Consider the following 72,089-nt stretch of genomic DNA (forward strand, 5'->3'; position numbering starts at 1 on the left):
ATCATTCACAGTTAATGCTCTCTTTTATTTGCTGCAATTTATACCCCAATTTCTATTTCGGAGTTTTGTCCTTTCGTTTCTTCTTCTTGCGATTAAGCACCGCTTGTAATGGTCCAGAATTCACAGATATGAATTTCGGAATGAACATTGTTAATGTTCTAGGAAGAAAATTGTGATGGCACGATCTTGATTTGTCAAATTACTAGAATACCTTGAAAAAGGCCGAATCATCAAGAAATATTTTTTTTGATATTTTAGAGGTTAAATAGAATACAAGAGTCATATAACATGGCACATGATGATGTTATGATCTGTGAATCATCACGTTCCATTTAGAAACTCATCATGACTTACTGTAATATAATCACATTGATCAAGTGTCATTATATTATACTAATTCATGCTTCAGTTCCCAACACTACTTCAAAATATTCCTATTTTAAACTTGAATGTTTCAGAATTTAGAAACTAAAATAGTTTCTTTTATTATGTAATACAGATAGCGCGAAGAGGTAAATGATTTCAAATAAGAAAAATTAAGAAAATAACTTCAGAAATATGGAGGATATTTATAATGAAAGATATGATGATATTTTAGAATTTCTAATATCAGAGGATGATGAAGAATATTGTCCGCAGGGGTTTAGAGTCAGGAGCAAGGTATTCATTAATGACTTCAGCAGGTACTGAATCATTTGGATCCTTTGAAGTCAGGTTCAATCTTTGTAATTTGTCCACAGCCTCCTTCCTACTTTGCTCAATCCGTTTTCCAGTTCCAAAACTTCTCTTTTTCTGCGCTTTGCCAGCACACTTCATCATTATCATCTAGCTTTTACCGTTTAAAGTCGTTTATAGTTTTTGCTGCTTCATCAGCAATTTTTCCATTTTCGGAGAACCAATTCGTAGTTCGGAGTGTTTTTCAGAAACTTCACATTCAAATTAAGTCCAGAAGATAGACGTTATATATACACATATAACTGTTGGCGTAGACATGCTGCGAGATTTCAAAATACTGATTGCTAATTCCCAATGATCCGTATGCCAATTCTCATTACAAGATGCGAATGAGTAAATGATTGGGTTTCAATGAATAATTATAATGACTTTTTGGAGAGGCTAAAGTCAAAGGGTAATGAAGTTGTTGGTACATCTGCTAATAATGTGGTGGAATGTAAAAGGTTCCCTGGTAACGATGGTGTATATCTCAAGGTTATAATAAAGTTAGTCTGACTGAAAAGTCGAAGTTGACTTGCTGGAGCTGTGACAAAACTGGCTACTTTGAATAGGAGTCGCAAAGTTATTTTTGCTAATAAATGCCAAAGAATCTGACGTGAATACGTTGTTTAAACTTTTACTTTGGTTTCAAGAGTTTTTTGGGTATATAACTGTGGGTAACATGTGGTTGGATCATCATCTCGATTGTTCATCATTCGAAGTGTCTTCAGAAATTTTCGAAGGGTTTGAACACAGATTGTAATCGTTAACATACATTTGATGTTCTAACACAGTTTTGAAGTCAAAATATAGCTTGTGAAAGATGAAAGGATCTAAGAGTGACGATTTTGGTCATATCTCAAGTTGAATTTTGAGATTTCAAAATCAGAATATGTAATTAAATTTTGAATGAGTATGGTTGTTTTGATTTCTATAAAAGAATGTATATTTTTGTGAAAGTAGGGAGTATAATGGATGATTTGCTGAATCAGATTCGAAGAATGTAACATATTAATTGTGAATTTATATATCTCTCGGGTATTACCTACCCGTTAAAAAAAATTCACAATTAATATTTTGTACAAAAGAATTTTATTACAGTCTTTATGAAAATATATATATATATATGTATATTTTCTTCGGATGTAACATAGATTTAATGAGTTAATGTTAAATTAAACTCATTTGATTTACGGTTGGAACTAGAATTGAATAATCCCTAAAGGCTTTAAAAAGTACATAACTTTTACGCAATATTTCTTTAATGACATTGAAATTATGAATCAATACTTCGCTATTTGTTGATGTATGATGTTCGGTTCGTGGAATTCTTGTGAATTTCGTAAAGTACGAATGATGTTATCTGAAAAGTTTCGGGTACATCGATGATGAAAATGTAAAATCAAATATATACTTGATTTATTATGAATTGGAATTTGTTGAATTGCGACAGAGATTGTAGTTAACGCTGGTTAAGTTGCGGCCGAAGGACGTACATTATTGCATATTTGTAATATGAATTAACCGAGTAGTTAAGATTCACACACAATAGCTTAGCACGGAAAGATTTATTTCAATATATATATATATATATATATATATATATATATATATATATATATAATATACATATAATTTCTTCAGAAGGAATGAGTTAATTCTTCATAACTCGTTGATACAATATACACGTTATTGATTCGTAATGATGTCCACAGTGATTCTTGAACTGACGGAGTTTGTGATGTTATCGGTGTTGTTGATTCGGATGTTGACTGTACTGACGATGCTGGTAACGCTGACGGTACTGTTGATGCTGTTGGTAAAGCAAGTTTAGCTTGTTAATCACATACCATTTTTGTCAGGGTTTCTACTCTTCCTTCTATCATTTTGGTTCGCTTAACTGATTTATGGTTAGGGCTAGATTAGATAATCTCTAAGACTTTAGAGATTACATAATCGCCGCGGAATGTTTCTCCAATGAAGTTATGAATTAATACTTCGTCAGTTATTGTTGTTGGTACTCCTTGGTATCTATGGTGCGTATGACATTGATGCTCGTGGGATAGATTGTGAAGTTGAGGTTTATGACGCGGTTGTGGTTGGAGGTGGTAATGGTACTGTTGGCGTTGATGATGGTGGTACTGGTTATGCTGCTGATGCTGCTACTGGCGTTTGTAATCTCTGCACCATATTCTCCAAAGCCACTACCCGAGCGCGAAGCTCGTTTACTTCTTCTATTACACCGGGGTGATTGTCGGTTCGGACGAGCGGATAAATAAAATCTAAAATTTGATGTAATATATAATCGTGACGAGATACTCTGGAAATGAGCGAGAAAATGGTGTTTCGGACAGGTTCGCCGGTAAGTGCTTCAGGTTCTTCGTCAAGAGGGCAATGTGGTGGATGGAAGGGATCACCTTCTTCTTGTCTCCAATGATTGAGGAGGCTACGAACCCATCCCCAATTCATCCAGAATAGGCGATGACTGATTGGTTGATCTATTCTGGTCACACTGCTTTCGGAGCTTGAATGGGATTCCATTTTGGAATCTGAGTGACTTGAACTGATGACGAATTCCATTTCGTACGATTGGATAAAGGATTTTTTTTTTCGATATGAAATGATTTTGGCTAACGGATGGTATTCTAATTACATAGAATATATATATATATATATATATATATATATATATATATATATATATATATATATATATATATATATATATATATATATATATATATAGATCAAAAGATTTCGTAGATTACGGAGGACTTTGCGGGATATGTCAGGAAAAGTTTAAAGTAACAGATACGATAAGATATGATTTAGCAGATATGCTAAGATATGAATTTTTGTCTATACACTATTCATGCAATCAATGCAGCAAGACGTGTCTTAGACTAAAAATGAGAAGCAGGTAATTTCCTGAGGATGATAAGTAGTTAATTTTCGACACAAAATGATAAGTAAAACTTTTGACATGCAGACACGGTCGAAGTCCAGACTCACTAATGCATCCAATCGACTTATCATTTAGACACACTAATGCAGACCTGGTTCGCTAAGACCACCGCTCTGATACCAACTGAAAGGACCCGTTCATATACATTATAAACGATTCACAATAGTTGATTACATTGCGAGGTATTTAACCTCTATATGATACATTTTACAAACATTGCATTCATTTTTAAAAGACACACTTTCTTTACATCAAAAATTGACAGGCATGCATACCATTTCATAATATCCACTATCCAACTATAAATTGATTTAATAATAATCTTTGATGAACTCAATGACTCGAATGCAACGTTCTTCGAAATATGCTATGAAAGACTCCAAGTAATATCTTTAAAATGAGCAAATGCACAGCGGAAGATTTCTTTAACACCTGAGAATAAACATGCTTTAAAGTGTCAACCAAAAGGTTGGTGAGTTCATTAGTTTATCACAATCATTTATTTCCATCATTTTAATAGACCACAAGAATTTCATTTCCAGTTCTCATAAATATACGTCCCATGCATAGAGACAAAAATAATCATTCATATGGTGAACACCTGGTAACCGACATTAACTAGATACATATAAGAATATCCCCTATCATTCCGGGATCCTCCTTCGGACATGATATAAATTTCGAAGTACTAAAGCATCCGGTACTTTGGATGGGGTTTGTTAGGCTCAATAGATCTATCTTTAAAGTTCGCGTCAATTAGGGTGTCTGTTCCCTAATTCTTAGATTACCAGACTTAATAAAAAGGGGCATATCCGATTTCGATCATTCAACCATATAATGTAGTTTCAATTACTTGTGTCTATTTCGTAAAACAGTTATAAAAACAGTGCATGTATTCTCAGTCCCAAAAATATATATTGCAAAAGCATTTAAAAGGGATTAATGAAACTCACGCATATAAATATTGTAAAACAGTTAATAAAGCATTTGCATGTATTCTCAGCCCAAAAATGTAAAGAGTAAAAGGGGATCAATGAAACTCACCATACTGTATTTCGTAGTAAAAATACATATAACGTCATTGAACAAGTGCAAGGTTGGCCTCGAATTCACGAACCTAAATTAATTATATATATTTATGTGTTGGTCAATATTTGTCTAACAAATTAGGTCAAGTCATAGTGTACCACAATCCTAATGCTCGAGACTAATATGCAAAAGTCAACAAAAGTAAATTTGACTCAAAATAATTTCCAAAAATCTATAAATGATTAATATATATAGTTTAAATATCGTCGTTTTATATTTTTAAATATTTTTAAAAGATTTATTAGAGTAAATAATATAATTTATTTATTAATAAATAAAATTTTATATTAAATTTATATAATAAAATATACTTTTATATATATTAAGTAATAAAATTTATAGGGTTTATTTAATATCATAAAGATAATATGATAGGTATTATTAAAGTTAGTTATTAGACGTAATAAAATATGTTTGTATCACATATTTATTTGATAAAATAATATCTATAATGATAGTAAGTAAAAGTTGTATTATTTTGTAATAATAATTATTATTATAAAAATATCAATATTTATAATTACAAGGATGACATTATGATAAAACGATAATTCTAATTATGATAACTTTAATATTTACGATAATTTTTAATATTATCTTTAAAATAATAATTCTATTTAAAATAATAATAATAATAATGATATTTTATAGTAACAATGGCATTTCTATTAAAATGATAATTTTTGTTAAAATGATAGTTTTAATACTAACGATACTTTTAATAATAATAGTAATGATAAAAATAATAAGAACGATAATTTTATCTAAATCAATATCTTATAATATTTTAATTTCATCATGATACTCTTACTCATTATTTCCTAATCGTTTCGTTTAATAGCTTTTAATTGTCTTTTATATTGTGTTCATAATAATGATAATAATAGTAATCAAAATAATTAGGTGTTACAAATATTTGTTTTAATTACACTAATATTAATAATGATATTTACTATAACATTATTAACGATAATACTAATAATTATCTTAATGATAATATAGTAATAATAATAATAACAATAACAATAACCATTTTTAAATAATGATATATATATTAATAATGATAATAATAATAATAATAATAATAATAATAATAATAATAATAATAATAATAATAATAATAATAATAATAATAATAATAATAATAATAATAATAATAATTGGATAATAATAATAATACTAATTATAACTTTAACGATAATAACGATAGTAATAATAAAAAAATAACAATTTTAATGATAAATCCCTTTTATTGATAAAGATAATAATAATGATAATAATAAGATAAAACTAGAACGACGATAAAAACGACAATAATAATAATAATCATTTTTAATAAAAATATCGAAAATTCAATTGATTATAACTTCTAATCCGTTCATCGAAACCATTCGATATCTAAAGGAAAAGTTCTTAATTTTTCGCTAGCTTTCCAAGGACATGCATATCTTATACCTTATCTCAACCGCAAGTGTAACTAATTCAAGATTCAACCTAACCTGTCTAAGGGCAATATCAAAAGTACAAGCATGCATAATCCTAAATACTCGAGCACTAGTCAGGGATACACTATTAGTATGTAAAAGTTAAATTATGAGTACTCACGTATCAATATTGAGATTCAATATTGTAGGAAAGGTACGTAGACGCAACGGAAATGATAAACACTATATTGACCTCACGAGCATACCCATGAACCATACTCAATCACCTCCATAGCTATAACCCATAATTTCCTTAATCCTATCCTACTCGAAAAATAATTTCGAAATCACTTGGACAACACTCCGTCGTAATATTTTATGTATACTAATAATATCTTGAAATAATACGGAGTAAATATATATATATATGTAAATCGATTGAGAGAGTTTAGAGAAAAATATTTTCAAGTTTCTATGAAATAATGAAACCTATTGAATTCTATTTATAATAGATTTTTGAATTATTAAAGTGAATTATTAAAGTATGAATTATTAAAGTGAATTATTAAAGTATGAATTATTAAAGTAAATTATTAAAGTATGAATTATTAAAGTGAATTATTAAAGTTAAAGTAAAGTAAAAATAAAGTAAAGGTAAAGTTTAAGTATAGTAAAAGTATAAAACTATGTACGTATAATATGCGTATAAATATATATAATATTAATTTAAATCGTTATATATATTTAATAAAATAAAATATAAATATCGTTATCTTTATCATACTAGTTAAGTAATGAGTTGTCAAAAGTGGTTCTAGATATTTATAAAAGTTATATACGTTTTAATAATAAAGTTCTTTTTAAACTGAAAACGTTTTTGTACGTTTGAAACTAAATAGATCAATCGAGTCTTTATGAGATTCAATCTTCCACTATTCTTTGTCTAGTTCTCAATGATTGACAATTTGTTCTTATTTATAAATCACTTTAACATTTTTCGAATATTGTTAAAATGGAAAGATTTCTCAAATCAACGTGGGCCTTTCAACAGAGACTTGTAATCATAATTCAATATATCTGATAATACAATCATTTGATCTTATCTTCTAATTCCATTGATAAACATTTTGAAACAGATACAATCATATAAAGTATTTAATCTAATATTTTGTTTACATTTCAAGTTATAATATATATACACATATACATATATAATCATATTCGTTTAATAGTTCGCGAATCGTTGGAACTTGGTCGAGGTTGAATGAATGTATGAACATAGTTTAAAATTCTTGAAATTTAACTTAACAAATATTGCTTATCGTGTCGGAAACATATAAAGATTAAAGTTTAAATTTGGTTGGAAATTTCCGGGTTGTCACATATATCACATATTGTTATACAAATAATTGAAGATACTTTTGTTTTGGACGATAATTAACTGTTTTACCCGATGAAAGAAAAGAAGAGATGGATCTACACGATGAATCAATTCCATCATTAAAAGGAAGTAAAGTCTTCCGAAAAAGACACGTGTTTCTTGATTTAGGTCAAGAAGTTGTCGTCCAGACCAGCTGTAGGTTGACGAAAAATCTAGAAAAGTCATCACTAAAATCAGCAGGAAATCCACGGACCTCAGCATCAAACAGGGTCGCCAAGTGGTCAGATTTATCCTAACCATGAGAAGGATTTATCTTGTACAATGGGGGGCACCGTGCAAATTAGCTTGATAAGACTAATGAATCAGATCCCCAGAAAGGATAATCTCCTTAAAGATTAAAAAATTAGCTTTTAAGACTGATATTACTCAATCCTTGAGATTGACCTTAAAGATTGAGAATTCAAACTCATGGAATTCAATGATATCTAAACTCGAGCTTGAACGAGAAAATATTTTGATCAAATTACAAACCGATTTGTTTTCTGAAAACCCATTTTCAATACGTTCATTACCATTGAACGTAAAATCCTAGGAATTCACCTGGAATTCATTAGGTCACCTGAACCAAATCGGGTGTCAACCGTAAGAACGGTGGTTGCATAGCATGGTCGAAGACAGGACCTTGTGCCAGACCGAAAAATTATAGGATGATCTTTACTATTGCTCCGACAAAGGATAGTACTAGCATCCGATACGTTAAAGACCATAATCAAAAGCATGTCACGGGACATTGCCTTAACAGTTTCTTGTTCATCGCTTTCCTTTACAACCGGACGGTAGTTTACCAAAAGGTAATATATGGAACAAGTAAACTGGACGTGTTGCTTTCCTAATACAAGGTTAGCAAGTGGGTAACACAAAACCATAAGTTTTGAGCTAAAATTTTCAAATCTGAAACCCACACAACCCACAAAAACAATTTGCAAACACCGGTGAAGGGTTATTCCGGAAAACTTGTCTAGGGTAAAATCTAGCTTGAATTTTCAAAAGATCAAATGTTTTCATAAAGATCCAATTTCCTTAAGGATCTACATTTTCATAGTCATGTGGGACTGTAAACCGCCTTTCAAATGTGCACTTTGCTTTGGAAACCGAAAGTAAATCGTCTATTTGATTGCAAGTGTCGTTGACCTAAACCCAAGGCAACTATGGATGACACACCCACCTTTAACCATGATTCTAAAGTTACTACCATTGTTCATACCGCCGTATTGAAATCACTGATGTACAAAGTGTGAAGAATAAAGAAGTGATTCAAGTATTTTTTTTTAAGACTATATTTCTTGAGGACAAGCAACGCTTAAGTGTGAGAATATTGATAATGCTAAAAATGAACATATATTTCATAGCATTATTCCTCAAGAAAGACAAGATTTTAGTTGCAATTGTTCTATTTACAAGTGATATTCGTTTAAATATTAAAAGGTGAAGATAAAAGGCTGATTCGACGAATTGAAGATGCAAAGGTCCAAAAAGCTAAAAAGTACAAGATACAATTAAAGTGGTTCAATTTATTGATGAGAAACGTCTCAAAATGACAAAAGTACAAGTTACAAAATGCAAAGTACATGATATAAAATAGTACGCAAGGACGTTCGAAAATCCGGAACCGGGACCAGAGTCAACTCTCAACGCGCGACGCAACGGGCCTAAAATTACAAGTCAACTATGCACATAAATATAATATAATACTTAAATAATTCTTAAAATTATTTATATATTATATTTATTTATAAATTATGTCGGCAGACTAAGATCCAAACTGGGATGAGCTGTAATTCAATCCTCCGCGACTCGCGGAGTTTGAAGACCATATGGGCCGCGACTCGCGGAGCCTCAAATTTCAGTGTGGGCCTATAAAAGGCAACGCATTTTTCTGAATTTGATATACCTTTAATATATCTCTCTATCTCACTCGTATATATATATATATTATAATTTTAATTTTAATTTTAATTTTAATAATAATAAGGTTATGTTAGCAAATGTTTTAAGTGTATAAATCGAAATTCTGTCCGTGTAACACTACGCTATTAACAAATCAATGTAAGTTATGTTTAAATTATTTTCATTAATGTCTCGTAGCTAAGCCGTTATTATGCTTATTTAAGCCGAAGTAATCGTGATGTTGGGCTAAATACTAAAATTGGGTAATTGTTCTTTGGACCATAATTGGGGTTTGGACAAAAGAACGACACTTGTGGAAATTAGACTATGGGCTATTAATGGGCTTTATATTTAATTAACGATACCTCGTTAATTTAATATAAAGGTTATGATTTGATGTATCTATAAATAACCATATACGCTTAATCGGACACGATGGGCGGGATATTTATAAGTACAAATTATTGTTCATTTGACCGGACACGGGGATGAATTAATAGTTACTAGACTCATTAAAACAGGGGTGGATTACATTCAAGGATAATTGGTGTAATTGTTAACAAAGTATTAAAACCTTGGATTACACACAGTCGATAACCTGGTGTATTCATTAAACAAAGTATTAAGACCTTGTTACAGTTCGAATCCCTAATTAGTTGGAATATTTGACTTCGGACATAAGGGTAATTTGACGAGGACACTCGCACTTTATATTTATGACTGATGGACTGTTATGGACAAAAACCAGACGGACATATTGAATAATCTAGGACAAAGGACAATTAACCCATGAGACTAAACTAAATTCAACACGCCAAACATCATGATTACGAAAGTTTAAATAAGCATAATTCCTTTATTTCATATTTAATTGCACTTTTAATTATCGCACTTTAATTTATCGCACTTTTAATTATCGTCATTTACTTTACGCTTTAAATTAAAGATATATTTATTTTTAATATTTTGCATTAGGTTTTAATTGTGACTTAAGTTTTAAAATCGACAAACTGGTGATTAAACGGTAAAAACCCCCTTTTATAATAATAATAATACTATTTATATATATATATATTTATACAAATATAAACTTAAAAATATAGCGTTAAACTTCACTAGCTTTCCCTGTGGAACGAACCGGACTTACTAAAAACTACACTACTGTACGATTAGGTACACTGCCTATAAGTGTTGTAGCAAGGTTTTGGTATATCCACTCTATAAATAAATAAATAAATAACTTGTGTAAAATTGTATCGTTTTAATAGTATTTCGGAGTAAAATTAATACTATTTCGTATACCCTACGCACAACATCAGCTAGTGTCTCTGGAGGGCGCTTCCGAAGTCTCTGCCACAATGCTAGGTGGCGCTCCCGGCAGATTCCATGTATGAAGCCGGATACCTTCAATGATTCGGCGCAGTTAGGGATTCTGGCTACTTCTTAGCAGTACCTATCGATGAACTGTCCCAGGGATTCTCCTCGTTCATGCTTGATGTCATGGCACTTGACATGCGTCCTTCGAGTTGCGCGCATGTTATGGAAGTTGAGCAGGAAACGTGTTCGAAGATCATCATAACAGCTTATAACGGGCGCTGGAAGGTTGTTGAACCATTGCCGAGCTACACCTTCAAGAAGAGGAGGCAACTCCATGCATTTTGTTTCATCGGCCCAACGCTGGTTACGCGCTATTCCCTCGTACTTCTGCAAAAAGTCATCGGAGGTCCGAGAATCCGTCGTAATACCCTAAGGTTAGCGGTATCACGGGCAGTGCGTCGAGACGTGATTCAGTATATGCTCTGAGAACTTTTCTCCAGTAGGAGCGGTTTTGAAAGAGGGTTTGACGGGTACTCCTTTCATTCTCGCGTACAGGTTTTTGATCATGAGTTCGACCTTCCCGGGCTGTTCAAATTCATTGACCATGTCGTCTGGCGCAACATTCATCAAAGCATAGACCATATTGGCTTGGCTGAGAGCGCGTTGTTCGCGCATTCGAGCCAGTGATTCAGTGGAGGCGAATCTTCCTGCAGGCGAAGTTCCTTATGCGAAAGTAGTGGCATTAGATCTGGGAGTTGTTGGGGAGGCATCCCTTCGCGGCGAGGGCGAAGGCCTTGCGCTTTGTGGGCCGGCAGGACTGCTAGTGTGACTTGGGCTACTGCGCGTGGCTTCATGCACTGGGTAGGCGGGGGGTGAACCCCGTGTTTGTGGTGTTTGAGGCTTAAGGTATCGGCCTGATCGCTTCTGGGGTCTTGAAAGATGATGCGGCGCACCTAAGGGAGGTATCTGGGCGCCTCTTGGTGGTGCACTGTCGGAGGTTCCTGTAGATCCTTTGGTCATCGGCTTAGGTCCTGTGGGTGAGGTAGCTCACGCTTGTGCAAGTTTAGGTACTTCTGGCTTGCTAGTCATTTCAACACCTGTTACTGTGTATCAAAAAGAAACAAGCAAGTCGTTAGTGGTCATACAGAAAAAATATCAAATCAAAATCTTTTAACTTGTGTGTCCCACGGATGGAGCCAAATGATCAAGCATAGAATAATCGCGTCGGGTTCAGTCCATGCTTGACATCGAAGAAGGGGGATTTAAGGGTCAATTGGGTTTAACTCTCCGGTCTGGAGTACCGTGAATAACCCCCTGCGAGATGAGGATCTCAGCGGGGGTGGTTAAATATAGACCCACCATCGGCGGGTCGTCCGGTCAGCGATGGCTCGCGCTGGGTTGTAGGGTTTATGTGTTCATAGAATGTTACCTGTGTATCAAGAATGTCTAGTGAAATGCTATAAGTCCGGTAGCGCGGGTATAATTGCGCTATGCGCTACTGTCGGTAGTGTATGTGTTTGTGAAGTGAATTCCAGATCCCTCGTTTTGTGGATCAAGTCCGTTATTTATAGGGTAATCCTTCCTGTCTTTTATCGCCACATAATAAGGTAAAAAGGATCGTGGCCTGCCAATAGTACATATTTGAGTAAGCTGACCCGACAAAAGTAAAAAGTGTTCTTGTCGAACTTGAGCCTTTGTCTGCCAGGTGTCCCCTACCAGCTACAACATCGCCTGACATGTGCACGTCACCAATGCGCACGTATGGGATCAGCGCCATAGTTGACACTATAGCGATATCTGCCTAAGCGCGCGTTCTTGGAATCTTTGTGGCGATGCTGTTTGATGCGCTACTCGAGATGATCGGGTATGCGTATCATTAAGTCCCCCCCCCCAGTTCAATGGTATGCGCAGGTACTACGCATGGCGTTGAACTCAACTTATGACTACCGTCTGCCTACTTCTTTCCAAGCGCCTTCGCTTCTCCCTATCTACGTTTGAATAATGTTTTGTTCTGCTGCATTAAATGGAAGGTGATTGAGTATGTCGGTTGCTACAGTGATCCTTGATTGCTTTCGCCACCCTTGGTTACCTCGTACCTCTTTCTTTCCAGCTTTTGACACGTGGCTTGATCTTCACCGTTCATATTTTAACCGCCCTTTTCAACTTCTCTTGAGACCTCTTTCGTGTTTTTAATCTCCTATAAATAACTCATAACTACCTCTCTCATTTTTTACTCCATCCGTGCTCTTCAATCCTGTGCAAATCTTCTCGGCTTACTACTTCGACCTCGTCTTTTAGTCTTTTCAGGTTAGCGCGCGTTTATTTCTTTTCTTACAATCTTTTGAATTATTTGTTAATAGATGGCGTCTTCTTCTTCCACTGCTGAGCCTCCGAATTGCGGAGTTATTAGGTCCGTTATGACAGCGCGCAAAATCGCGCTTTTGGTGGACTGGTACCCACCTTTGGCTGATTCGAACCCTGTAGCGCCTCTACCGAATCAGCGCACATATGCCGTTATTGACGGTAAGATCACCGTATATCGACAAGTCATGGTGGAGGGGAACGTGCGCTATCCTTCTACTCCTTTTTTCACGGAGGTCCTTAACCATTTCAACATTGGTATTGGCTGGCTTCACCCGTATAGTGCGTGTCGCGTTACCCTTTTTGAGATGATTTGTCATCATTACCAGTTTCCCCATCACTAGATTTATTTAAGAACGTGTTTTCTTACCGCAAAAACCAACAAAGTTGGTACTCCATTAACGACAGGATTAACTTTGTCAAGCACTTGAAAGCCGGGGTGCGCAAGAAATGGAAGAACTCGTTCTTCTACATTGATGATTCTTTTATCCCTCTTGCTTATAGAAATATTCGCGCATGGCACACGGAAGCTACATATGCGCGATTAAACGTTAAACCTCCCCTTTCTCCAGATGATCAGCAGAGACTCGAGCACTTCTATAACCGCGAACTCTCCATCCGCCAATATAGCAGTGATGTCTTGCGGATTGCTAACATGTGTCCCTACCCGCCTGCCCTGCCAGTTATCAAAGATACCGATGATAATGGTAGGCGGCAGATGGGCGTTAAATTTTGTACTTGTCTGCTTTCCATTGCTTTCTTCTAACTTACCTTTTTTAAATTTGCAGAGATGCGTCTAGATAGGCTCCTTGCGTCTTGCGATATTGAGGGCGTTTATACCGAGACGCCCGGGGTGGAGAATGAGGGCGAACAAGGCTTGGGCACTGATGCTTCAACTCAGGGTGATGTTTCCGTTGGCGTCGGTGGTTCTGGTGGCGCTGATCCGCATGAGGGTCATGCAGGTGACGACTCTCACCTAGTGGATGCTGAGGGGTCTAAGGTGATTGAGGCCCCAACTGAGAGTGGGCATAAGCGCAAGCGCTCTAGGAAGGCAAAAGGTAGTTTCACTTTCCTTAAGTTATGGACAATTGCGCTACTAATTATGTTACTAATCAGTTATCCTTTTGCCTGCAGAGGCTCGTCTGCAGTTTTAAGGTATGAACGACTTACTATCGATACCGGAGGATGCAGTGACCCCCCAATCTAACTATCTGGAGAGTATCAAACTCCCTAATTATTTTACACATCTATCACCTGAGTCGGGATGGCGCTTCAATGTTCAACTAACTATGTTGAACTTGATGCGTTCTCAATTTTTCCTACGACGCGAAAGGGCTCGTTTGGACGGCACTGGCTCTTCTACACCGGGCGCACTGACTGCTAATCAAGTGCACGACTGCATTGTGCATCTAAACTCACAGCTCGAGGAGTCGAAAAAGGTGCGCAAAGAGGCAACCAGTTCCTCGTCTGCTTTAGCCGCTGAGAAAACGTCTTTAATTTCTCAGGTTGAGGGGTTAGGGTTAACTGAAAAGGTTAACTCCCTTGAGTCTGAAAAGAGCTCTCTGGTAAAAGAGCGCAAAGATTTGGCTGTTCGTTTGTCTACTTGCGAGATTGATCGTGACGCGGCGGTGCGTCAATTCGAGACCTTGAAGAAGGGTCTTCCTTCGCTTGTTGCTCGCGCCTGCGATTCCAAATATGTGAGTGATCTGCTTGTTGATGCCATTCTTGCCTTTAAGGCGGAAGAGAAGCTCACTTTCTGGATGAAGATTCAGCCTCACGTTCAATCTTCCAAGGATTTTGATGCTATTATTTCTAAGGAAGTGGATCCCCTTGCAGCGCAAAAGAGCAAGGAAGTAGCGCCGACGCTGGTGAATATCATGGTTCCTTCATTGGTAGCTTTGTCCAACGATCCTACTGCTGACGCCTACCGCTTGTTAGACGAACAGTTGTAATTTATTATTCTCTTCATGTATGTAATGACTTTTTTGGAAATAAAATATTTATCTCATTGCCTTTTCCCTATTGTGGATGACGTTTATGTTATAATGTGCTAAAGTTTATGAACGCGCGCCAGTGATTTATACATGGGTAAACTTTATCGATGTTAATCATAGACGATATACGTGCACTAGATATGACTCTACCCTTTGTGATTTACGTGTTTTCGTCCAAGTGACGGTTGCTAAGTATTTGTACGACAAGGTATATGGGTTTTGTTTGTAGTTATAGTATGATCATGCGCGTAAGATCGTTTGTTAACACATTTCTTTTGGCTAAGTTCTTGTTGATTTTAATCGTAATTATACTCAAGGCATGTCAACACTTAACTTATCACATATATTGTTGTGCACACAATATATACTTAAGTTAAACATCCGTATATGCACATCGGGAGTCTTCCAAGTGAGCCAACACTTAGGATTGAGGTCAGGCACGACCAACGCCGTCGTTTATAGTCATGACTTGCAAATCTCGAGTTCTGTGCGGGTAGGTTAGGTCAACCCAATGACGCTTAACCGTCCGGTTATAATAGACTAGCTTGTCGCCAAACAAGCTTCTGCCGCACGGGTGCCGGAGAAGCAACCCTCCAAAGGCAGGAGTGCGAATTGTGCGCACCGTTTCAGGTTATAGAACTACTTTACATATAATGGTACAAATATTTCAGCAGACAGTAACTTGGAGACAATAAGTAAACGTAGATAAATAATGCGCGTAAAGCGCTTAGGGATATTGTCATATCAGTACATACTTCAAATATGCGCAAGACAAGGTGAGCTTAAAAACTTCCAAATATTTCAACAACAAAACATAGGAATAACCAACCCGATCACAACCGTACTACCACGATCTCTCTCTCAACTTCTCGTCCTTGTACTCTTCGAATTCATAGTCCACACCGACAATTTCGTCTCCCTCGTCATTTCCAGCTCCTAAAGAGCTGGCCCCATCTTTCTTCGCCTTTGCCATGGCTTGAATACTTCAGATCTGCGGATACCAGTCAAATAGTTTTACAGATCAACGAATGCACGAGTATGTGCGCAAGCGCACTCTAATATGCATCTTATGTTTCGGATTATGCAAGATTGTGCTCATTTTAATGTGGTAAGCGTGCAGACTGGTTACGCATTTATTGCGTTTCATCTGGTTAAGTATTCAAGTGCCGATTCTGCCTTTGTGTGCCCGCGCGTAATCTGCAGTTTTAATTTTCAAAGTAATTAGTTACATATGTATGTGTACTTGTTGAAGTTGAAAGTCCTCTGTTGTTACTTTGGACTTGAGCGTGGCTTTCCCTAATGGGGTAGGTAGCGTTATGATGCCCTGATAAAGGCAGGTGCTGATGGCGAAGTGTGATAACGCCGGTTGTCCAAGGATAGCGTCGTATTCCGATTCCACGTGTATCACTTTAAAGTCAACCACCAGCGTGTGCTCCCTCTCCCTGTCATGATCGTCCCGCAGGGATAGTACTGCTCTGAGTATCCCTTTTGACCATGCAGGGTCCCCACTGATTCCTCTAAACTGTTGCTTCACTTCTCTTATGCTGCATTTCATTTTGTAGGACAGGTCGTCAAAGAAGTGGAAGAACATAACATTGACGCAACTGCCAGTGTCGATAAGAATGTTGTTAATGTATTGACCGCACTCATGCAAGTAACCTTCCATGACCAGCGGAGCACATTTCCTTTCGTAAATAGGCTCGCGCTATTAGGGTTTAGAAATTAGAGTTTAGGGTTTAGAAATTAGAGTTTAGGGTTTAGAAATTAGGGTTTAGGGTTTAGAAATTAGGGTTTAGATTGAATTTTTAACACGAACGGTTTAGAGTTTAGGGTTTAGGGTTTAAGGTTTTGAGTTACCTCATTAACAAAAAAAGGTATCACCTGCAACTAAGTCGAAATATGTTACCATTCACATAATCCCTACGTGAAGTATGAGTGAAATGCCCACCATGATGTAATTTAATTGTAAACAGCCATGATATTCAACTACAAATAAAATAACAATATACAAATTTTGATAAAGAATTATCAATAAATCATGTTTCGAATTCAATGTAACAGTAGAAGCAGGAGTTAAAGAAAACATCAAGAACAAGAAATCATACCATAAATCTGGTTGAAATTAAAGGCGTTTAAATCGTTTCGCATTTCATATAAGCTAGTAACTATTGTTCTTGCCTTCAACTGGGTTTGCAGTTGAAGAAGAAAAAACCAAACGTCGTTTACATTATAACATGAACTTGTTTCGTATTGTACATTTAAATGGATTTAAATAATGAAACAAACGAATATACCCTCGCATACGTGGCACATGTGAGGGTTATCTAGTTAAAACTTAATGACAGTTAGTCAGGGGTACCATTCATGAAAGTTACACAAAACTTAGATACCAATTTAGCAAAAGAAAAAAGTTTGTGTTTTAATGATAATCTCAAAACGCCGAGAAAAGTGAACGTTGAGATACCTAGCCTTCTCTGATTATCTGATTTTAATTATCTAAAACGCAAAATCAATTTTCAAAACGCTACCCCAAACACCCCCTTAATCTAAATATAAATAAATGCTCGCAACGACCAGATTGTTACTGACTTCTCAGTTTTCAACACTTCGTTTACATTCAGCCGATTGTAATGTTAATAATAATGTCACGGTTTATTGGTAGATAAATCTTCAAGACGGTTAATTAAAAACGATGACTAAGTATTTTGTTAGAAGATTTACATCCACTTCAATTGCAGAGTCAGATTTTAAACTTCGAAAAAGAGTCAAAGATTTGATGTTACAGGATTACATGTTGAAGCTCTTCAACTGTACAAAAACCAACCACCCCATTTTCATCTCTATTCCTTCACTTCTGTTCTTCCTTCACTCATTAAAGCTTGTTCCTTTTCTCATATTCATTATGGCCTTGGACTTCAGCTTCATTCCCATTACCTTAAATTGGGTCTTAATTCAGAACCTGTAGTTTCAAATTCAGTTATCTCATTTTATGCTAAATTCTGTGACGTTCAATCAGCACTTAAGGTGTTCGATGAAATGCCTCAAAGAGATTTCATTTCATGGAATTCAATGATAAATTGTTTTGTAAGAAATGGGAATTGTGTGGAAGCATTAGAGATCTTTAAAGAAATGTATAAAAGTGGGTCCGTGGCAAAACCTGAGTTGATTGCTAGCATTGTTTCTGTATGGGCCCATTACGGGTGTGCAAGGATAGGGAAAATGATTCATGCTCTTTCTATAGTTGATGGAAGATTTGAGAAACAATCAGTGTTTCGATCAACATCACTTGTGGACCTGTATTGGAAATCAAAGGATCCTGTGATGGCATTTCGTGTTTTTGATGCGATGACGGATAAAAATGAGGTTTCTTGGACTACCATGATTGCAGGATATGTTTCAACTAATGATTATTTGATAGCACTTGATTGTTTTAGACGAATGCAGACGGATGATATTAAGCCAAATAGAGTGACACTAATTAGTGTTTTACTGCATGCATTGTTGGAAATTTAGTGTAATTGAGGGATTTAATGTACACCTGTAAATGGGTTAGGAGGTACGGAGTGTACACCCATTAAGTGATAGATTGCCCGGACCCGAAAGTGGTTTTCCATTATCACAAATTTGAGTGATTACGGAAGTATTATTCCTGCACTAGGTGAAACATCTCCATCGTGGAAATAAAACAAACAACTTTATGTAAAGGATTTGTTTTAGATTTGAAAATGATTTCCTAGATTTGGTTGTTGGAAATAAAACAAACAACTTTATGTAAAGGATTTGTTTTAGATTTGAAAACGATTTCCTAGATTTGGTTGTTGGAAATAAAACAAACAACTTTATGTAAAGGATTTGTTTTAGATTTGAAAACGATTTCCTTGATTTGGTTGTTGGAAATAAAACAAACAACTTTATGTAAAGGATTTGTTTTAGATTTGAAAACGATTTCCTTGATTTGGTTGTTGGAAATAAAACAAACAACTTTATGTAAAGGATTTGTTTAGATTTGAAAACGAAATTAGTTAGTGAAACATCTCCATCGTAGAATAATACTTGTTTTTGGGCGCCTATAAATAAGGACTATCATTTATGAGAATAGATATACGAAAAACATCTTAATACTCTTATGCAAAAGAGTTCTTGTTTACTGCCAATAACAAGAACTAATCTCTGTCTTATCCCAAAGTGATATTCGTGTAACCCAAGCAATAAGGGTCGAATAATTACTTTCAGAAAGTGATACCACGATTAAGTGATTTATCCGGCTATCGATTATTTTATCCTACACAAAATTTCAATAAAACCTCCAACAATCGAAAGTAATTATTTGTTATAATCGATGGCGGCTATGATGAAACACATGACGGCGAATTTCTCCAAACTTGATAAGTTTGAGGGAATTGATTTTAGGAGATGGCAAAAGAAGATGCACTTCTTTCTGAGCAGCATGAGTGTGGTGTACGTACTCAGCACACCAATTCTTGAAGATCATGGTGATGATGCTACTGTTGAACAAATTCAGAAAAGGTGCAAGTGGGAGAACGATGACTACATCGCTAGAGGTTTAATCCTCAATGGTATGGCTGATTCCCTTTTTGATATTTACCTAAATGTTGAATCTACTAAAGAACTATGGGACTGTTTAGAAACCAAGTATATGTCTGAGGATGCTTCTAGTAAAAACTTCCTTGTGAGTAATTTTAATAATTACAAGATGGTCGATTCTAGACCGGTCTTGGAACAATACAATGAGCTCATTCGTATACTTGGTCAATTCACACAACATAAGATGAACATGGATGAGTCTATTCAAGTCTCAAGCATAATTGATAAACTACCTCCATCTTGAAAAGAATTTAAACATTCTTTGAAACATAAGAAGGAGGAGTTAACTCTTGTTGAGTTGGGTAGTCATCTGCGTATTGAGGAATCCCTCAGGTTGCAGGATAATGACAAGCTAAAGAGCAACGAAGTTGCTGGTACGTCTGTTGTCAATATGGTGGAACATAAAAAGTTCACTAGTAATAATGACAAAAAGGGAAAATGTAAACATCAAGGTAATAACAAAGTTGATCCTAATAAGAAGTCTAAATTGACTTGTTGGAAGTGTGGTAAATCTGGACACTTGAATAGGGATTGCAAGGTTATTTTTGGCACTAACAATGCTAAGGGATCTAGCACAAATGGTTCGGGCAATGGTTCGAACAACCAAGCCCCGAAAGGTCAGAATATATTTAATAATTCAATTGAGAATTATTATGTTTCGTATATATCTGAGATTTTTTTTGTGCAGGATGATGATGTTGCGTGGTGGGTTGACTCTGGAGCTACTATTCATGTATGTAAGGATAGATGTTGGTTCAAGACTTACGAGTCGGTGACTGATGGATCAATTCTTCATATGGGAAATGAGTCAACAGCCTCTATTCATGGACGTGGTCGTGTGGATTTAAGTTTTAGTTCTGGAAAGATTGTTTCTTTGTTTAATGTTTTGCATGTACCACAAATTAGAAAAAATTTGGTTTCAAGTAGTATGTTGAATAATTGTGGTTACAAGCAAGTTATTGAATCTGACAAGTTTGTTCTATCTAAAAATGGTTTATTTGTTGGATTTGGTTATTTGAGTAATGGAATGTTTAGACTAAACATTGAACATGTAAGTGTTGATATTACTTATATGTCTACTACTAGCATAAATAATTCTATTCTTTGGCATGCTAGACTAGGACATGTACACTTTAAAAGAATGCAAGATATGTCTAAAGATGGATTAATACCGGCCTTTGATATGAACAATGAAAAATGTAAAACGTGTATGTTGACAAAGATCACTAAGAAACCTTTTCAAAATATACATCGTGATACTGAGATTTTAGAATTAATACATAGTGATTTATATGATTTGCATGCTACTCCTACTTTAGGGAACAAGAAATATTTTGTAACTTTTATTGATGATGCTTCTAGGTTTTGCTATGTTTATTTGTTACATACTAAGGATGAAGCATTAGATAAATTTAAAATATTTAAAACTGAAGTAGAATTACAACAAAAGGCTTTGATTAAAAGACTTAGAACGGATAGGGGAGGTGAATACATTGACCAATCGTATTTCCAATCCGTTGGTATTATCCATGAGACCACAGCTCCTTTTACTCCACAACAAAATGGTATATCTGAAAGGAAGAATAGAGTCCTCAAGAAAATGGTTAATTCCATGTTATCCTATTCGGGTTTAAGTGAAGGATTTTGGGGGGAAGCTATGTTAACAGCTTGTTATTTGCTTAATAGAGTTCCTAACAAAAGAAACAGGATTACACCTTATGAACTTTGGAATAAAAGGAAACCTAACTTGAATTATCTTCGGGTATGGGGTTGTAGGGCGGTCGTAAGACTGCCTGATCCCAAGAAGAAAAGTTTAGGTGAAAGAGGTATAGATTGCATATTTGTTGGATATGTTGAACATTCCAAGGCATATAGGTTCTATGTAATAGAGCCTAATGAGTTTGTCTCAATCAATTCTATGATTGATTCAAGGGATGCAATCTTTGATGAAAATCGATTTTCATCTATACCTAGACCAAAGGATATGATTCCAAGTAACAATGGAATAAATAAGGATTGTAATGATGAAGTCTTTGAAAAGGCTGTTGATCAGTCACTTGAGATTCGAAAAAGCAAAAGAAAAGGGAAACCTAAATCATTTGGACCTGATTTCAGTTATACTTAATTGAAGGTTCCAGGGATGATGTTTCTACCCAATATTCGTATTGTTTCAATGTTGATGATGATCCTAAAACATATGATGAAGCAATGAGGTCTCAGGATGTTGCATTCTAGAAAGAGGCAATTAATGATGAGATGGATTCCATCATGGGCAATAACACTTGGGTGTTAGCTGATCTACCTCCTGGTTGCAAACCTTTGGGTTACAAATGGATCTTCAAAAAGAAGATGAAGGTGGATGGAACTATTGAAAAGTTCAAGGCGAGGTTAGTCATTCAAGGCTTTAGACAAAAGTCTGGAATTGACTATTTTGATACTTATGCTCCTGTGGCACGTATCACTACCATTAGACTGCTGATTGCTTTGGATACAATTCACAATCTGGTTATTCACTAGATGGATGTGAAGACAACATTCTTGAATGGTGATTTGGATGAGGAGGTTTATATGAACCAACCTCAGGGCTTTGTCATGCCAGGAAATGAAGGCAAGGTGTGCAAACTTGTGAAGTCCTTATATGGTTTGAAACAAGCACCTAAGCAATGGCATCAGAAGTTTGATGAAGTGGTTTTATCTAGTGGTTTTAAATTAAACCAAGCAGATAAATGTGTATATAGTAAATTTGATGATTCTTGTAAAGGAGTTATAATTTGTCTATATGTTGATGACATGTTAATCTTTGGGACTGACCAAAGTCAGGTTGATTTAACAAAAGAATTTTTGTCATCAAAATTCTCCATGAAAGATATGGGGGAGGTTGACGTTATCATTGGCATTAGGATCAAACGTGAAAGCAAAGGAATTTCGATTTGTCAATCTCATTATATTGATAAGGTATTGAAAAAGTTCAATTGCTTTGAATGTACTCCTGTGAGTACCCCTGTTGATCCAAGTGAGAAGCTTATGCCTAATCAAGGTGAAGCTGTATCACAACTTGAGTATTCTCAGGTGATTGGCTGTTTGATGTACGCCATGACTTGTACAAGGCCGTATATTGCTTTTGCTGTGGGAAAACTGAGTAGATATACTAGTAATCCTAGTACTCATCACTGGCAAGCAATTAGGCGGGTACTGAAGTATTTAAAGAAAACTATGGCATATAGTTTATCTTACAGTGGATTTCCTTCTGTAATAGAAGGATATTCTGATGCGAGTTGGATAACCAATATTGAAGATCATTCTTCAACGAGTGGTTGGGTGTTCTTGCTTGGGGGAGGTGCTATTTCATGGGCTTCTAAGAAGCAGACATGTATTACCAACTCAACGATGGAATCTGAGTTTGTTTCTTTAGCTGCTGCTGGTAAAGAAGCAGAATGGCTTAGAAACTTGATCCATGAGATACTATTATGGCCTAAACCTATAGCACCCATGTCTATCCATTGTGATAGTGCTGCGACATTGGCAAAGGCTTATAGCCAGATGTAACAATGGAAAATCTAGACAGTTAGGTGTCAGACATAGCATGATTCGTGAACTCATCATGAATGGGGTGATTTCTATAGTGTTCGTGAGGTCACAACAGAATTTAGCTGATCACTTGACGAAGGGATTGGCAAGAGACTTGGTTGACAAGTCTGCTGTGGGGATGGGTTTAAAGTCCACATAAATTTCTAATTATAAGATACACAATTCCCTTCTAATGAAAATTAGAAGTTGAATTCAATGCGGAAGGCTTATATTTAGAAATTTGGAGTACATAAATTTTATATCATCCCAAGGTAAGGTATGTACTCGGACCTGCTGAAGGTGAGGTTGAAGTCTAGCTTCTTAACAGTTCATTTGAAAAAGTGCAAGAGCAGGTGCATGACTGAAGTGAACTACCTATGTGAATGTGAAGTTTTGCCGCTTCAACAAAGCTTGGACTTTTAGCTTTGGATACATTCATGAAAGGATATGGACACATGGCTTGTAAAGTGTCAGGATAGCTTTAGAGTATTTGAAAACTTATGTGTATATTATTTTCAGTTATTCAAATGGGTTGAAGGGTTCAATTCTTAGAACACCCTGATTCTCGAATATTTGGAATGTGTAATGTACTAAGATGAAAATTCAATCTTCAAGATATTTTCATTTATGCATAAGTTTTTGTTTTAATTTGTTTAATTCTCATTAAACGAATTGCACTAAATTGGGGAGGATTGTTGGAAATTTAGTATAATTGAGGGATTTAATCTACACTTGTAAATGGGTTAGGAGGTACGGAGTGTACACCCATTAAGTGATAGATTGCCCGGACCCGAAAGTGGTTTTCCATTATCACAAATTTGAGTGATTACGGAAGTATTATTCCTGCACTAGATGAAACATCTCCATCGTGAAAATAAAATAAACAACTTTATGTAAAGGATTTGTTTTAGATTTGAAAACGATTTCCTAGATTTGGTTGTTGAAAATAAAACAAACAACTTTATGTAAAGGATTTGTTTTAGATTTGAAAACGATTTCCTAGATTTGGTTGTTGGAAATAAAACAAACAACTTTATGTAAATGATTTGTTTTAGATTTGAAAACGATTTTCTTGATTTGGTTGTTGGAAATAAAACAAACAACTTTATGTAAAGGATTTGTTTTAGATTTGAAAACGATTTCCTTGATTTGGTTGTTGGAAATAAAACAAACAACTTTATGTAAAGGATTTGTTTAGATTTGAAAACGAAATTAGTTAGTGAAACATCTCCATCGTGGAATAATACTTGTTTTTGGGTGCCTATAAATAAGGACTATCATTTATGAGAATAGATATACGAAAAACACCTTAATACTCTTATGCAAAAGACTTCTTGTTTACTGCCAATAACAAGAACTAATCTCTGTCTTATCCCAAAATGATATTCGTGTAACCCAGACAATAAGGGTCGAATAATTATTTTCGGAAAGTGATACCACGATTCAGTGATTTATGTCGATTATTTTATCCTACACGAAATTTCAATAAAACCTCCAACATGTGTCGAATTAGGTACAGTTAGTCTTGGCAAGGAAATTCACGCGTATGCTTTTCGTTATGGGTTGAATTCAGATATACGTGTAATATCATCTTTAGTTCATTTATATTCAAAGCACACAGATTCATTACCTCATGCAGAAATACTGTTTGAAAAGTCAACGCAGAAAGATGTTGTACTCTGGAGTACAATAATAACAGGATACTCTCAGCTTAAACAAACTGCAAATAAGTCAATAGTACTGTTGAATCAAATGAGAAAAGATGGGATTAAGCCAAACAATGTAACGATATTAGCAATACTTAATGCTTGTACCAATAGACAATCATTAGCCCTTGGAAGTTTAGTACATGGCTATGTGGTTAAGTCGGGTTTAGATTATGATATATCCATAACAAACTCTCTTTGTAATATGTACTCAAAATGTGGATCGCTTAAAGATTCACATAAAGTTTTTCGAGAAATGTCTACACCAGATTGTATCTCTTGGAGTGCACTTATTAATGCATATGGTGTACATGGTTGTGGTGAAGAAGCCTTAAAACTGTTTAGTGAGATGAAAGAAAAAGGTATAAAGTATGATTCGATCACATTTCTTTCTGTGTTATCAGCGTGTAACCATTCTGGATTAATTGAAGAAGGGTGCAGATTATTTTCTGAAGCTGTTAAAAGTGAAAGTGAAGTAGTAAATTTGGAGCACTACGCTTGTTATATTGATCTTCTTGGAAAGGCAGGGAAGATTGAATTAGGTATTGATGTGTTGAGAACAATGCCTATGAAACCTAGTCCTAAGATTATGAGTTCATTAGTGTCTGCTTGCAAGATTCATGGAAGATTGGATTATGTGGAAAGTTTGTTAAGTTGGTTTGTTGAATCGGAACCTCGTAATGCGGCTAAGCGTACGTTGTTGAGTATGATTTATGCTGAATGTGGAAAATGGTTGAACGTGGAAGGTATACAGAAGGATATGAAAATAAGTGGATTGAAAAAGAATTATGGGTACAGTAGACTTGAAAGATAGTCCACTGATGTATTGAGGTTAGATGTTAGATTAATGATGTTTGTTACATGTGCCAAATGGGTGGGTTAGGTGACTGATTTCAAGTAAAAAATGAGTAATAAATATACACGTTGAAATGGGTCAGCTCGGATTGGCTTGACGTGAAATGCTTCTGGACCAAATATTATAGAAGGTATTTATGACATATTTATGGGTTCAACATAACATCATTAGGAAACACGAGGACTATATGTGTAGTTCAAGCATAAGTCAAATGAATAAACTTGTTCTATAACATAATAAGGACTTGTTGTGTAGTTTACTCAAAAAATAAAAAAAATTAAATAGGACCTTACAAGTTAAACCCCCTTCCCCCACAAAAAAAAAAATAATAAAAAAATACGGAGTAATAACTAATGAAATCGATAGATGAGTAAATAAATATAACCAAACCCAGATTATGAGAACCCTTCATTTGTTTTCCTTTGAAATAGGCAGATCCTTCATCTTTTATTTGCCCTAGATTGAATATTCAGAATAATGGGTTTTGTATATTTTTTAATCAATTTTTATAATATTTGATCCTTCTTCTCTACGTAGGGTGTCTCATGTTTGAATTATTATTTGATCATTACATCCATATTTCTAGCATAACTTTACATGAAACCGATTATTTTGAGAAAGAGAATGTCTTCAAGATTTGTAAGAACAATCTCTATCGCTAGATAGATACGTGAGAAGTTTTTGGATTATGGATTTCATTGGAAAAATGTTAGCTTATTCTTTATGATTTCATACAGTTTTATGAAAAATCGAGAAACATTTACACTTCTAAGGATAAATATGAATGATTGTTATATTATACAATTAATGCAAATTTTGTAAAGTTTTTTGAGAAACTTGAAATCCAATGTTGGTAGAAAATTATTTTAGGAAAGACCAAATAAGACATTTTCTCTACGAAGAGATAGGTTTTGATCTCGAACACCGAATTGTAAACTGTATTATGCGTGGAAGGGTAATTCTTAAATGTCAATTTATCATAAGAAACATAGAAAGGTAGTCCATATTCTATTAGTTTGGTAGAGTTTGATAATTGTTTACTTAAAAGTTCAATGTGGACCTTAAAACTATTATATGATTTCGGTACACTGCAGGACACTTATAATGCACGACAATGGTTGTAAATTATGTTCGAAAAACACTTAGTATTGCACATATACACTCATATTACACTGACAGCTTATGTATTTTTTTCTTCTTTTTGGATTAATACAAATTCACATGTTGCGTCGAGGTTGATGTTTTAAATGCTTGATGCGCATACTCTTTTAACAAACTTTAAAATTGGTTTACTTTTTTTTCTTTTTTATTAGATCTCATGGCTGAAAAATCCAAGAAGTAGAGGAGCGTATTATGGCTTCTTTCTACCCGCTGCTTTTCTACTATGCCTAGCATTATTCATAGGCACTATATTTGTTGGTAAAGATCAAACAGAGGTACGTACTTATTAAATTTTATGTCATCTCATATCTATTTTACTGCTTACAAAAAAAAAAAAAAAAAAAAAAAAAAGAACTACATACGGATTAGTTACCTAGGATAAGATAGCGTTGTTGATATTTAATTATGATCTTGAAATTCTTCTTCATTTTTTATTTTTTAAATATGATTGTTAGATTGGTTGCGTATCTTAACAAAATTGGATGTTTTCCATTCAGAAATCTTTAAGATGGGGCATAGATGTTATTCGAGGCTCTGGATATTCAAAAATAACAAGTGAGGTTTGTTTTCCCTTCATGTCTTTATCCATCACTCAACAATTTGTAAATCATTTTGTTTAATAAAAAAGATGGAAATATGTTTTTTTTATTGATTTCAAACTGTGTATTACAACAAGTCACAAACTCACAATGAAGAAATACTTTTAAAGTGTGATTTCATTTGTTGTCGCTTAACATTCTAAACCTTTTGTATAAATACATTGGATAGAAGTAATGAGATTCAATCAGATAAGTACTTAAAGTCGAAAACACACTCATTTGATTAGTAGATATAGTGTTATATAAATCTATTACTCATACTGAGAACTTTCCTTTCGGGTCCAGAAGTTGCAACCGCAGCCATCTCCACCTCTACAACCAGAACCACCACCTCAACCGGCGCCAGCTATCCGACCTCATCTGCAATCCCAACCACATTTGCCGCCAGATCCATCACCGGAACTGCAACCACAGCTAGCGGACCAACAATACTTAGCTCAGGTCTCTATTCCATCCCTCCAAAAAGTTATTGTATTAAAATTATCATTGCAACCATGGTTGAAAACAGCGGTGGCGGCGGTTCTCCCAAAAACGTCTAATTAGTCGGTCAACGCTTAAAAGTCAGGGAAAATTCGGTTCAAAGTCAGTCAACGTTGGTAAAAAGTTGACTTTTTGTCTGGCTTTGCTCTAGTGTAAACGAAAATCCCAAGCCCGTTTAAAAAGTAGCTGGAAAAAACATCGATTTACATAGGCACGCTTAAAGAAAAATTAATAAATACACTATATAATTATAGAAAAAGTTATGAAAAGCCTATATATTATTTAAACTAACACCACATCATCTTATTTGTAAATCACGTAGTTTTTAATACTTATGTTTAATATATTTATGTTTTAATAGTTATGTTTAATATATTTACATTTAAAATCAATGTTGGTCAACGTCCATATTGACCTTTCAAGGTCTTGTCCGTCTCGCGCCCTTTTCAACCTTAATTGCAATAGGCAGCAAATGTCTCTGATGAAGTTATTATTTTATATTTATTGTCCTGATGTTCAATTAATGAGTTGGTACTTATTATATATAGTGTTTTACGTCTGTTCTTATTCTTATTCTTATCATTTATTATAGTCGTTTTTTTTTTGTTTAAGAATGAATGTCGGCCTCCTGGAAGTGAACCATTACCTAAAGGACTTGTTTCCAATTCTTCTGACTTGCAAATGCAACCTCTATGGGGACGCCGTAAGGTACGTTTTGAACATTAACGTATGTTGTACATTAGTAACTAAATATGTTTTTTCCAACACTTATGTTCAACAACAGTACAATCACGAAACGCTTTGTTTATCCACAGAAAGTAAATTCTACAACAAGCTTATTTACTGCTGCTGTTGGGATAAAACAAAAGGAAATGGTAGATAAGATGGTTAGGAAGGTAATTTAATTCTCTGCCTTCGTTTGAAACTTGTTTTAACTTTTACTTTTATCTTAGGCACATGATAATCTAGTCTTTATAATGCAGTTTTTGTCAAGTAATTTCAGTGTGATGCTTTTTCATTATGATGGTATTGTCGATGCATGGAAGGATCTAGAATGGAACAACCACGTGGTACATGTATCTGCAGTTAATCAAACCAAATGGTAATCAAATATTAAACCAAGTTATTTCCCCATATACTGGGAAATAAAATAATGTGTTCTTAATGTTGAAATTTAGGTGGTTTGCCAAGCGATTTTTACATCCAGATATAGTTACAGAGTACAGTTATATTTTTCTATGGGATGAGGATCTTGGAGTTGACGATTTTGACCCTGAGCGGTATGGTAGGCTCTTCTCTTACAAACTTTTTTATTGCAAATATGAATTGGAATATTACAGTTTTTTTTTTTTTGTGCAATTATATTTTTAATTTTAACTGTTTGATGTTTCCAGATATTTAAAAATAGTGAAAGATGAAGGGCTTGAGATCTCACAACCGGCACTTGATAAAACTAAGTCACAGGTGCATCATACAATTACTGCACGATGGACTAACTCAACGTTTCACAGGTTCTTTTTTTTTTTTTATCTCCTGTTGTATATATAAATTCAAAAGGGTTAAATCTCTTAGGTAGCAAAGTTTACCCAAAATACTCCAGTGTGTATTCAACTATAAAAGTTCAGTTGTATGTATTTGTAAATAATAATGATTTTTTACATCTTTAGGAGGATTAATTCTAGTAATAGCAAGCATGGATGTGATTCGACAACTGAATATCCTCCTTGTACTGGGTAAGATTTCAAAGCTACTTTACTGATGTTTATTACACATCAGTAAATTTAAGTTACTTCTGTTAAATTTTATTATTATTTTGACCACACTTGATAATGGACTAAGAATCGATGATCTGATGTTCCATTGCAGGTGGATAGAGTTGATGGCTCCAGTGTTTTCGCGTGCTGCTTGGCGATGCATATGGTATATGATCCAGGTATAAATTGTCAAGTTTTTTTTACCTGTTATTGTTACTGTTACATTTAAATTTTGAAGTCTTTAATGTGTTTATAATAATGTATACCTTTATTTACTTTATTTTCCAGAGTGACTTGAACCATGCATGGGGGCTAGATATTCTTTTTGGGTATTGTGCACAGGTAATTTTCTCTTCTGAAAGCTGTTCTCTGTTATTCTCTCTCTATAGGTGGTAATATGGTCGGATCGGGCAAGGGTCAAATTGAGTCCCGATCAAAACTTTGGAAACTTTCCACCCCTCTGACCAGTCACCACACTTGAACAAACCCAAATCAACCCATTAGTAAGTAAATGGGTTGATATTGTCACATATAGTTCTTTCCACCCGTCTGACCCGTTCATAACATTTAAGATTTTTTTTTTTTTTTTTGGGTAGGGAGATAGAACAAAAAATGTGGGGGTTGTGGATGCTGAATATATTGTTCATTATGGTATGCCAACCTTCGGGGAGACTCCAAACGAGGTCAGTCTGGTTCATTCTAGTTCTAATAATTATAATTATCTTTCAATATTCCACATTTTAATAATGATCTGTTGTAAAATAATGCTTTGCTACAAGCCTACAATCTATTTTTTGTAGGGTTAAAGTCATAGATTTGCAAACATACTTATACTTTTATTCCAATATTGGTACCTAACCATTTTTATTACTACCAATCTAGGTGATGTACTTTGTAAAATATGTCGATTTAGGTAATATGAATCATAAGTACATTACCTACCTTTGAAAAATTATGTAAAGTACGTTGATAATAGATTCGATTCGATTCGATTGAAACAGAGGTGGAAGTACTTTGCCAATTTATGGTTTTAACAGTTTCTTTTATTATTTCACCAAACCTTTCGTTAGGAAATCAATGGATCTTATAGTATAATTTGCAATTCACCCGGTACAAGGTCTCGCGCTCGGGGGCTTGATTACCTGAGGTTTACCTTCTATGGGAGAGCCAATGTGCTTGTTTATAGGAGGGTTTCCTCGCTTACCAAAAAAAAAAAAAAAAAAAAAAAAATTGCAAATCTATGTTTTGGCATGTGTTTCGCACTCCTCTTATGTTGTGAGTTTTACAATTGATGCATGTTATACTTGCAACTATAATCAAGTCTGTTAATACAAACACGATTGTGTAAAGATTCTTTATATATAAATATCTTGTTTCATCTCAAACTTTTTTTTTTTTTGAACGGCCATTTCGGAATCACCCAGAAGGGTATTAACCACCTTCGTGATCATATTCCACACACATATGCTTCAAGGATGTTCCCAATGACACTACACAAATATCAATCCATATGGGAATGTATCCTGTGGAAAAGCATGGTAATCACCCCGGCGAGGCGCGAGGCTCGAACCCGCGACCTCTCGAAACCCAAGTAACCTTGGGGTACCACTCAGGCACAAGTGCTGGTGGTTTGTTTCATCTCAAACTAATTGTGTTTATTACTATGTATTTGCAGGAAGAACATAATCCCTCAGAACCAAATGCTAGACTGGAAGTAAGTGTTCTCATGTTAGTTTTGTCCAACCGTACCCGTTATATCCTATGCCAAAAATTACTTATTTTTACCATTTACCAAACCCTTCCATTTTTCCTCCTGTAATCAAGAATTTCTATTTCTGAAAATTTTGTACTGGTATAAGTCATGTCTTGTAGGCGTTTCAAACCTTATGCAAAATTACCCCAACCTAAAAGTTAGTTGTTAAATTTTTTAGGTGAGAAGACATTCGCATCATGAATACAAGATATTCAAAAGGAGATGGCAGGACGCTGCTAAGGAGGATGAATCTTGGATTGATCCTTATCCAGATTCTTGGAACTATAGCATCATCTAACATTCATTTATTCACCATCTTTTTTATTGTGAAGACACTCTAGAGTGTTTTACAGCAAATATGTTTCTGTCAAATATATATGAGGGCCAAAACTATAACCAATTTACATTTTCTATAGAAATGACTATGTAGGTTACCCAAATTTATATTTGTTACACACATATTGATGGGAAAATGGTCACAACGGGCAATCTACAAAGCGGAAACAAACCCGTTTGACAAGCATTTCCCGACCCGTATGAACCCGTGAGAAAACTAACAAACAAGCTATATCAAAACCAACCCAAATCTGTTCCAAATCAGTAGCTAAACAATAATCAAGCACACACTAAAACACGAGACTTTTTACGTGGAAAACCCCTCAAAATCGAGAGTAAAAACCACGGGACTCGTAAGCCACTTAAATTCCACTATCATCAACAAAGAGAGCAATACAACAATCCTTCTCTAGATCAACTAGAGGTATACAACATCATCATACTCTTGAACAACAATAATCAACAAGTATATGAAACAATTAAAGACAAAAGAAGAATTTCATCACCCAAAATTCTGCTACTGTTCGACCTGCTGTAACTCGAGCTACAGACCACTTGAGACGAATTCAACGGTTGAAAATGTTGGCACTGATGTCAGGAAGACACAGCCCAAAAATGAAGAAGATTCAACGGTCGGATCTCCAGGGATCGAAGGTTTTCTGGCCTGCTGTCACTGTAGACGGGAATTGGGGTTTCACACAATTTCTTGATCTATCTCTCTGCACTCTTTTTTGTGAATACAGCTGCACAACTTCAAATTAAAGATGCCCCTTGATGGTTGACCAAGTCAAACAATCAATTGGGCTTAATTTGTTGGGCTTGGGCTAACCACATAATTGGAAACCAAATAAAAAACCCAACAAATCTCCCCCTTTCCAATTATGAGGAAGGGATCGCCATCCCGGCGATCGAGCAACATACCTTAAGCTTCTCACTTGCTAAAGCCTTTGTGAACATGTCGGAACCATTATCATCGGTATGAACTTTATCAAGTTCAAACGAACCATCTTCAAGACGTTCTCTAATCCAATGATACCGCACATCTATATGTTTTGTCCGCTTATGATACATAGAATTTCTAGCCAAATGAATCGCACTCTCATTATCACAAAGAACCACATATCGTGATTGCTTAAACCCAAGATCTTGTAGAAACCTTTTCATCCACAATAGTTCTTTGCACGCTTCTGTTGCTGCCATATACTCAGCCTCGGTTGTAGACAATGCAACACACTTTTGTAACCTTGATTGCCATGAAACTGCTCCCCCTGCGAAAGTCATCAAATATCCAGAAGTGGATTTCATGTTATCTTTGTTTCCTGCCATATCTGAGTCTGTATAACCAACAAGCACCGGCTCTCCATTTTCGAATGTGATACCTAACTTTGAAGTACCTCGTAAGTATCTCATAATCCATTTAACCGCTTCCCAATGCTTCTTACCCGGATTTGACATAAACCGACTAACAACACTTACCGCATGAGCTATATCTGGCCTAGTACACACCATAGCATACATCAAGCTACCAACTGCTGACGCATATGGAACTATATCCATCTCCTCAACATCCTCCTTTGAAGTAGGACAATCTCTTTCTGTTAGCTTAAAGTTGTTTGTAAGAGGGGAACTAACCACTTTAGCATTCTTCATGTTGAATCTACTTAGCACCTTTTCAATGTATTGCTCTTGTGATATATGTAACGTCTTAGCACCTCTATCTCTAAAAATCCGAATGCCAAGAATCTGTTTTGCTGGTCCTAAGTCTTTCATAGCAAAAGACTTGCTCAATTCTCGCTTCAACTGCGCAATTCTTTTCATATTTTTACCAACAATCAACATATCATCAACGTATAACAACAATATAATGAAATCATCATCACCAAACCTCTGAAAGAAAACACAATGATCTGAAGTTGTCTTTCGGTAGCCTTGCTTTCCTATAACCGACTCAAACTTCTTATACCACTGTCTCGGTGCTTGCTTCAACCCATATAGACTTTTCTGAAGTCTACAAACATAATTTTCTTTACCTTTAACCCGAAAACCTTCAGGTTGCATCATGTAGATTTCCTTATCCAAATCACCGTGAAGAAAAGCAGTCTTGACATCCATCTGTTCAACCTCAAGATCAAGACTAGCAGCTAACCCAAGAACCACTCGAATAGATCCCATCTTCACGACCGGAGAGAAAATCTCATCAAAATCAATACCCTTTTTCTGGCTGAATCCTTTAACGACTAACCTAGCTTTGTACCTTGGTTGTGAAGTAAGCTCATCTGTCTTCACTTTGAATACCCATTTGTTTCTTAAAGCTCTTTTGCCTTTAGGTAACTTCACCAGGTCATAAGTATTGTTCTCATACAAAGAATTCATCTCATCTTGCATAGCTTCACCCCACTCTTTCTTATGCTCATCTTTCATTGCTTCTGAATAACATTCTGGCTCTCCCCCATCAGTAACTAATACATACTCATCAGCAGAATATCTAACAGAAGGATGACGGTCTCGGGTAGACCGCCTAAGTGGGACAAATGGGGGCACATCTGGTACTAGAATCTCTACCTGCTCCGGAGCATAATCATCATCAGTACCATGTTCATCATTATGAACATCATCTCCAACATGTTGTGGAGTAACTGGATCCAAATCAACAAGATCAGCACTAGGTTGAGGAACTGAATCTGTCTTATCAACATCTTTTAACATCTGATCTTCTGTAAATACAACATCTCGGCTTCGTACGAGTTTCTTCTGAACTGGATCATATAACATGTACCCAAAATCATCTTCACCATAGCCGAGGAATACACATGGCTTAGTCTTCATATCAAGCTTTGACCTCTCATCTTTGGGAACATGAACAAAAGCTTTACATCCAAAAACTCGTAAATGACGGTAAGAAACATCTTTGCCGCTCCAAACCCTGTTAGGAACATCAAAATGCAAAGGAACACAAGTGGTTAGATTAATAATATGAACTGCCGTATTTAAAGCCTCACCCCAAAAGGAATCGGACAACCCTGCATGTGAAAGCAAACATCTAACTCTCTCAACCAAAGTTCTGTTCATCCTCTCTGCTAAGCCATTCAACTGAGGTGTCTTTGGTGGAGTCTTTTGATGCCGAATACCATTCTCCTTACAATAAGCATCAAATCTGCCAATGTATTCACCGCCATTATCAGTCCGAATACACTTGAGTTTCTTCCCCGTTTGCCTTTCAACTAGTGTATGAAATTCCTTAAACTTTTCAAATACTTGATCCTTTGACTTTAAGGTATAAACCCACACCTTCCTGGAATGATCATCGATGAATGTAACAAAGTAGGAACATCCACCAAGTGTCCTAGTCTTCATAGGCCCACAAACATCCGAATGAACTAGATCAAGTATGTTCTCCATTCGAAAAGGAGAATGACTCTTAAACGCAACTCTGGTCTGTTTCCCTGCCAAACAGTGAGAACACTTACTCAAATCAATACCACTAACACCCGACAACACATTCTTCTTGAACAAGATAGACATCCCCTTTTCACTCATGTGGCCAAGTTTTTTATGCCACAACTCAGTAGAATCAACATTGTCCACTGCGTTAACAATGTTCTGGATGATCTTCGGACGCGTGATGTATAATCTTGAGTCTTTCTTGCCTCTTCCCACTATCATAGAACCAAGAGTTAGTTTCCAAATACCATTACCAAAACCGTTATAATAACCATCATCATCAAGAATGCCTGTTGAAATAACATTAAGTCTCATATCCGGAACATGTTTTACATTATGCAAAACTAACTCCATTCCCGTGTCAAATTTCAAACAAACATCTCCAATACCAACGATCTTTGATAACCCGGCATTACCCATCCTAGCAAATCCATAGTCACCTGGAGTGTAAGATGAGAAGTGATCTCTACAAATTGCAACATGACATGTAGCACCACTATCAACAATCCAACTCGTGTCATCATGAGTAAGATTGATCATATCATAATCAATACAAACAAAGAACTCATCTGTGATAGCGTTAACTTCAACCTTATCATCATCACCACCATCACTTTTCTTTTGTTTATTCTTGTCATATGCCTTTTTCTTCTCATTCTTCAACTTTGGACAATACCACTTTGTGTGCCCCTTTTCATGACAATTATAACACTCAACGTTAGCAAATTTGCCTTTGCGTGAGCTGCTACGATGATTGCCTCTTTTACCCTGACCTCTACTATGACTTCTCCCCCGCGTTTCTGTGACCAAGATATCTGACTGTGAAGAGGAACCTTGTGACTTTCTTCTCATCTCTTCATTCAATATACTACCCTTAGCCAATTCCATGGTGATAGTACCATTCGGTGCAGAGTTGGACAAAGATGTCCTAAAAGTCTCCCAAGAGTCTGGTAATGTACCAAGTAACCAGAGACCTTGAATCTCATCCTCAAAATTGATACCCATACCTGCAAGCTGATTTATAATACCCTGATATGCATTTAGGTGATCTGTAATAGGAGTCCCATCATGATACTTCAAAGCCATCATCTGCTTAATTAAGAACAACTTGTTATTCCCAGTCTTTCGTTCATATAACTGCTCAAGCTTTTTTCATAAGGCTTTAGCATCAGTCTCCCCAGTAATATGATTCACAACATTATCATCAACCCACTGCCGAATATACCCACATACTTGTCTATGCAAAATTTTCCATTGAGCATCAGATTTTTCCTCAGGTTTATCCTCAGTAAAAACAGGCAAATAATAATCTTTCACATAAAGAAGATCCTCCATCTTGCCTTTTCAAACATGATAATTTGAACCATTTAAACTAATCATTTTACTTGTATTAGCTTCCATCTTTCACACAAGTCAATAAAAAAACCTTAAGCTCTAGATACCAATTTGATGGAAAAATGGTCACAACGGGCAATCTACAAAGCGGAAACAAACCCGTTTGACAAGCATTTCCCGACCCGTATGAACCCGTGAGGAAACTAACAAACAAGCTATATCAAAACCAACCCAAATCAGTCCCCAAATCTGTTCCAAATCAGTAGCTAAACAATAATCAAGCACACACTAAAACACGAGACTTTTTACGTGGAAAACCCCTCAAAATCGAGAGTAAAAACCACGGGACTCGTAAGCCACTTAAATTCCACTATCATCAACAAAGAGAGCAATACAACAATCCTTCTCTAGATCAACTAGAGGTATACAACATCATCATACTCTTGAACAACAATAATCAACAAGTATATGAAACAATTAAAGACAAAAGAAGAATTTCATCACCCAAAATTCTGCTACTGTTCGACCTGCTGTAACTCGAGCTACAGACCACTTGAGACGAATTCAACGGTTGAAAATGTTGGCACTGATGTCAGGAAGACACAGCCCAAAAATGAAGAAGATTCAACGGTCGGATCTCCGGGGATCGAAGGTTTTCTGGCCTGCTGTCACTGTAGACGGGAATTGGGGTTTCACACAATTTCTTGATCTCTCTCTCTGCACTCTTTTTTGTGAATACAGCTGCACAACTTCAAATTAAAGATGCCCCTTGATGGTTGACCAAGTCAAACAATCAATTGGGCTTAATTTGTTGGGCTTGGGCTAACTACATAATTGGAAACCAAATAAAAAACCCAACACATATTAAATTCAATTAAAAACTCATTTTAAAACTGTAAAAGAATGCAAATACTTATCTATTATAAAAAAAAAAAAAAACAAAAAAAAAATAACAATAATGATAATTAAAATATACGTGTCTTTGTGTTTTTTACATTTCGATAAGTGATACATGCAGGTGACCTACAAAAACAAATTGAAGAATTTAAGCAGCCTTCCAATGTATATAATCTGTATAATATCGAAGTAGATTTTCAACCCTAGTAATTTAAAAGTAAAATTTTAGTACATAAAGATGGATAAAAAAATTGTACTACGTAACACATCTTGCACATATTTTATCCCAACTGTGATCCTCCACAAATCTTATCAGAAGTCTCCTCAGTCCGGTCAGGTGAAGTCCTTCATGTCTACCTTCAGTTCATCCTCCCACCTACGTCTAAGTCTAAGCATAAAACCCACATTCAAGGTTGCAAAAAACGGAATTCGGGGAGAATTGAACTCGGCCGGACAATTTTATAATTAAATAATTAAAAGGAATAAAAAAAAACCTTGCCAAATTTAGTTGTGGAAGAATCTGGTGGCGACGAAATGGGAAAACTCGTAATCCATCCACTAGATCTTTTAAAAGACTCTTGATAACGGGGTTCAACTGACGTACAAGAATGAGGTTATACATATTAATATTGCAACTTTATCAACTAACATTGTTTTGATTACAAGCTGTTCCAACATTGTTTCATACTTAGTTGAATAAGAAAATGAAAGCATTAGTTACCAATATTCAAATAGTTAGCATATAAAACACTAACACACAAAACCATAATTAATTCACATGATATAGTATGGTACGAATGTGTAAACCTCAAGTAAATGAGCATCATTTAGAGATAGTGTCTGCTCTTTTTACGATTGGCTGACATATCCAGTGGTACTACCATTTGAACAGAGACCATAGACGATCACAAATATATCCAGTAGCAATCATTCCCATATTTGTACCTGTCATCACATTACCCTAGAAAAACACAAGTTCATACTAAAGTAGATAAAAATATACGCCTTCCCTTTCAAATCTATTGTCTTCCATACAAAAAACACAACATTTAAGACAAAAATGACTGTTATATGTCTTTTTTGTTAACTTTCCAGTTTTAACCCTTACTTTTTACCTATCTTTTTGTTCTACATACATGAATAAAGTAGGGGTACAATAGATTTTTATCACTTTATTCTTATCCTTTTATGGAAATGAAAAATTAATTTGGTACATCCCAAAATGGAATAGTAGGCAATAAAATTGGGACGGAGGAAGTAATAAACATTGGTCTTTGGATGTTTGGTATTACATATCTTGAAGTACTTATCAGCTAAAACTTACTATGGTCTTTGGATAGTTTTAAGTACTTAATCCTTCTAAGATATAAGCAAGAAGAACATCCGGAAACGAGTGCAAGCTAGGGAACTGTTAGGATATTAGGACCCAAACAACACTATTAATTCTACAAGACTACTAGCCGAGTAGTGATTCTATCAAGATCACTCAAACCCACTTAATGAACGAAAGATAATAAATGCAAAAATGTAAGAACGACACAAGATATAACGTGGTTATATGCAATCGGTGTGATTGCTTTAGTCCACGGACCAACTAGAGAGTGTTTATTACTGAGAATCTGTATTTGGTGTGTTACAATTGCATACAATGAGTTCTATATATAGGAGAAAACAAGAACACCATGACAACTAGCTAGGAATCTTCATCATGACAAGTAATCATCTTGTTTACCAACTAGCCATGCTTTCCACCTTGTAATGGCATGATCACAGCCCTAATTTTATGTGTAAAGTGATTAACTTTGCACCTAAAGTGAAAGGAGGCCAAAGCATGCTCGGATGTAAAGGTTGCAACTTGCCAACTTGCTGCCAGACACCAGATGCGCCGCATCTGATGTGTGATGCGCCGCATCACTTGCTTTTCACGTTCCAGATTCATGTACCAACACTCGATGCGCCGCATCGAGATGGTGATGCGCCGCATCTGACCCCTGATGCGCCATATCAGCTCAATGCTCCGCATCAATAACTCTCGGACTATTTTGCTCTATGAATGCGCCGCATCCATGTCAAGATGCGCCGCATTTGACTGCTTCACGCTTCCCGAAATCTGCAAAATCCGTGCAAGTGTTGGAACAGTTTTTTTTCTTTCTCGTTTTGTATAAATGTCTCCATAATCTAACAAATCTCTCACTTGGAGACTTTGAACAAAACTCCAATCATATCAATGAATTAACCAAGAACATTAAACCACCTTCGATTACCGCCAAATACCATTTGGGACACGCACGCTCAACACATTCTTCGGATGAGTAGACTTTCGATAAAAGGTCTTCAATACTACTTGTTAAACTTGTAACACCATTCACATCTCTAGCTGGGGTCTTCTCTCATCAATTCATGAGAAGACCAATTGAGGTAATGCAAAACCTCAATTTCTCCGTCGTAACCACCTTAGTAAACATATCGGCAGGATTCTTCGTACCAAGGATTTTCTCCAAGAATAAAGTGCGATCATTTATATGTTGTCGAATAAAATGATACCTTATCTTGATGTGTTTCGTTCGACTATGAAACACTGGATTCTTCTCAAGATGAACCGCACTTTGATTATCACAATACAAGACGCAATAGTCTTGTCTTTTACCCAACTCACCTAAGAAGTTCTTCAACCACACTAGCTCTTTAGAAGCTCCCGCAATAGCCATGTATTCGGCTTCGGTGGTTGACAAAGCAACACTTTTTTGTAATCGAGATAACCAACTAATCGCCGTCTTCCCCATTGTGAAAACATAACCCGTAGTGCTTTTCCCCGAATCATCACATCCACCCAAATTAGCATCCGCATAACCTCAAAGTATGAGATTATTTTTGGAGAAACACAATCCCATATTAGAAGTACCTTTCAAATAACGAAGCAACCATTTGACCGCTTCCCAATGCTCTTTCCTCGGATTAGACATATAACGACTTACAACTCCCACTGCTTGAGCAATATCGGGTCTTGTACAAACCATGGCATACATAATGCTACCCACGGCCGATGCATATGGAATCTTTTCCATATCCTTCTTATCTCTTTCAAACTTTGGTGATTGACTTTTCGATAGTTTTAAGGTGCTTCCCAAAGGCATAGAACGATCCTTTGAATCTTCCATGTTGAACCTCTCTACTACTTTCTCAATATATTTGGATTGAGACAAGTATAGAGTACCCTTCACACGATCACGCACAATACTCATGCCAAGTATTTGCCTAGCACCGCCAAGATCTTTCATTTCGAATTCTCGGGAAAGTAATCCCTTCAACTTGTTAATTTCGGACATGTTTGAACCTGCAAGTAACATATCATCAACATACAACAATAAGATTATATAAGAAGACTTGAGTTTCTTCAAGTAGCAACAGTGATCCGCTTCACATCTTAAGAAACCAATCTTCTTCATAAAATCATCAAACTTCAAGTACCATTGCCGAGGTGCTTGCTTCAATCCATACAAACTTTTCTTTAGCTTACAAACCCACTTCTATTTACCCTTTACCTCAAAGCCCTCGGGTTGCCTCATGTAGATCTCTTCAACAAGATCACCATGTAAGAATGCAGTTTTTACATCTAGTTGCTCAAGATGTAAGTCTTCGGATGCAACCATAGAAAGTACTAAACGAATAGTAGTCATTTTAACTACCGGTGAAAATATCTCTTTGTAGTCAACCCCTTCCTTTTGTTGAAAGCCTTTGACTACCAAACGAGCCTTGTACCTTTTCTTGCCATCCATCTCATTCTTGATTCTATATACCCATTTGCTTTGCAATGCCCTTTTATCATGAGGTAACTTCACTAGTGACCAAGTCTTGTTCTTCTCAAGTGATCCCATCTCTTCTTTCATGGCAAGTTCCCATTGTATGGATTCTTTTGTTTTTCTTGCCTCAAAGTAACTTTCGGGTTCACCATTCTCGGTATAGAGCAAGTAGTTTGCTGATGGAGAATACCTAGGATTAGGTTTGGGCACTCTAGTCGAGCGTCTTAGTGTAGGAGTAACCGGAATGGTTGGACCGGTTTCATTTGTGTCCTCCTCATCACTAGAACTCGCACTATGTTCGGAATCATCACCGCTTTCCGAATCATCCCCATCATTAGCATTTTCCGACGCCTCACCGTTATTTGGCAATTCATTGTTCCCCGTACTCCCACTAGAACCTGCAAGATCATCAATAGAAACATCGTCAAAAGTAACTTGACTCGGTTTAGGACTCCCCGTTTCCGGTTTGCCATAGACCGAATCTTCATCAAAAGTAACATCTCGCGAACGAATTACTTTTCTAGCTTCGTTGTCCCAACAACGATAGCCCATTTCATCCGACCCGTAGCCTATGAAAGTACACTTCTTTGACTTAGCTTCAAGCTTGTCTTTATCCGCATCTTTGGTCTTCACATATGCATTACAAGTGTTGGAACAGTTTTTTTTTTTTCTCGTTTTGTATAAATGTCTCCATAATCTAACAGGAACCGCCACAGATAAACAATACGAAGAACTCTAGTAGATAATCCTTTGAACAAAATTGCCAATAGAAAAACCCTTAAACCAATAGAACTAATGGTAATAGAAAAACCCTTAAACCACGTGATCATACAACGCTGATCAAACCACATCACAAACCCTAAATCTAGAACTAAAGGTACCATAACCCATTGACTAACTTTCACTGCAAGCCACAAACAATAGCCAAACAAGGACATCACCCAAACTACTTCCAATTTATTTGGAAGCTTATCGTATATAACTTATTTATTTATAGACAAAATCGCTTATTTTGTCCCTGTGTTTCCTACTTTTTGCCCGTTTCATCCATGTGTTTTATTTTCTGCATTTTTCATCCTTAAAAGTTTAAAGTCTCAATTTCATCCCTCACTCTAACGAAGGTTAACTGAGTCTGTTAAACTATTCACAGGGACTATCCACGTAATCTTCAACTAATTAAACTACAAAAATCAATTTATTCTTACTCTCATGATTTAAGTGACTTTAATTGATGGTTAAAATTTCTTTTGAACGGCAACACGGACAATCTCTCTAATTAGTTTCTTATATACAAAATAATGAGATTTTTTAACATACTTTAATCGATTTTTTCTAATATCTTTTGAACGGCAACACGGACTTTAATCGATTTTGACAGGTCGAAGTTCAAACAGGCCGAAGTTGTTCATAGACTATTTTTATAGGAAAAGATTAAATTGCAGGCTATTTTCATTTGATCGATTTTGACATGTTTTATCTCATTTTAAATTTACTAATTACAGGTTGGTCAGTACTCTTACATGAACTGGTACTAATATCAAAAGTAGCATTAACATTAGAACTAGAAACGGAAAACGGGAGTCGCACGTGTTTGCCAAGCTGACAAGCATGGCAAAGAGCAGGGATCGACGATTTATTACAAATGATATCTTTATTAGAAACGAGTCTTCAAAAAATATCATGCACGGGATGTCCGAGACGCTGATGCCATGTAACTGGACTGGTGATAAGAGCCTCCTGAGAAGAGTGAGAGGTGGGTGATGTAAGTGGGTAGAGATCCTCAGTGCTATCACATCGGAGAAGCAGACACTTCGTCACATAATCTTTCACGGAAAAAAACCAAAAGGATCAAATTCAACAGAAACTAGATTATCATGGGTAAATTGACGAACGGATATGAGGTTTTTAACGATGTTAGGGGTTACAAGTACATTATGTAAATGTAATGGTCGGTGAACATTTGGTAACAAGCTATGGCCAGTGTTAGTGACGGGAATGGTGTTCCCGTTACTAACGGCTACTGATGAATATTTGCAATTATTAAAAACAGTACTAAGATTATTAATACAGGAGGTAAGATGTGAAGACGCACCCGTGTCCATGTGCCACCCGGCAACACCTTAATCTGCAGAGAATGCACTAGGAAAAACAGTATGCTGAGTAAAAGAAGCGGGCTGGACTTGCTGTTGGGCCTGTTGTTGAACCTGTTGTTGGGCTTGCTGTTGGGCTTCTATAATTTGTAATAAATGGGCCTGTGTAGAATTAGGCCAATGAAAGTCTGCTCCGTTTCTCATGCTACCTTATTTGTTATGTGGGAAATTGTTCAAAATACACTTTTTTTAAGGCTTCAAACAAAATACACTTTTTTAAAAAAAATTGTCTTTTTACACCATTCGGTAGACGGATTTTCGTCTACCACCTTTATCTGTCGTCTACTACCATTTTTACAAAGTAGTCGACGGTGAGATAAAAGTGGTAGACGAATTCCCGTCTACTGGCAGGGTTAGTAGACAGCGAGAACAAAGCAGTAGACAGATATTTACAAAGTAGTCGACCGTCTACTGCCTTGTTGTTGCTGTCTACTGCCTTGTTCTTGCTGTCTACTGCCTTGTTAGTGTCTTCCGTCTACCACCTTTATCTGTCGTCTACTACCATTTTTACAAAGTAGTCGACGGTGAGATAAAGGTGGTAGACGAATTCCCGTCTACTGGCAGGGTTAGTAGACAGCGAGAACAAAGCAGTAGACAGACATTTACAAAGTAGTTGACTGTCTACTGCCTTGTTGTTACTGTCTACTGCCTTGTTGTTGCTGTCTACTGCCTTGTTAGTGTCTGTCTACAGCAACAACAAGGCAGTAGACAGCAACAACAAGGCAGTAGACGGTCGACTACTTTGTAAATGTCTGTCTACTGCTTTGTTCTCGCTGTCTACCAACCCTGCCAGTAGACGGGAATTCGTCTACCACCTTTATCTCACCGTCGACTACTTTGTAAAAATGGTAGTAGACGACAGATAAAGGTGGTAGACAGAAATCCGTCTACCGAATGGTGTAAAAAGACAATTTTTTAAAAAAAAATATATTTTGCTTGAAGCCTTAAAAAAAATGTATTTTGAACAATTACCCTTGTTATGTTCCACTTCAAGTTGTTCAATAGAGAAAGAGGAATTCGTTGAACATCAAATATAGAAAATAACTAAAAGAAAAAAAAAATGACAGAAGGGTTGTCACAATTAATTTTGGCCTCATATAAAAACAAAAGGAGGCAATTTAAAATTGTGATTCACAAAGATACGTGGGATTAATATGCCTCCTGCTTGTGGACAATATTGATAATACTGCCGTATAAGACAAAGATGGAAGATGTGGATCTAAAACAATGATCACAATTTGTGATTCGCCAGAAAAGAAAAAGGAGAAATTGGCTCGATTTTTTTTTTCTCGATAGACCGGCTCGATTTATCTCTCTCTCTTTTTTTTCTTCCTTGTGACCACTTTGTGCGAATTACGAAAAGAGAAAAAGGAGAAATTGGTTTTGGTGGCTGACTTAGAGTTTAGATCGACCAGAAAGATATAGATGGATGTTGCACTTTTTTTTTTTAGGGTTATTTAGGGTTCTGATGAGGTTGAAGAAGATAAGAATGATGAGGTTGAAGAAGATAAGAAAGAAAAAGAAGATGGTGGGGCGGTATAGCTTGTGGCGGCCGATTAGATCTCGGATCAAAATTGCTTTAATACCATGTTAAGGAATAGAACCTGTAATTTGCATTGATATAATTATTTTTGATGATCATTACAATACCATTTGCCACATATATATATAGCTAAACAATATAACCTAATTGACAATATAGAAATATGGGCCCTTATATGATGGGCTACAATCCAATTACTAAACCCGTCTAACAATTAGAGAGGTTGTTCGTGTTGCCGTTCAAAAGATATTTCCACTATCAAATTAAAGTCCATTTAAATCATGAGAGGAACAATGAATTGATTTTTGTAGTTTAATTAGTTGAAAATTACGTGAATAGTCCCTGTGAATAGTTTAAACGGACTCAGTTAACCTTCGTTAAGGTGAGGGATGAAATTGGAACTTTAAAATGCTTTTAAGGATGAAAAATGCAGAAAATAAAACACAAGGATGAAACGGGCAAAAAGTAGAAAATAAAGGGACGAAATGGGCAATTTTGTCTTATTTATATTTATTTGTACAAGTTACCATGAATAAGTATCTGATACCATAACTAAATACGGTAAGTCAGTATTAAAAACGAATACTTATACTTTGTAATTAATTCAATTGAGTTTGCAAATTTAAATATAGTAAGTTCATACTTGGAATGGGATTCAAGCCCGACAAACAATCTCGATAGCTAGGGTTACGTTTAGTATTCTCCCTACAAATAGATTTATAATAAAATAGTTAAACGGAAAATCGAATGATTCAAATCCGAAAAAGGAATCTATTGATTCTGTCTCGATTGGTCTCCCAATGGTTGGGAGTTGGGACGACCCTAAGTTCGATGATCCACTTCACGGGCATGCATCAATAGGTGTTGTTCAAAGGCTCATATGGCATCCACAATGGTCATTTAGCTACTTGTCTGAGCAAGTGAACATAGGAATGCCAGAAGATAGCATAGAAATAACCTGAGTTAGAAGTAACATTAAAAACATGATATAATCCCAGCTATAAACTAATTCAGCAAAGAATACAACCACACCACAAGAAATCAAATCAAGCTTGTGAAGCAAAATAACAAAAAAAAATAGTAAAGTTGAACCCAAACTAGACAATCAAAGATATGCATAATGCATCTGGCAACTTTGTACAATTCTTAATGATTTAAGAAAATCCAGATTATCACATCTATTGGCAGAACTACAAAAAGTTAAGAAAACGAAGTATCTTCCTTTGTTATCTATAAATACCACACTAATAATGAAGTTATGATCAGGGGTATTTTTTTCTAGCTAGGGTACGATGTAGGATTGTTTCCATCACACCTCAGAAGGTAGAATATTTTTTAGATTACACCTCTCTCATCCCTCACACCTCACGGGAGGTAAGATTGTCTACATCATCTCTCTCTCATCCCTCACAGGAGATAGGACTATCTACATCACACATGTCCCATCCCTCACAGGAAGTAGGATTATCTACATCACACATGTCCCATCCCTCACAGGAGGTAAGATTGTCTACATCACTGTTCTCAACTCCCCAAATGCGCACAACTCCATCTGTATATCCACTGAATAAGGTGCTTCCATCAGCACTCCAACATATGCCTGTGCAGTACGCATCAACAGCCATTTCAGATTCCTGTTTCAAGTCATCAACCTTCAAATCCACAACAACTCTCTTACTCTCCAAATCCCATACCTGAATACTATTCTTAGTGGCAGCACACAACCAATACCTATTCGGACTAAAACACAAGGCATTCACAATCAAACCAACATCAAGCGAACGCAACATCTTCCCTTCATCACTTAAATCCCACAACAATATATTCCCATCTTTCCCACCACTAGCACACAATGATCCATCGGGCGACACTGCAACAGTGTTCACATATCCTTTATGTCCATATAAACTATTCCTAAGTTTACAATTACTCAAACTCCAAATCTTCACACTCTTATCCCATGATCCAGATACAATCATCGGCCCAGTTACATCCGGTATAAACTTAACACAGCTAACCCAATCATCATGTCCATTTTTAATTGTATACTTACATTCACCTAATGCATTCCACAATTTGATAGTATTATCACGAGAAGCGGAAACAATTAGACGGTTATCAGTTGAAAAGGCAACGGAAAGTACATCACTATCGTGACCGACGAATCGGAGAACAGACAAACCGGTGGTGAGGTCCCAAAGACGAAGTTCATTGTCCCATGAACCGGAGAGAGCGAATTGGCCGTCGGAGGTAAGAACGACGTCTTGAATGAAATCTGAGTGGCCGGTGAGACGGCGATGGGCGACACCACCAGAAGGTTTGTCGGAGTTGTTGAGGTGCCAAACGATGAGGGATTTGTCGCGGGAGGATGTTACGATTGTGTCGGAGTTGTCAATTGGGCAGGCGATTGCAGTAACCCAATCGGTGTGGGATCGTAAAGTGCCGCGAAGGATTAAGGTGTCTGCCATTTTTAGGGTTCTTAGGTTTCCTAGAGTTTGGGAGATAGAGGTGAATTATGGGGCTGGATGAGTGATGAAGTTAGGAATTTTTAGTATGGGTTTTAGGGTTTTGCAACGCCAAATATATTGTTCGATTCTATGGAACTGTGTCGGTTTACAGAACAAATATTTTATTTATATTTTAAAGAATTTAATAAGAGAAAATCGCGCGGATAGTCCCTGTGGTTTGTAGCACCCAGCGTGGATAGACAAAGTTGGTGATTTGAGTGTGGATAGTCCTTGTGACTTAAAAGTGGAGCAAGGATAGCCAGTTCATTAACATTGTTAACTTTTTTCGTTAAAATTAGTCATGTGACAAGCATGTGAGGGTATTTATGTCATTTTCTCTCACATGGAGTGCACATGAGGGCACTAATTAAATTCCCTTCAAGATCAATCACTTCTAATTTCTGCTTCCCCCAAATTTCAACAGGTATTTCACCACTTAAATCATTAAATGGAAGTGACAAGATTCTAAGTTCTGAAAGCTTCGATATCGATTTCGATAACTTACCAACTAACTTAACACTAGATTCCAAACAAATTTTCCTAATTCCGAATCCATATAAAGGAAACTGATTATACTTTAAGCAAGTAAAGTCACCTGAATTACCTCCACCGGTGATGTTAACAGCAACAACCTGAAAATCTAACCCACATGTGACTCCGATCCATGAGCAGTGATCCGAACTACTCATACTCCAGCCCGTTAGTAACCCGGTAGGATCCGAAACGGAAGATTTGAACTCCAAAAGTGCTGATTTATCAGAATCATCGCCGGAAATGGTTAAAATGAAAGATATGATTAAAAATAAAATTAAGGGGTTTTGAGGACGACCCATTACTGGAACCCTAATTAGGGTTCGTAAAAATTGAAACTTGGTGCAAAAAGAGTGGTATTTTGCAGATTTGAAGTTGGGTTTAGTTTAAAACCCTAACCCTAGAAATTGAGTTTTGGGGAAAGAGAAGAACGTGGAGAGAGATGGTTGTTGAACAGTGAAGATGAGAAATTCATTGAGAAAACGCGTTTGTAAATTTGTTTTTTGTTTTTAGCATTTAATTCAACTTTTCCTTTTCCAGTTTTTAATGGTAAAACGCGTTTGAAAATCATGCCACGAACACTCGACAACAGTTTTAATCATCTAACAATCACTAAATTATTTCAATCAATTCGTTAACTTTTGTTGACCGGACGAAAAGCTCCAGATCTGGGACCATTTTGTTGATGTTTTGATTATGATACACGAATCTGATGTAGAATTTGATTGATCAACATGAATCATGAAGTAAAGTTATTAAAATGATGACGAACTTGAAGGTCACGAACATGGGTGTTTATGAGATTGATCAACATGATATGATTTAGGTAAGATGAAGGTATAAATAAAGGGTGGGTGAGTTAATTGACCAGAGGTGTTTGTATAAATTGGGATGATAAAGATTAAAGGGGATGAGGGAGATGAAAATTTGTAGATTTATTAATTTAAATTATATTCTATATCTATATTTATATTTATTTATTTATTAAATATAAATATAATAAATTGAGTTGATGAAATCACATAAATACGAAAAAAGTTAACAGTGTTAATGAACTGGGCTATCCTTGCTCCACTTTTAAGTCACAAGGACTATCCACACTCAAATCACCAACTTTGTCTATCCACGTTGGGTGCTACAAACCACAGGGACTATCCGCGCAATTTTCTCATTTAATAATTTAGTATTGATATTGATATTGATAATACTCATTAAATTAAATGTATAATACAATTTCAATAAAATAAACTTTTTATTACTAATAGTATACGTATCGAAAATATTAATATTGAATACTAACGCATAGTTATGAGCTCGTCCGTTGAAATCATTATAACTTCAATTGAAATAAATCGATAATACACCAAACATGAGCCCTAGAAATTGTTTTAAAACCGATCGTTGATAATAATATTTTATGCAGATCTCTAATTGTATACAAACTAATTAAATTATGTCAAATCTCAAACGAATCGGAGCTGGTATGCATTTAAATAACTATAAGGATTATCAAATAACCATTTTAACTTCAATTGGCAAACATGAGCTCATACATATATATAATATAGTACAAATATTTCATTAACATAATTTTTTAAATTTATGCGCAAACAGTAAATTAATTTTATTTTATATAAATATCATTCATAAATAATGTTAATACAGAAATATCTATTTTATAATTTTTATTATAACCTTAAACATTGTAAATGATTTTAAATATATGACCATTTATATAAATATATATAAATATTTTCAATATTTATATTAAATCAATGTATCAGTTTGCTATAAATTTAAGGTTATTATGATATTATTTATTTTATTATAAAGCTAATTTAAACCTCATTATAATAATATTTATCGTATGAATAGCAATATTCCAAATAATCTCTAAAACTATTTCATAATAATAACAATAATAATAATAGTATATTATTAATATAATTATACCATCTATCATTATTAATATAATACTACATGATAATTTAATATAATATTTTAGATAATGAAATTTGTATATAAAATTATTGAATTTAATAACTCAATTAATAGATAAAAATAAATAATAGATTGACACGTGGTAGGAATAAAGAATGAGTTGACATGTGACAAGAATAAAGAAGGAGGTGACATATAAGATTATTATCACGCGCTTTATATAATGTATAGAAAATAGATAAATAGAATAGAAGATTATTACTATAAATTAAGTTTTTTGTTTAGTAGTAAAATTTAAAAAGAGTAAAAAATCGTCTAAAATTTTAAACATTTATTGTAGTATTGAATTGCACCTTTCAAGTTTTCAATTGTGCTCGTATATTTTTATACGTAAACGAATTTCAAAAGTAAAACGAGTTGAAGAAAACATAAGTTTTTATGTTTAAACTACTTGGAGGGAGGGATAAGGGATTACATCTGGTCAGATTTGGGTTCGGTATAGACAAACCCAACCCCAATTAAGCAATCTCGTTCTAAACCCAGCTTATACACGACTGGTCCCTATTTAGTTACAATACTAACTAACAGTAAACAAGTATTCCCACGGATTTTCGATTACATTACTTACAAACTATGGAGTTTTTAACGAGTGCCCCAAGGGCAAGTGTTAAGCATCATTAATTAATGTAGAATTTTCCATTTATAACACAAAAATTATTAATTAAACTCATTTGTTTCTAATTATACATGATTATTAAATATGATTATATTATATACGGAAAGTGAACCTTCCAAAAATAATTCTTAACACTTGCCCTTAGGGCACTCGTTAGCAAAACTAATGGGTATCCCGTATCCCATGGTTATATTATCAAAAAAATACACATATTATAAAATAATATATGTATATTATATAATATTGAAATTTAAAAGGATCGATTCGGGTCTATTTTCGTGTATACGGGTCGGGTATTCTGGTTTTTATGTAAAAACCATCCTCAGATTCGAACGCGGATAAAAATTTAAAACCATCCACATACCTAGTCCTCAAATCGTGGACCCGGGCCGAACCCAATTAAATTATATCGGGTTTCAAGTTTTCCCATTAAGTACAATTATTTTTGTCCTTCCTCGGAGATGGTAAATATCACTTAGACAATGAGTTACCTTGATTGGTTTAACTGACGTGGAGTGAGATTTTGCACTTTTTGAAAGAAAGAGAAAAAATTGACTGTGATATGGCAGTGTTGAATCTAATGGATATGTCGTGGTGGGTGTTAAATTTGAGTGATAAATGTTTTGGGTGATGTGGTAAAATTTGAATGAAAATTTGTTGTAATGTAAATAAATTAACAAAATAAATATATATATTTGTTCCATTTTGATTCGTCTAGTTCAATCTCACACCTAAATTCGTCGATGTTACGATACTAACTAACTCCCATAATGTTTGACGCGTAATGTGACGCCCCGTACAAAATCAACGTGTACGGATCATCAACAACATGATCATTATAAGGTCACAACACTATATGTTGTTTTTAAAAACAAGTTTTGCATTCATGAAAAGATAACGTCAAAGGTTTTACAAAAAACAACATGTTTTTACGAGTAGAAAGCATTAACATAAGTACGTGACACAAAGGTCATTACAAAGCCATTAATCAAAATAACATAAGTTGTGAATGCAATATAAAAGTTCCATGATTGAGACATCTCTAAGTAATGCAGCGGAAGTCTAACACAGCGTGACTATAACAGCAGGTCTAACAGCAAGTCTAACAGCAATCTATTACAGTGGAAGCAAATCGTCTAAGCACCTGAGAAAATATGCTTAAAATGTCAACACGAATGTTGGTGAGCTATAGTTTTAGCAAACAACAATATAATGTAGACCACGAGATTTAGTATACAAAACAGTATAAAAAGTATATGCTTATCCGTGGGCACCGGCCGGTAACTAACTTAACGTAAAATAATAAATAATACCCCCTAAAAGTACACTTGGCGAATGCGTATGTTCTCGAAGTATTAAACACCCGTTAAATGCTAGCGCGACTAGCCCGAGTGGGGATGTCAAACCCTATGGATCCATATCTAAGATTCGCGTCTACCGGTTCAAAAACCAATAGTTAAACGTTACCGTGCTAAGGGGAAAGTTTATGTCGTTATATAACCCACACATATGTAAAGTTTAAGTACTCGTGTCAAATAAGTAAAACATAAAAAACGCATGTATTCCCAGTCCCAAAAATAGTAAAGTAGAAAGGGAGCTATAACTCACAGTGAATAAGCAGTAAAAGTCGATATGAAAAGTATGCAAGTAGTAAGTCGGTCCGAAAGGTCGTCAACCTAAGTCAAAGGTTACTAAGTCAGTATATTGTCCCAAAAGTTTAAAAGTGCATAAATTAAGTCTTAAGTATCATCATCATCATCATTCGTAAAAGATAAAGTAAGTTTTCACATGAATAGAGATCGAAACAAAAGGCTGACTTCGGACAGCTGCTACGACCTCTATAAAAATTGAAAAGACGCGTGGTCAGTGGACAAGGCTCCGTATGTGAGTCCTCGTACCGCTCTCCAATTTTCAGATCCTAACTCGATGTCGTTTGACCGTGGCGACGGTCAAAGCGCGAGTAGGTCAGAAATTTCAGCACGTCGTTACAAAGGCGTAGTGATTTTTGGAAGGCTATAAATCCTAATCCGTATATTGGATTGAGGCGAGTCTTAAACGAAAAGTCAACTAATCGAACCGAACTATCTGAAAATCAACTATCCAGAAGTCCCAGGAGTCTGATCAGACCCCGAAAAACAGTAAACAAGTGCTCCGGTGGGTTTCTTGGTGCTTGATGCTCATCACGGTTCTCATCCTTGATGCTTGTGAGCTTCAAGTGTACAACTCTTTGATGTTTTAGCATCACTTTGACCAAGTTTCAACCATCAACACACAATATCAAGACTAAGAAAGAATATAACTCACTTAAGAGTTTTAGAAGGATGATGAACCAAGGTTACATCATATTCTTAGTCTTAACACGAACACAAGTTCTATTCACAAACTAAAGCTACAAACTTTGATTCAATCAAATAAGTATAAAACATAAATTTGATCAAACAAAGCAATGAAACCCTAAGCTAGAGAGATTGGATCCCTTAACAAAATTTATGAGATTTCAAAGCTAGAAAGCTTGAATCTTTTATGTTCTTGAAGATCTTCAAAGCAAAAGGCTAGATCTTCAAGTTCCATGAAATTCATAAACACAAGTTTTGATCTTTTTAACAAAATAAAGAGATCATAAGCTAGAAAACTTAGATCCAACAAAGTAATGAAGATTCAAAGCTAGAAAGCTTGAATCTTTAATGTTCTTGAAGATCCTTAAAGCAAAAGGCTAGATCTTCAAGTTTCATGAAGATCATTGATATCGGGCAAAAAGTCACGTTTTTACCCCCTAAATCAGGCCCTAAAACAATAAAGATTAAAAATTTGTTGGCAAAATTATCGCTTTTTCGGTTGATTTTGTAGATTAAGTAAATACAAAGGCGATGCAAAAAGAATCAAGTAAAACGGAGCTAAAACGAAGATTCTAGAGTGAAAACGGTGAAAGACAAGAAATCAAGTTACGATCCAGGGAATTCAGGCTGATCATGCATCAAAAACGGCCTGCCATACGGCCTGCCATACGGCCTGCCGTATGGAAACGGCCTGCCAAATACGAGCCACCAAGTGAGCCACCAAGCGGCCTGCCACGAATACGGCCTGCCAAATACGGCCTGCCGTACGGCCTGCCAGCCGTATTTGGCAGAATTCCAAGTCTATTTAAAGGGCACTCTCCATTCATTCCAACATACACTCAACTTGCAATTCAATTCATATTTTCAATAGTTTAGGTAGTTTTTAGCAGTAGTTAGCTAGTTTTTATTTTCCAGAGGATATCCCGACGAGTCCCTCGGATCTCGGGCAGATTAGTTCGGCTTTTTCAGGCTTTTATCCGGTACGCCTATCTTTTGTATTAAACATGTATTCTTACTCTTTATGTTTAATGAAGCGTTCTGATATTGCCATGATAGCTTAATTCACTGTATGTTTCCATTATAGAAGTTTGGGTTAGCGTAATTATGTTAATTTAGTACGGTTATTGTTATACTGCTGAACTAGGAAGTCTGATAGATTTGTATGCTAGCATCTTAAGGATTGACTAACTTAGGTTGTGATAAGGACTTGTCCACCTATATGAAATTAGCTACTTCATAGGATTAAGACCCCTGGTTATACTGTATCTGAAGATTCTATGAACTCGGTATGGCCGGAGTTCCCGAGAGGCATCTAATGCACTTTTAGGCACGGAACCTAGGAATTGAGACATGAATGACCTAGTATGCCTATTGACTGTTCCGAAGAGACCTCTTAGGAGCTGTTAAGATCTAGTTAGTGCTTTTACTGTATGACCCAAGCCTATTGCATGCTCTTGTCTGATTGTTGCCCTAGGTCTTAGTCATATCAACTGTTTAGGTACTCATTAGGTTTCTATCTGCTTTACTATCAGTACGTTAACTGTAATGCTGTATAATATTTGATTTGTTGTGATCTCACTAGTATGATGAAATGGTAGTTAGTTATCAATCAAGGTTTTGCCAACTTAAACCGACGGACTCCTTCCGTTTGTGATCAGTGTTCAATCAACACGGCACGTTGTTATTCAGTTATCTAAACTGATAACGAGGGTTAGGATTAGAGCTCAACCCACTAACACACCTAGTACTCTACTGAGGATAACCTCCGAGGTATTGTTACACTCCAGCTATACGACCAAGTGACATACTTCTCACTGCTCAAAGAGAACTCCGAGAGTTCAGAGATAAGTAGGTATGTGTAATTGGCTCATCCAACCAGATCAACATCAATCCGAGCATAGCCTTAACATAAGCATAATTACCTCTACCTAACCCAATACCGATATCTTGGTCAACATTTCCCTGATCTGCATACTCCGGATATCCTCCCACCTTATTTACTTTTCTGCATTTAGGATCTTTAGCTAAAACCAACTGCTATCTTTTATCCAGGTAATTTAACTAAAAGACAATTATCCACTTGATCTTTAATTCGTTAATCAGCATAAAAATTCGACACTAGGTTAACTTACACTTCTACACCTTAGAAAGTAAAGCAATTTAGGCCCCGCAAAATATAAATAAACGAAGACACTGTGTGCTGCCGAATCGGACATCCTGCGACCTAACGACACCGCAGAAATAAAACCGTCCGTTAGTAGCATATCAGTAGATAGTCTTTTCTTGGCGCCGCTGCCGGGGATCGAATATTTTGATCGAGAAAGATTTTTAGCAGACAAAGTATTGTTTGGTGGTGTCTAAGAAAGACAATTATACACGGATTTGGTTATTGGATTTTCCGAACAGTCTCCAATTATATTGGAACCAAAAGGATCCTGCCTCTCCGTAGTCGGCCTGGCCACCTAGATATGAGTAATCTGTGAAAAGTCCTATCAGTTAAGATATCCGATCTGGTTAGCGACCGAATTTCAAGAATAATTGTTTTTATTAAATTATCGATCCTTTTAGTAAATCAATATTTTCTAAAAGTTACTTTTAAGTCTTTTTATCATAAAATCTAGAAAATCTTAAAAAAAATGGAACAACAAGACACCCTTGCTTCTATGCATAAGTCATGCTTAGAGGAAAGAGGAGGACCAATCACCTTAGGAACCGAAAGAATTCCTGAAATCAGTTCACACATGATTAAACTAGTCAGTATGATCTGTAAATTTCAAGGATTACCGACTGACGATCCTAACTTTCACATAAACAAATTTATCAGTCTGGTTGACTCTTTTAAGAAGGACGCAAACGAGAAAAACATTTTAAAACTGCATCTTTTCCAATATTCACTTTCTAAACACGCTTCAGCATGGTTTGACGCACTTAACCCGAATTCAATCCATTCATGGGAGGATTTAGCCACTAAATTTCTAAATAAATACTATCCACCCTCCCTGCAAACCTGTTTAAGAAATGACATCACTAACTTTTCCCAAAAAGAAAATGAGTCATTGTGTCTAGCATGGAATAGAGTAAAGATGATGCTTAAAAGATGTCCGAATCATTCGTTAAGTCGGGCAGACATAGTCTGTACGCTTTACAATGGTTTAACCAAGGATGATAAGTCTCTCCTAGACATGGCCTCGCAAGGCAACTTCATGTCTCGAACAGCAGATGAAGCATGGGATCTCTTGGACACAATAGCTGCACAGCAGGAAGACTGGAACAATGAAGCTGCTGAGAAGGATGATGTCTTCGCTCATACGGTAAAAATGCTGGAAACCAGGTTACAAGATCTCACCCTCACTCTTCAAAGTTTACAAATTCCTAAGAACACCGATGCTACTAGAACCAATCTAAGGTATCCTTACCCTAGATGGGCACTTAAACAGCACAATAGCTCGGATCATAATATAATATTTCCATTGCACAAACCTACTCTCCACTCTAAGGAAATTTTAGCTGAATTTATGAAAAAGCAATATATGATAAACCTTCAAGTCATAGAATGCCAGAACAAATTTGACACTTTGATAAAAACTTTTGAAGAATTAATCACGAATTTTCAGCTTACGCTTAAAATTTTAACCACTAAAATTGAGCTAGAGTGTAGTGAGTTTGATGCCCTCGGGGAATAGCTGAAGATGTCCTAGTTAGAGTGGATAAGTTTTCATTCCCCGTTGATTTTGTCATTATGGATATTGAGGAAGACACGAAGGTCCCACTCATTCTTGGCAGACCATTCCTGAATACTGCCAAGGCCGTAATTGACGTCCACAATAAATCCTTAAAGTTAAGGGTTGGAGGAGAAGAAATCACATTCAATGTTGATCGCCTCACGAACCATCCTAAGGAAGAGGATGTGAATCTCTCTGATTCTTTTCAAGAACTCGTCAACGAATACCTGGAAGAGACTATGGCCATATGCAGTCAAGATCAAATTTCTAAGGATCTGTTCTTTACACCTCCTAAAGGAAATCTTGATAGCCATTCCGCCATAAACCTTAGTCAACCCATATCTCCCCTCTCTGAAAGTGAATTTATTGGCAATACTATTCAAATAGCACCGCTAGGACAAGGCATTCCTTTACCTCTACTAAGGAGAAGACTGAATGAAGAGTCAGATTTCATTCCGGTATATCAGGAACCCCAGTCAAGGGAAGACTGTGGGGATTTTCCCGAACCTACCTTCGAAACTAAAGAAGAAGTTTCTGAAGAGGAAGCATTGAGAAGGACAATTTCCAAAAATGAAGAACAGATAGCATCAGTGACCGCTACTGAAGAATAGAATTCCAGGAGAGGTACGACTCGTTAGACCGTGAGGAAATAGCTAGAATGAAGCCATCTATCGAGGAGCCCCCAGAATTGGAATTAAAGAAGTTACTCGACAATCTGGAGTATGCATTCTTAGAAGGAGATTCACAACTCCCTGTGATCATATCGAAAGACCTCAAGCCGCAAGAGAAGGCGAAGTTGATTCAAGTGCTGAAATCACATAAGAAGGCAATTGCTTGGAAGATCTCCGACATCAAAGGGATCAGCCCCAACTATTGCACCTACAAAATCTTCATGGAAGACGATTTCAAGCCATCAGTTCAGAGGCAAAGAAGGGCCAACCCTAAGATTCAAGAAGTCGTCAAGAAAGAAGTAATCAAACTTCTGGACGCCGGTCTGATCTATCCAATCTCTGATTTACCATGGGTCAGTCCTGTTCAAGTGGTACCCAAAAAGGGAGGGACGACCGTGATTCAAAATGAGAATAATGAACTTATTCCAACTCGGGAAGTCACCGGTTAGAGGGTTTGCATAGACTATCGTAAACTAAACGATGCAACCCGGAAGGATCATTTTCCATTACCTTTCATCGATCAAATGTTGGAACGTCTATCAGGAAATGAGTACTACTGTTTCCTAGACGGTTTTTTAGGCGATTTTCAAATTCCCCTCGATCCAAAGGACCAAGAGAAAACAACCTTCACCTGTCCTTATGGAACATTCGCCTACCGACGTATGCCCTTTGGGTTATGCAATGCACCCGCTACCTTTCAGCGATGCATGGTAGCAATATTCCACGACATGATTGAGCGTTGTATGGAAGTCTTCATGGACGACTTCTCAGTCTTTGGAAGTACCTTTGATTCGTGCCTTTCAAACCTTGACAAGATGCTCACCCGGTGTGAAGAGTCAAATCTAGTTCTTAATTGGGAAAAATGTCACTTCATGGTAAAAGAAGGGATAGTTTTAGGACATAAGATCTCTAAAGCAGGAATAGAAGTTGATAAGGCTAAGATTGAGACCATCACTAAACTTCCAGAACCTACCACAGTAAGAGCGGTGAGGATTTCCTAGGACACGCCGGTTTCTACCGACGCCTCATTAAGGATTTCTCGAAGGTCACCCGACCTCTCACTCATCTCCTAGGAAAGGAAGTCTCGTTTGTCTTCGATGAAGAATGTCAAAAAGCATTCAACTTTCTGAAAGAGCAGCTAACACATGCACCGATCATGATAGCTCCTGACTGGAGTCTACCCTTTGAGATCATGTGTGATGCAAGCGATTTCGCAGTTGGATCAGTGCTTGGACAATGGGTAGATAAACACTTTCATTCAATCTATTACGCAAGCAAAACCTTAACCGGAGCTCAAGAGAATTACACTACCACAGAGAAGGAGCTGCTAGCCTTAGTGTTCGCCTTCGACAAATTCCGTTCCTATCTTATCTTGTCCGAGACTACGGTCTACACAAATCATTCAGCCCTCAAATATCTATTCACAAAGCAAGACGCAAAGCCAAGACTCCTATGATGGATCTTACTCCTTCAAGAATTCGACATCGAGATTAAAGACAAGAAAGGAGCAGAGAACGTCGCAGCAAATCATCTTAGTCGTTTGGAGAACCCAACGATGGAAAAACTTGCAGAACAAGATATCAGAGATAAATTTCCAGAAGAACAGCTTATGAGTTTAGGACAAACTCACATAGGATCACAGTTTACCGACACCCCTTGGTATGCTGACATGGCCAACTACTTAGTTGCCGGAGTAGTACAGAAAGGGATGAGTACCTCCCGAAGAAGGAAGTTCTTTAGGGATGCCAAGTACTACTCCTGGGAAGATCCTTACCTGTTTAGAATTTTCCCTGATCAGATAATCAGGAGGTGCGTAGATGAAAAGCAAGTAGCAGGGATTCTTCACCAATGTCATCATGGACCAACTGGAGGTCATCATGGAGCGAACTTAACATCGAGGAAAGTCTACGAATCGGGATTCTACTGGCCATCTATATTTCGAGATGCGCAAGAGCTTGTAAAGCGTTGCGACGCATGCCAAAGGCAAGGCAATATCTCTATAAAGAACGAGATGCCTAGGACTAATATCCAAGCTTGCGAAATCTTCGATATATGGGGATTAGACTTCATGGGCCCATTCCCAAAGTCTAACGGGAAAGAATATGTCCTCGTAGCAGTAGATTACGTCTCCAGATGGGTAGAAGCTCAAGCATTTCCGACTAATGATGCCAAAGTCGTCACAAGTTTCCTGAAAAGACTATTCTGCAGATTTGGAGCTCCCCGTGCGATCATTAGTGATAGAGGCACACACTTCTGTAACACTCAGTTTATGAAGGTGATGCAACAATACGGAGTTACCCACAAGATGTCCACTGCCTATCATCCGCAGACCAACGGACAAGCAGAGGTCACGAACAGAGCACTGAAAAGAATCTTAGAGCGTACTGTCGGCCATCATGGAAATAAATGGGCCGAGAAGGTAGATGATGCTCTGTGGGCATTCCGGACTGCTTACAAGAATCCTCTAGGGACTACACCCTATCGAATGATCTATGGAAAAGCTTGTCATCTTCCGTTAGAACTCGAATATAAAGCTCTCTGGGCGCTGAAGACCTGCAACCTCGATCCCTCAGTTACTGGAAGACATAGAAAGATGCAGATGAACGAACTCGCCGAATTGAGAGACCAAGCATATGAAACGTCGTACATCTACAAGGAACGAACGAAACTTACGCATGATGCCAAATTAATCCCTACAAAGTTCGCCCCTGGAGATAAGGTTCTTCTCTTCAATTCTCGGTTCAAGAAGTTCACGGGAAAATTTAGATCAAGATGGAGTGGCCCATACAAAGTTGTACACGCTTTTCCACATGGAGCCGTGGATTTGAAGGGACCTACTGGAAATTTCAAAGTCAATGGCCACCGGTTGAAAGCCTATTTAGAAGACCACGATAAGGAGGAGCACCTTTTCTCCTTTGATCCATTTTGAAGATCTGACAAGGAAAAGTCGAGCTGTAACGACTTGATAAACAAAGCGCTCTTGGGAGGCACCCCTTGCTTATCCTTTTTATTTATTATTTATTTTCTTTTTAATTATTTTCAGTCTTACGATATTATTTCTGTACTAACCAACTAAGCGCCATACTTGCGCTTAGTGCTTACAAATTTGTTTAATGTGTTTTAGGCATTATGCCAAGTTCAGGAGCATCAGCTTGCATTCCCATACGCAGGAGGAGGACCCCTGTCTTCTACTCATCAGGAAGCAGCGCAGATCAGAACAGGCCGTCAACAGGGCAACTAGGCCCCAGGAGATTAGTATTACAGAGCATTGAGGAAGATATCGGCACAGCGCCGCCATCATCTCCCGTCAGACGATCTAGACGTCTAGCCAGGAGGCCGGCCGAGCATGCACCACTCTCAGATACGCATGAGCCACCGATATCGATCTACTATGGAGCTACTCTGAGCGACCCAGATGTTGCATGGGCACTACTCAGGGATCAACAGAGCCTTTACAAAGCTCTGAGAGCATACCTCTGTCGTGAGGAGATGCCGCGTAGCACCCTGGGCCCATCATCATATAGGCTAGTACCCCGTGCTCAGTCGACACGACGGTCTACCCTGGGCAGTCTACACCAGCTTCGGTTCACTCTATTGCTATGCCCCCGCATGCTACTCCTACTCCTATTGTGCCGCATGTCCCAGTTGCAGAGCCAGTTCCAGCTACTATGTTGCCAGAGGGTTGTCATTTAGTGACTATTCCTATTTCAGTGGAGCCGCCAATGGCCCAGGCTTTTGAGCTCACTGGGAACATTCCCGATAAGGAACTTTGCCCAGACTTATCTCACCTGGAGATACCGTCAGACTTATGTCTAGACTCTTTGCTAGGCCCTGAGTTGGATATAGGGTAACCTTTCGAGCACATGTCGAACTTGGATGAGGATTTTCTCAGATACCTTTCAGAGCCGCCGCACATTAACCAGGATAGTATCTTGTAGACTACTTTATCTTTATATTTCAGTTTTTATTTTATCTTTTAAAGCATTGTACTAAAAAGTTGTTATATAGTGGAAATGCTGCCTTTCTCTTTTTTTTTTCATGCAGAAATATTATTATAAAAGAGACTGGTATGTAGGAGATGGACCGTAGGAAGGCCCAGCACTAGGAAAGTAACGCGACCATAAGGAAGTAACCATTCCTCAAACCTATTTCAATTATAACGCACTAAAATCTCTAAGTGTGGGGTTACCCCCGCAGCCAACTTAAAATTTTAGAAGTCATGTCCTTAATTTATAACGTATTAAAATATTCTTCTAGAGAACATTAGGGACAATGTTCTTCTAAGTGTGGGGTAATGGGTAAGGTTTTTAAGGTCGGAGATTTTAAGTCAAGTAACCATAAAACGCCAGGTTTTGAAAAATTCTTTTGTTCAAAAGTAATTAAGCAATGGATATTGGGTAATTTTGAAAAATTCTTACTTTGTTTTTTCCCAAAAGATCTAATAAAATTGCTAGAAATCGGTTTTCGGAACATTTATTAGAACGGAACGATTAAGCTAAAACTAATGTTTTGTGTCAAAATATTTCTTTTAAGAAAATATGTTAAAGGCTACGCATGATCAAGCACGACCCCTACTCTAAAAAGTGAGGAATCTTGGACCCAAAGTATCTGTATGACCCATCAAATCTACAGTACTTTGTATTTCAATTGATGAGCGTGCCGGTGTACGGTTCAAGTTAGAACTTGGTTCAGACATACGTTTCAAGGCCAATGGTTAGTGAGCGCCATACGTGGTGCAGGTGCGATACTCCTTCTGAAACCATTTCGAATAGAGAAGACAAAAAGCCATCCATTTCCGTTTCCACTCCACGTAATTTTAACCCCACCAACTCACATAAAGAGTTGATGAATTAGAAATATTCACCCTAAATTCACTCCCAAAAATATACCATTCACATTTTCATTTCCCTTTTCCATTCACCAAAGATCCAGAGATCAATGAAGAGATAGATTGATCAAATTCGCTTCAAAAGTACTAGTCGAAAGATTCCGAACCCCTGATTGTTTTTGAAAGGTCAAAGACCTATTTTCAGTGGATTATCACTTCCTCTCTGGGCACCAGGAACGAAAGACAAAAGTTATGAAGAAAGGGTATGCCATGAAAAAAAATATATATATATGATTGTATGAAAGAGCAAAGTCTCTAAGAGCAAAGTCTCAAATAAGGCAAAAAGAAACCCAAGGAGATGCCCTGAAGAAGAATGATGGAAGAGCAAAAGAAAATTCTAGACAAAGTCTTAGCAAAATCCGCCTCTTCCGAAGAAAACCTTTATGGAATTCTCAGCCATCATCTATCCAAAATGGATAATCTGAAGAATCAAAGTCTATCAATTCTCTCAAAATTAAAAGATCTGGATTCCTTTCACCAAAACTCATAAATTTCCAACCAAACCCTATAACCCGTCTTCCTCTTGAAAGAATGCTTAGGAAGAAGATCAGTGCCGTCCTTACTTAACCGGTGGAGATATTGATGCTTTACCAAGCCTATGATGAGAACTGTTACACGACTGGCTTCTGAGCGACAATACAAGTAGAATAGGACACCCTAAACACTTGAGTGATATGAGTGATCCGTCAGTGAGGAGCCTGATCATGTATACTCTACTTCTGAGAGTTGGAAAGTACGCCTTTTTCACTATGGACGAGACTGAAATCTATCGGCCAAATCATCGAAGTTCGAAACTTTTTCTAATACTTTCGAAAAATGAACCGACTTCCGATAAAGGCATAATAAAAAGATCTACGGGTGGGGCAAAGAAGAGTCTATTAGGAGGATCCCGATATTCCTGCTTCCTTGCTTGAGGACAAGCAAAGCTAAGTGTGGGGTATTTGATATCGGGCAAAAAGTCACGTTTTTACCCCCTAAATCAAGCCCTAAAACAATAAAGATTAAAACTTTGTCGGCAAAATTATCGCTTTTTCGGTTGATCTTGTAGATTAAGTAAATACAAAGGCGATGCAAAAAGAATCAAGTAAAACGGAGCTAAAACGAAGATTCTAGAGCGAAAATGGTGAAAGGCAAGAAATCAAGTTACGATCCAGGGAATTCAGGCTGATCAGGCATCAAAAACGGCCTGCCATACGGCCTGCCGTATGGAAACGGCCTGCCAAATACGAGCCACCAAGCGAGCCACCAAGCGGCCTGCCACGAATACGGCCTGCCGTACGGCCTGCCAGCCGTATTTGGCAGAATTCCAAGTCTATTTAAAGGGCACTCTCCATTCATTCCAACATACACTCAACTTGCAATTCAATTCATATTTTCAATAGTTTAGGTAGTTTTTAGCAATAGTTAGCTAGTTTTTATTTTCCGGAGGATATCCCGGCGAGTCCCTCGGATCTCGGGCAGATTAGTTCGGCTTTTTCAGGCTTTTATCCGGTACGCCTATCTTTTGTATTAAATATGTATTCTTACTCTTTATGTTTAATGAAGCATTCTGATATTGCCATGATAGCTTAATTTATCTATATGTTGCCATTATAGAAGTTTGGGTTAGCGTAATTATGTTAATTTAGTACAATTATTGTTATACTGCTGAACTAGGAAGTCTGATAGATTTGTATGCTAGCATATTAAGGATTGACCAACTTAGGTTGTGATCAGGACTTGTCCACCTATATGAAATTAGCTACTTCATAGGATTAAGATCCCTGGTTATACTGTATCTGAAGATTCTATGAACTCGGTATGGCCGGAGTTCCCGAGAGGCATCTAATGCACTTTTAGGACACGGAGCCTGGGAATTGAGACATGAATGACCTAGTATGCCTATTGAATGTTCCGAAGAGACCTCTTAGGAGCTGTTAAGATCTAGTTAGTGCTTTTACTGTATGACCCAAGCCTATTGCATGCTCTTGTCTGATTGTTGCCCTAGGTCTTAGTCATATCAACTGTTTAGGTACTCATTAGGTTTCTATCTGCTTTACTATCAGTACGTTAACTATAATGTTGTATAATATTTGATTTGTTGTGATCTCACTAGTATGATGAAACGGTAGTTAGTTATCAATAAAGGTTTTGCCAACTTAAACCGACGGACTCCTTCCGTTTGTGATCAGTGTTCAATCAACACGGCACGTTGTTATTCAGTTATCTAAACTGATAACGAGGGTTAGGATTAGAGCTCAACCCACTAACACACCTAGTACTCTACTGAGGATAACCTCCGAGGTATTGTTACGCTCCAGCTATACGACCAAGTGACATATTTCTCACTGCTCAAAGAGAACTCCGAGAGTTCAGAGATAAGTAGGTATGTGTAATTGGCTCATCCAACCAGATCAACATCAATCCGAGCATAGCCTTAACATAAGCATAATTACCTCTACCTAACCCAATACCGATATCTTGGTCAACATTTCCCTGATCTGCATACTCCGGATATCCTCCCACCTTATTTACTTTTCTGCATTTAGGATCTTTAGCTAAAACCAACTGCTATCTTTTATCCAGGTAATTTAACTAAAAGACAATTATCCACTTGATCTTCAATTCGTTAATCAGCATAAAAATTCGACACTAGGTTAACTTACACTTCTACACCTTAGAAAGTAAAGTAATTTAGGCCCCGCAAAATATAAATAAACGAAGACACTGTGTGCTGCCGAATCGGACATCCTGCGACCTAACGACACCGCAGAAATAAAATCGTCCGTTAGTAGCATATCAATCATAAACACAAGTTTTGATCTTTTTAACAACATAAAGTGATCTTAAGCTATAAAGCTTAGATCCATCAAAGTAATGAAGATTCAAAGCTAGAAAGCTTGAATCTTTAATGTTCTTGAAGGATTCAAATCAAAGTTTGAATCTACAAGATATAACAAGATCTAAAAGCTAAAAAGCTTGATCATATAAAGATGATGATGTCGTGATCATTAAGAAGAAAAGAAGAAGAAGAAAATTTAAAACTTAGAATTTTTAGAGTGAGAAATACTAGAGAGAAAATTAGAGAGTAAGTGTGTGTAAAATGAGAATGAGATCAAGTATGAAATGGGTGAAATAAGCTTGGTATTTATAGGGGTGGGGAGGCCTTTAGGCCGTGGGCTGTATGGGGGGACAATGGGACACCTTTTTGCTTTTTGCATGGTGGTGGTCTAAAGGTGGTGCTTATTGTTAGGATCTCATGCAACATTTATAGTAATAGTTAACAAAAATGCTAGTATGTTGGCTCTTATAAATGGGTTTTTGTCCTACATCTTAATGGATAATTATTTAATTAAAATTGGGCTAATTAAATGGTCCAGGAACTAGAGTAGGGTGGGCTAAAGTCCAACAAGGTAGAAAGTCCAATAAGACTAACTAGTGTGCATTAGTAAATTACTACGCGTAATTAAGCAACCAATAAACCAAGTAATTGTCATTAGAAAATAACAATTAGTATTATGTAGTCATAATATTCCAATTATGACAAAAATTAAACGTGTACCAAGGTACATAGCTCGTTCTAAACGTCAAGTGACATTAACGGTCGTAAAAGCATTCGGGGATCAAGTTAAGTAACTACGTACTTAATAACACGTTTTAAAATATAAACGAAAGTAATCAACATGAAATAAGATCCCAGAACATAATCTAACACAGTACGCACAAAAACGCAGTTTCGTGAAAATAACAAGCACAAATATAAGTCGAAAAAGTCGGGTCGTTACACGTAACACCGCGTAACAAGATTTCAAGAGCGTTAAAATTTGACATGTCAATTTGGCGCCTCATTTGCTGCCCCGTATCTCATGATCTTATGTTCGCCACCTAACTCGAATATTTTGTGACGTTTTTCGAATTTTATTTAATCACTCTCAAAGATATGCTGCTACTAAGGTATTGTTTATGCTGGTGGAATATAACACGCCCCTTTTTTTTATTTTTTTTAACGGCAATAATGATTATATTAGCAAACGCTCCCTAGCAAGGCGCTGAGAGAGAAAAAAATTACAAAGGCCTTTCCAGGAGTTTCAATTAGAAACTACATGACCACGATTTTTAAGCCAACGAAAAGAAAATAATTTTATTACTTCAAAAATTCTACTTCTACGTATAACAATATCATTAAACACGACACCGTTCCTGAAACGCCAAAGCACCCACAGAACTGTAACCACAATCACTTCAACCCGAATCAAAGTTTTTGATGTAACTTGTAAGCTCTCGATCCAATCATGTAACCAAATAACACGCCCCATGTTATGTTATGACCAACTTCATTAAAACAACAGTAATCCAAATGACCACTTATATAAGTAACCATGATTATTGATGTGTGGCGGATTCATGAATTTTTCGACATGTGCAAAATGTATATATATATATTTTTTTTTTTTTTTTGAATTATTAATACAACAAAACGGGGGGCAATATTTTGAAATTTAACCCATAAATACGGTAAACTTCAAACTTTAAAACGTTAATACATTGAAAATGTTTGGGTCATCGAAGACAGCTGGCCTTGGTTGCCCCCTACTATGGTCCGCCTTTGCTCATGACATGGTTACTTTTGAAAATTAGGTCAATATTAACTATGGCTGGTGACACTAATCCACCAAGTATAAATAGATTTAAAATTTTGAGCTTCATATTTTTTTGACAAAGATAACGAAAACTTATATAAAATCAAAAACGTTAAGAAAAGAAAAGGTCTTCAACCAAAGGGTATAAGAAGGAATCTGATGCGGCCCGTACCTAAAAAGCGGTGGAAACAAACTAATAATCTATACTGACATCTACACTAAACCATAACAAACCGTACACAATATAACAAAAACCATTCCATACGAAGAACCAAGAAAACACATGCAAACTCAAAATCTCTACAACACGCAACTAAGGGGATGTTTAGGGTTGCGATTTGAACTTGATTTTTTGATTTATCACGTTTAATGGCCATAAATAATCGAATAATATTGTTTGACAATTTGCAACCAAAATCAATTAACTGCGATTTGGATTTTTCCACAACGTAAAAATGAACAAGGAGACACTACACCAAAACGTGAGGAGACACATCCCGAGGAGCCACATCCAGTTGCATCGAGTTCACAAAACTCACCTCCACCTGTTGCTTCTCCACCACCATCTTCACCTTCTACTACACGTCACTACTCCACCTCCTGTTCCACGTAGCTTACCAAAATCTGACAACCTAAACAAGTGTAAGTCTTGTAAGATCCTTTTTGGCCTTGGTAAACGTAGACATGTTGACCTTCCATCTATTAGTACCGCTAAACCTACACCCTCACCCATTGTTGATCCATTTCCTGATACTTCTGACTCTCATGATGAGACCCCACCCACTCCTGATGATGTAGTACAGGTGAAGAAGGTTTTAGATATGCTGATAGCTAGGATTACTGCTTTGGAGGGCGAGCGAGAGATTATTGAGACTATTCAGCGAGATGTTAATCATCTTAGGCATCGTTTTATATATCTACAGGATGATATGACTACTTTTGAGTCGCTATTTATGCGGACATTGGACAACATGGAGCAGAGATTTTTCGATATAGACCGTCGTTACTTTTGATGACCAAGTAGCACCAGCTATTTACGTTATTAATGTTGATATGGGAAGTGATATTTCCAAATATCATTTTGATAGATCCACAATTTTTTTACTTAATTTCATAAATAGCCTTGAATGTGTAATACATTGTGAGGTGATAGATTCTATAAAAGAGTATTTTAGATAATGAAAGTAAAAAACATTGTTGAGATTCACGTATACAAGACTTAATCACCAAGTCTTTCCTATTATTAATTATGATTTATTTAGATTTGTTTGCAATTAGAATTTGTTAACTTGTTAATCAAGTTTACCTTGAAGGTTAAGTTTAATGATTGGTTATAAATACCTATGTAATCTCAAGTTTAATAAATAAGAAAAATAAAAGAATTATTCATCTTCTTATCAAATTCTACATGGTATCAAGAGCAAAGATCTTGAAGACAAAAATCACTTAGCAAGATTATCCTCCGGTCTCCGGTTAATCACCGGTGATTTGGAGGAATCCTTTTTGTTTTGTTTCTTAAAAAAAATAATAAAATATATATATTAGTATTCGTATTTTTCGATACAGCATCAAATCTAAGTTTCAAGAACTAAAACAAATTAATTCTTGTTTCTATATTGATTTGCGTGCATACAACAGGTGAATTTTATTTTCACCGATCGATTGCAAATTCTTTGTGGGGTTTTGATCAAGGAACAACAAAAGAAAGAAAAGAAGAGTTGGTGTGTCACGGCTGTGAGGAGCCGAAGGCCCCACTTTGGGAGTTTGTTCGTGTCGACACAAATAGAAGAAGGAAAAGAAGTCAAGGCAACAATTAAATAGTTGTTTGTCTCTTTGATGTTGGTCACGCAAACAGGAGCAACGAAGAAGTGAATGGGTTTAGCCAAGTTAATTAAATTATTGTTGTTGGTGGTTCACGATAATAAGCAACAGAAGGAGGTACACGTGAGAAGCAAGAGCAAAACAAGGAAATTTGGACTTTGGTTTGTGTTGTTGGTGTACGTTAAAATAAATAAATAAAGGAAAAACCCTTTTGGTGCTTCTGTAACTAGACGAGGATAAACCCAAGTACAGAGGATGTGTTAGGTCTCCTAAAAAAAAAAAAAGGTTTCAGAGATCGGCGTGGGATGAGCCCCTAGCTTGACTAGGTTTCAAACCCTGAAAAATAAAAGATGAATTCTCCATGGCGAACCAAACAAGGTTCAAGTCGAACTGGGTTCATGTCTGGAGACTGAATATTCCAAGCGAACCAAACAAGGTTCAACAAAGAACTGGGTTCATGTTTGGAATCTAAATATTGGACTGGGTTCATGTCTGAATATCCTCGGCGAACCATGATGGTCCAAGAAGACTGGGTTCAAGTCGGGAAGATGAAAACTCCGGGCGAACCAAACAAGGTTTAAGAATGAACTGGGTTCATGTCCGAAGCTTGATGATCAAAAATCAAAACAGAGTATTCGTCTCTGATCAAAAATCAAAAACAGAGTATTCGTCTCTGATCAAGAACCAAATACAGAGTATTCGTCTCTGATCAAAATCAAATACAGAGTATTCGTCTCTGATAAAAATCCAAAGGAGGAACCTTTACCGGCTGGATAGTCGCAGTCTAGAAGTTCTATTAAGGCAACGATGGATCAAAAGGTGGAGGAGACTACTGATGGAATTCTTTCGTGGCAAGTTGGATGTTCGAGATCTACACATTCCAACTTGCGGGGGAGTGTTGAGATTCACGTATATAAGACTTAATCACCAAGTCTTTCCTATTATTAATTATGATTTATTTAGATTTGTTTGCAATTAGAATTTGTTAACTTGTTAATCAAGTTTACCTTGAAGGTTAAGTTTAATGTTTGGTTATAAATACCTATGTAATCTCGAGTTTAATAAATAAGAAAAATAAAAGAATTATTCATCTTCTTATCAAATTCTACAAACATGCCTCATGGGAGAAACATCACCCGTTTTTTTTTGTAAGCTATTGTTTTACGAAACCTAATTAGACCCATTCACTTCTATTCTTGAGATACCTCCATTATTTTTTAATTTCTTTTAACGCAATTTCTTGTACCTGCATTGTAAAAAAAATTTATTCACAAAGATTTCGTTTTAACACTTACCTAATGTTCTTTGCCTTTGTTTCTTGAATCATCACAAGTCATTGATTAATAAAGTGATCTTTTTGATTTTTAAAATGAAGTGAAAAATTAGTTAACGTGATAGAAAGATGAAGGCTCATCGGTACCAACATGCAGAATATAGCTAAGGGCCTGCTTACTTTTTTTCTCGTTAAGTGATGTATGAATATGTATAGGAGAATGGATAATGAGTAGATATATGTAGTTAGTAGAGAATGCAAATATCTGTTTACTTTTTGTGGTAAATGAATAGTCTGAATGATAGGAAATGCCCATTTTAACCTTACGATATAAAATAAGTTAACTATTACTTTGAACAAATATAGTAATAATAATTTCACAAATATAAAACCAAATTCATAAACACGATATATTTATAATAAGATCTCAGTTTATCAACAACTATTTGCTTTCATCTTGGGAAACCTCAGATCAAGAAACTAACATAAAAGTCAAACTATCGACACACAGAAATACAAGTTGTGGTTTAAGATTAAACAACTGATTCCTCATAAAAACCCCTTTACTCAATTTTGACAGAACACCAAATAAAGAATCCAATATCGTTTCCATTAATTGTTGTGAACTGCTCCAAAATCAAAAACCCCAAAATTAAAGGGAACTTACCTGTGACCAGTGTTGTAAATCTCCCGAGATCTCCCCGAGATCTCCTCCGAGATCTCATTTTTAGAAGGCAACCGAGACGAGATGTTCATCTCCCGGGATTTCTCAGTCAACCAGGTCAAACTTAGTCAAAGCCACGATTTATCGGATTTTCTTGCTAATTTGTAAGATTTTCTTGTAAAATTCGTAATTTCTAAGATTTTTTCGCTCATTTCTCGAATATTTTTGTAAAATCTCGTAAAAACGTATATTAATATTCATATATTTATGTTTCTATGTATATTTTTATTAAAAAAAACTATAAAGTCAACGTAAGTCAACGTCCGAGATCTCCCCGAGATTATTCCGAGATGCCGAGATCTCCCTAAAAAAATCCAAACGAGATCTCCCCGAGATCCGAATTCTCCAACCTTGCCTGTGACTAAACCAATTTGCTCCTTGGACCATATCCATTAAGATTTAAAAAGACCAACGACCCCAAAATCATCCAAAAATTCAGCCCAATAACCACCATATCCAGTATCTAAAACCCAGTTTGTTTTCGCTTTAAACCATGTCTTTTACTGGGTTTTTTTTGAAAAAATCGTTTTGCTTTAGAGGTGGATGTAACTTTAGTTGATGGTGTTCTTTTGATGGTTGTTGTTAATGGCCGTAAAAAAATAGAATTACGAGGAAAAAACTGAAAAATGGAGGATTGGTGGTGGATGAAATACAAGGGGGTAAATATTGGAAAGAGATCAGCCATATGGGGACAACACCTATTTTGGGGGTGACTGATAAAGGTATTGGCACAATTAAACTCAAATATTATGTTTCAAGTAAACAGCTCATTTGATGACCGAATAATCTACCCACAACAATAATCCCAATTAAGTCTCAAGTAAACAGCCCCTAAGTGTAGTGGCTAAATCTCAAATAGCATTCTCTTCATACATTACACAAACCTCCCATACGGAAATTATTCCCATCACCCATTATGATTCAGATGTACAAATAGCTTGACAGTTTGAGAATTATGTGCGATTTATGATAAAAGCTTTTACAACCCTTTTTCTAGAAGGGAAATATGATTATGTTAGTATCTTTCAAAAATTTTGACACCAGTTTAATATTAGAAGTAAATCCGAAGAAATAAATGAGAGAATGCATATCGCCTTACCAGAAGTCGTTTAAAAAAAAAAAAAAAAAAAAAAAAAAAAAAATCATTGGCATATCAAATAGACCGACATAATCCAAGAAATGGGGTATCACACGAAGCAGGAATG

General features: G+C 36.3%; 2 protein-coding genes and 1 pseudogene across 2 annotated transcripts; 2 read left to right on the plus strand and 1 right to left on the minus strand.

Annotated features, from left to right (window-relative positions):
* The first annotated feature begins 17,884 nt into the window (after window positions 1–17,884).
* Window positions 17,885–25,884, plus strand: LOC139855253 (pentatricopeptide repeat-containing protein At4g31070, mitochondrial-like; annotated as a pseudogene).
* Window positions 25,885–26,869: 985 nt separating this feature from the next.
* On the plus strand, window positions 26,870–31,971 carry LOC139855254 (uncharacterized). The gene is made up of 15 exons (XM_071844491.1): window positions 26,870–26,881; window positions 27,240–27,362; window positions 27,585–27,647; window positions 27,972–28,127; window positions 28,779–28,874; window positions 28,982–29,062; window positions 29,150–29,268; window positions 29,345–29,446; window positions 29,561–29,677; window positions 29,834–29,899; window positions 30,033–30,099; window positions 30,209–30,262; window positions 30,517–30,603; window positions 31,596–31,634; window positions 31,852–31,971. Exons 1-15 carry the CDS (start codon window positions 26,870–26,872, stop codon window positions 31,969–31,971), a joined length of 1,302 nt encoding a protein of 433 aa, XP_071700592.1.
* A 13,670-nt stretch (window positions 31,972–45,641) lies between these two features.
* On the minus strand, window positions 45,642–47,839 carry LOC139852262 (small ribosomal subunit protein RACK1-like). Its single transcript, XM_071841515.1, has one exon. The coding sequence runs from the start codon at window positions 47,641–47,643 to the stop codon at window positions 46,576–46,578; it is 1,068 nt and encodes a 355-aa protein (XP_071697616.1). The 5' UTR covers window positions 47,644–47,839; the 3' UTR covers window positions 45,642–46,575.
* Between the last annotated feature and the right edge of the window lie 24,250 nt (window positions 47,840–72,089).

Source organism: Rutidosis leptorrhynchoides, chromosome 6 (assembly GCF_046630445.1).
Source record: "Rutidosis leptorrhynchoides isolate AG116_Rl617_1_P2 chromosome 6, CSIRO_AGI_Rlap_v1, whole genome shotgun sequence".
Taxonomy (NCBI): Eukaryota; Viridiplantae; Streptophyta; class Magnoliopsida; order Asterales; family Asteraceae; genus Rutidosis; species Rutidosis leptorrhynchoides.

Excerpts from the sequence above, each read along its gene's own strand:
- LOC139852262 (XM_071841515.1), bottom strand. The coding sequence starts at position 47,643 with ATGGCAGACACCTTAATCCTTCGCGGCACTTTACGATCCCACACCGAT.
- LOC139855254 (XM_071844491.1), top strand. Across the intron at positions 27,363-27,584 it reads TTGGTAAAGATCAAACAGAG|AAATCTTTAAGATGGGGCAT; the intron begins GTACGTACTTAT and ends TTTTCCATTCAG. Across the intron at positions 29,063-29,149 it reads TAGATAAGATGGTTAGGAAG|TTTTTGTCAAGTAATTTCAG; the intron begins GTAATTTAATTC and ends TTTATAATGCAG.